General features: G+C 31.9%; 1 long non-coding RNA gene and 3 pseudogenes across 1 annotated transcript; 2 read left to right on the top strand and 2 right to left on the bottom strand.

Annotated features, from left to right (window-relative positions):
• Positions 1 to 29921: 29921 nt before the first annotated feature.
• On the top strand, positions 29922 to 46888 carry LOC139891056 (cytochrome P450 CYP72A219-like; annotated as a pseudogene).
• On the bottom strand, positions 35743 to 38990 carry LOC139891055 (uncharacterized). The gene is made up of 3 exons (XR_011773525.1): positions 38680 to 38990; positions 37550 to 37627; positions 35743 to 35975 (listed from the first exon to the last, which is right to left on the bottom strand). It is a non-coding gene; the product is annotated as an uncharacterized lncRNA (long non-coding RNA).
• Positions 46889 to 47707: 819 nt separating the features above from the next.
• On the top strand, positions 47708 to 50670 carry LOC139891054 (cytochrome P450 CYP72A219-like; annotated as a pseudogene).
• Positions 50671 to 51081: 411 nt separating this feature from the next.
• On the bottom strand, positions 51082 to 54892 carry LOC139888005 (small ribosomal subunit protein mL103 (rPPR7)-like; annotated as a pseudogene).
• Positions 54893 to 72089: the final 17197 nt, after the last annotated feature.

The raw sequence follows: 72089 nt of genomic DNA, 5'->3' as shown, positions 1-72089 counted from the left end.
AAAATTTAAAATAGATTTTGGATCAATAATGCAGATTTAGTTTTAAAAAAAATCAAAAGCTGTTAGTACATGATTTTTGAATTTTTATTTTTAATTGATATTAGTAATTAATATTATTAATAATAATACTAATAATAATAATTATATTAATAATAACAATAATACTTTTAATATTATTAAGAGTAATAAAAATACTAATCAAAATAATACTAAAATTAATAATATTAATAATAATAATATTGATAATATTATTTGATAAAAATAATAAGCAAGATAAAATGATATCAATAATAATAATTTTAACAATAAGAATAATAATGCTTTTAATATCATTAATACTAATAATAATAATATTAAAAATGATAACTAATAATGATATTAGTAACAATAACAATAATACTTAAATGATAATACCAATAATAATGTTAATGATATAAATTATGTTAATGATTTTACTAATCATATTAATCATAATAAATGATAAATAATAATAATTTTGATAATAAAAATAATATTAATAATAATATTGTTTGACAATACTAATAATAATGATAATAATTATTGATATATTGTTTTAAAAAGGATATTAATAATAATAATAATAATATTAATATATCAAATTAATGCATAATTATTTACAAAAAAATTGTTTGTGAATCGTCGGAGTCATATAAAAGTTAGGTTTAAATTTAGTCAAAAATTTCTGGGTTGTCATATTATGAGTGCTCACGTATCAATATTGAGATCCAATATTGCAGGAAAGTACGTAGACGCAACAGAGATGATAAACACTAGTTTGACCTCATAAGCATACCTCCGAACCATACCCATAACTTCCATAGCTATAACCCATAATTTCCTTAGCTCTGTCCCGCTCGCAAAATCCGTTTGAAATAACTCGCTCATGACCTCGTCGTAGTATTTTATGTATAATACTAATAATAGTAGTACTACTAATAATAATAACAATAAGATTAATAATAATATTAATCTTAATAATAATAATTATTATATTTATAATATAAATATATATATGTGAGAGATATAGATCGATGGATTGAATGAGAAAACTGAGCCAGAATTCAACCGTATTTAAACACACTTTGCCCACCTACCCACACCATGCGATCGCATGGGATTTGAGTGGTATAGCCATGCGATCGCATGGCTAAAAGAAAAGGGCCAAATTCATTTCACAATTCCTGCCGACACTTATGATTTATAATATATATATTATTTAATATATAATATATTTAATCTTTAGAATTAATTAAATATTATATTATATTCTCGTGCATAGTTTATTTGTAATTTGTGTACCGATGAATTGTACGTTGACACTCGACTTACGTACCGATTTCGGTTTTTCGAACGTCCTTTCGAACGCTTAGAAAACTTGTACTTTACGTTTTGCGACGCGTACCTTTATCAATAATTAGACTTATTTCACCAATAATTATACTAATTGAAATGTAACTTATTCATTTGAGTGTTTTGGTCATTTGCTTCTATAAACCAACTTCTCGTTGTTTATCAATATAACTAATTTATACCAAAATGTTTTTATAACTAAGTTTATATTTTATCTTATTGTAATATATATTTATATATTTATATATTTATATATTTATATATATTTATTTAGAAATATAAATTTGTACATAACATATATAATTGAAATATTTAATTTTTCAAAACTAATTATATTGCAAAGTTTTTTTATTAAAATCGTTTAAATAATAAAAGTAATTATATCAAATAACGTTTTAATATTATGACAACTAAATAATTAATTTATGAAGAGACACGAGACAATATTTGTAAAACAAGTGTTGAAAGTTAAACAAGAATCTCTACTAACCTTTGCCCGGTTATCGTTATTTGACATATTTGTTTTTACTTGAAAATTACTTTGATATTTTCCGAATATAGTTAAAATGGAAAGATTTCTCAAATCAATGTGGATCTCTCAACAGAGACTCGTAATAATAATTCAATGTATCTGATAATTCAATCATTTGATATAATATTCTAATCCATCGATAAACATATTGGAGCAATTACGTTCATGTAAAGTATTATACATTTAATACTTTGTTAACATTTTCAAGTTATAATATATATACATATACATATATAATCATATCCATTTATATAACGGTTCGTGAATCATTGAAATTTGGTTGAGGTTAAATGAATGTATGAACACAGTTTAAGATTTTTGAAATTCAACTTAACAAACTTTGCTTATCGTGTCGAAATAATATAAAGATAAAGTTTAAATTTGGTCGAAAATTTCCTGGTTGTCACATCATATATCAAGCATAAATCACTAAAATTCTGCACAACTTTCGTCTCCTATGGTCGTGCATCCGGGAAACACTGCATAACACACCACAATAAGATTGAAGAATACACTGTAAATGCAAAATATGCTTAAACAGTAGAAACACCACATAGTCGTTTAGAAAGAGAATGTATTACTGTAAAAAAAAAGAAGCAATGTTACATTATGTTTTTAAATATATGTTTTCTATCATTTTGTTCCTTATGATCTAATATTTTCTTTCATTAATCTACATTAAGTACCCACAAATTGGCTAATTCATCAAAGAATTAATTCATATTCACCATAAGTAACAATCAAAACAAAAGATATTATTTTAAATGATCGCTTTAAATCAATTTTATATGTAGATAACCAATTAAAGTTTCTAATGTAGGTCACATACTTTCAAAAAATGTATCGATGTAAACAAAAGGTAACCTGTTACTGGCTAAACCGGTTAAAGTGTATTGGTGTTCATCTTCAACAGAAAAATCCGACAAAAGCTATGGTAGTCCATGGCAGTTTATGGTGGTGCAAATCAAAAACACCTCAAAACTTGACCAAAATGAACCTAAATAGATCCTGGCAAACAGAATGGATAAAAAAGCATCCATCATTAATTTATGCAGATCATCACAAACGCAGAAATCTCAATTATAAAAATATATTTAAAATTTTGAATAAAAAAATAAGATTAAGATGCAAATTAGTTGAAATGAAGTGAAACCCACTAAAAAAATCTGAATCCAAAAACAGTTAAAACCTACAAATCTAATTGAATTTTCAAACAATTCACGCAATATTTAAATTTACAGTAAATTAATATAAATGTATACCTCTGTTTTGTTCTTGAAGATAATGTCATGAACCCATCTTTGAGAAATTGATGGGATGAACAAACGGAAATCAAACAAAGAAATCGTTATCTCCCCTAATTATTGATTCTTGATCGTATCAATCGATCGATGTTGAACCCTTCAATTGTTGATGTGTGAACCCTAATGATTCGTTAACCCTAGTTATTGATTCCCGATTGAATCAATAGATCGATATTGAACCCTGATACATGTGCGGACCTTAACTATTTGTGATTTCAATTCTTCGATCGATCAACAATTTACATCAGATTAATACTTACGCTTCGTATTGATTGAAGGAGATTGCAAGAGAGTATAAGGTTTGACCTAAAATTGTGCTTTTTGTTAAATTAATTGAAACCCCTAATTTTTGAAAAAAGGCCGTGACTTTTTGTGGTAAAGGGTATTTGTGTAATCAAACAAATCAAGGCTAGGATTATGAGGTCATAAGTAAGATTAGGGAAAAATTAAGGGTCTAGATTAGTGATGATTAATTTAATGGATGGCTAAGATTAATTTCTGATTTCTAAAATGACCTATTTTAACTTTTGGTGCAAATCAAAAACACCTCAAAACTTGACCAAAACGAACCTAAATAAATCCTGGCAAATAGAATGGATAAAAAAGCATCCATCATCAATTTACGCAGATTATCACAAACGCAGAAATCTCAATTATAAACATATATTTAAAATCTTGAATAAAAAATAAGATTAAGATGTAAATTAGTTGAAATGAAGTGAAACCCACTAACAAAAATCTGAATCCAAAAACAGTTAAAACCCACGAATCTAATTGAATTTTTAACAATTCACGCAATATTTAAAATTATGGTAAATTAATATAAATGTATACCTCTGTTTTGTTCTTGAAGATAATGTCTTGAACCCATCTTTAAGAAATTGATGGGATGAACAAAGGGAAATCAAACAAAGAAATCGCTATCTCCCTTAATTATTGATTCCTGATTGTATCAATCGATTGATGTTGAACCCGTCGATTGTTCATGTGCGAACCCTAATGATTCGTTAACCCTAATTATTGATTCCCAATTGAATCAATAGATCGATGTTGAACCATGATACATGTGCGCACCCTAACGATTTGTGATTTCAATTCTTCGATCGATCAACAATTTACATCAAATTAATACTTACGCTTCGTATTGATTGAAGGAGATTGCAGGAGAGTATAGGGTTTGACCTAAAATTGTACTTTTTGCTAAATTAATTGAAACCCCTAATTTTTGAAAAAAGGTCGTGACTTTTTGTGGTAAAGGGTATTTGTGTAATTAAACAAATCAAGGCTAGGATTATGAGGTCATAAGTAAGATTAGGAAAAAATTAAGGGTCTAGATTAGTGATGAGTAATTTAATGGATGACTAAGATTAATTTCTGATTTCTAAAATGACCTATTTTAACTTTTGTTATTATATATAAAAGAGATTTATATTTATTTTATAATGATTTATACTGATAGTATCGATTTTTAATAAGGAAATTAAATCTGTTAAAAATCTGTAAAGTGACACATGGAAGAATTAAACCCGGAAGGTGACACGTGGGAAGTTTTAAATTCAAAGTGACATGTGGTAAAAATGTTATAGATTCAGAATATCATATAGATATTATTTTGAAATATGGCACATATCACTCTATTATAAATTAAATTTTGACATAATGAAATTAGTGTGTACTAAAAGCATATACAATTAGATGTGTACATAAATACTATTATTAATGATCATTTTAAAACAACTTTTTACGGGATCATGTTTAGTGTTTTATCAATTATTTGTTAATTGAAATTAAAATGTTTCTAACGAACGGGCTCATAATCTATGCGTTAGTATCCAATATTAATATTTTTGATACAAACATTATCAGTAACAAAGTTTTTTTTTTATTTTAATTTTATTATACATTTGATGTATCAATATTAATTTAAATAATTGTCGTACAACGTAGGGTGACATAAAATCTATTACTTATATAAAATAGATTTTAATTTTAATTTAGCATAGTTGTCATTAGGAGCATATTAATAGGAAATTGTAGGGGTGTTCATTAAATGGATATAACTAAATAACCGACCAAACCGAATGTTTTTTGATGAAACGGGTTTGACTAATTCAGATATGGTTCGGTGTTTTGGTAAAACCCGAATTGAAAAATGGTTTATAGATTGGTTTTGGATTTAAAAATAAAACCCTGGGTATTAACCAAAAACCCGAATAACCATGAAAACATACGTTTTATATATTTGATTTATATCTTTAAAATTTTCATTATCAATTAATTTATTGTTTCATCATAAGAAATTGAAGTCAGCGACACACTTAAATTTATATGCATATCCTAATTTTGTTTCACGTGGGGATGTTATGGTTCAGTGCATAAATAAATTAAACTGGTAAGATGCTCAAAAAATCATTTTGATGTTGTCTTGAAACCTATGTTGTATTCTTTGTATTTGCATACTTATCATGGAGGAAGTAATATTACTAAACTTTTGTTGACTATGTATTAGCAATTCTCAAATATGGACGTTGTTAGTTCAGTGTGCTTTTTGAATTCTATAATTGTGTTTGAACTTTATTCCGTAAGTTTTTAGTTTGGTTTACTTGGATAACCAATCCAAATAACCGAATTCGTACTTGGTCGGATTGGTTTGGTTTTGATAAATTCGGTTTGGTTATTGGTGCTCATAATTATTTTGAAAAACCGTTATATCCAAACCGTATAAACCAATTAAACCATAAACCGACCGAACGTACACCCCTAGGAAATTGTGACAAGTAGAATTTACACATGTCACATCCTCATATTTCTTTATTTAATTAATTAATATTATAATTAAAATTAAGTAAAATATATATAATAAAAATATAGAAAACGTTTGTTATAAATGCAATTAATTAAATAAATTAAATAAAAAAATAAAACTGATCTTAAGCAATCCCTTTTCCACCGAAACCTAATCTCTCCCTTTTTCAAAAATAGTGTTAAAATGACAGATGGCATTTAGTGGCTGATTCAATCCGTGTCATCAGCTTATGAATCAATTAATTCAATTTAAGCAAATAATAATTCATAGAAAATGAACGTAAAAATTAAAGTTTAGAACATTCATAAATTTCTATTACTAATCAAAGTTTAATGCGTGAGAAGATTTTTTGTTTCAGATAGAGAATTCTATCCCATCGGTTAATCAAAACCCGTCTTTGTACGTCAGTTTAACTTCGTGACGTCAGTTTGATGTAGTCATTCGGTTATAATGTTTAGTTCTACAATGTAAAGACCCGTCCTTATCCACCTGGACAAAGTCTTCAACATTTGGTTCCATTACGATGATCGACTCCAAGTAATGTCTTTAGTATGAGCTAATGCACAGCGGAAGACTTAATTCGTACCTGAGAATAAACATGCTTTAAAACGTCAACATAAAGTTGGTGAGATATATAGGTTTGATGCTAGCAGCGTTATAACTATGAACCACAAGATTTCATATAGATAAACATAATACACTCGCAAGTGTATGTAAAAGTAGTTGAGCACTTGGTAACCATACTTAACATTTAAATCATCGCAGCATATTCTTAAATAATCGCTACACCGTACCAAGTGTAGTATACAGAAACGAAGTACTGTGCAACCGTTGAAAACTGGTCGTCCAACCCGATTGGGGTTGTCAGGCCCGATAGATCTATCAACAGGATTCGCGTTTACATTCCTCATGTAAATATTAGCTACCAAGTATAAAGAAATATGCCATGGTACAACTCAACATAGAATTTATTTTTGATCACTTGTGTCCATAACGTAAATCATAAAATGCATGTATTCTCATCCCAAAATATTTAGAGTTTAAAAGGGACTATATACTCACCATACTGTATTTTGTAGTAAAAATACATATAACATCATTGAACAAGTGTAAGGTTGGCCTTGGATTCACAAACCTAGATCATTTGTATATATATATTAAAATAAATAATCGTAATTAAACAAATGTATACATATTATTTTTATGTATTAAATTTAATATTCCTATATATATGATTTTATTATTACTTATATTACATTAGGATACATATTTGATTTTTAATTAATGTTATTAGTTAAAAACGAAATGTTAAGTAGTATTAGTATACTTTATATATAGTAATTATATATATATATATATATATATCTTTTGTTTTGTAAAATTATTATTTGTAATAATAATAATAATAATAATACTGATAGTGGTAATTTTAGTAAAAATGATAATTTAACTAATAATGTTAATGTAAAATAATACTCTTAGCAAAATTAATTGTAAAGGTATGTTTAATAATAGTTATCATTTTAAAAGAAATTTTTAATGATCGTATAATTAATAATACTAAAATTAATAATGATAAAATAAATGATAATTTTGTTAAAAATGTTAATTTTAATAAAATGATACCTTTTTAAAATTGATAATAATTATAATGATAATTTGTAAAAATAATGATAAAAATAATATTAATAATAATACTAATAATAATAATAATAATAATAATAATAATAATAATAATAATAAAAAGAACTACCTTCTTTGAGGATGGCTTAAAAAAATAGAAGGCTCTAAGAGAGACTCGAACCCATGACCTCTCGAAACTAAACAACACTCTATACCATTTACTCTGTCTAGTTTTTCTGATTTATCTCGATAACTAAACTATATATCCCGTCCGTTTTCTTTTTGGCCCAACAAATATTAAAAGCTATCGGCCCAATCTGAAATCAAGAGCCCAACAATCGATTTTTTTTTATGTACACTAACAGATCCGTGATTTTAGCAAGTTAATTGTGACAGGAAAACACAGGTAGGGCAGTTTATAATCAATCATCATCATCCTTATCTTACAGTTACTGTGGCATCGTTATTTTTAAATAAAAACAGAAAGGCTCAAGTCGAATTCTGGTAACAATCGTTTTCCTCTTTTTCTTTTTCATAAACGCTTAAAAGTAAACAGGATGCAGTCCTTTTCATCTTATCATTATTGTTCAATCATCTTCACCATTTTATTATCGAAATCATCATCTTCATTCGTGTAATAGGAAAACAAAACAGTCATCATCTTCTCTCTCTTCGTTACAGTCTGCAGGTTAACGGGGGTGGTGTCATCGGTTCAAAACAGAAAAGAAAACGCAATAGGGTTTTGCTGCAATTCGAACCAGAAAACAAGAATGAGTAATAGCAGCAACAACAGTTTTAGTTTTAGTTGTGTTTCAAACGGAAACAGAAGTATTGCAGCAATTGATGAAGGTTACAACAAGTAAAGTGAAGCGAAAGTATGATGGGTTTCAATTGAAATAGAAAACAAATGGGTTTCATTTGGGTGTCGAACAGAAACCAAAGAAAATAACAAGTTACGGTTATATTTTATGGTGGTTCGTGATTCAGCAACCAGGAAAACGGAAGTATAACAGTACTATGTAACGAAGAGGATGATGGTTCTTGGTTTAAGGTTAGGAGAGAGAGAAGAGAGAGAGAGTGGTGATCAAATGGTTGGGTGTTCTTCACGATGATGATAATGATTGAGGTTCTCGGTGGTTTGAGGTTCACGATCAAAGAAGAAGAAGGAGAGGGAGAGTTAGATTAGAGGAGGAGACAGAAGGGTAACGGTTTTGCAGTGGTGGAGAATAGTTGATTGTGGTTGTTTAATGTTGTCTTTGATAATGGTCTTTGGTTTGATCAAAGTGGTGATGTCCGGTGTTTGAGGATGGTTCATCTAACCTTAGTAGAAATCGTTGAGCAACGTAAGTGGTGGTTTATGGTGGTGACCGGCGGTGTGGGTAACGGTTTATGATTTAAATGAAACTAAAAACGAAACAAATATACCGACGTTTGGTGTAAGATGGTGGCTCGTACGATGGTTGTGATGGTTTGTGTTGGGTGTTACTCATAAAAAGAAAAAACAAGAGATTGAATGTTGAGAGTTGATGGTTTTTTTTTTGGGGGGATGTCTTAGTTATGCATATAAATGCATATGTATATAATACAATAGAGTTAGTGGAATATATTACACCCTAAACCAACAAACACGTACAAACAAGTATTTGCAAAAGTAATTATAATATAATTGAATAATAAAAACGTGGTTTGGGTTTGAGAGAGTACAGTTCAGCAGCCATATAATTTGGATGATTCTACAGACACTATATCACGGATGGCTAAATCGTGTCCATTGCTAAACAGTTAATGTATAAAAGTGTTCCTAACAATCCCAAATTTTTAGATTAAATATATTTAATTATTCCACTCATTAACTGTTTGAAACCTGATCAAAAAGGTTCGGTAATTATTTATTTTATGTACCAATTAATATGTATAGAGTACTAAAATTTAAATCATATTACATAATTTCTAAAATAACAAATATCTATATTAAACTTAATAACTATACCTTGACATGTTGTAAAATATATTATCTTTTACTCTTCGCCGATAAATATAGTAATCTTATATCGAAACCAAATATTACATATCTAATACTTTGTTAACGTTATCAATTAATAAGTATATATCGTATATACACATAAATGTTCGTGAATCGTCAGGCTTGGTCAAAGGGTAACTAATTATCCAGTTATAGATTTCAAACTTTCTAGACTCAACAATACAGATTTTGCTTATCGTGTCGAAAACATATAAAGATTAAGGTTTAAATTTGGTCGGAAATTTCCGGGATCATTACAGTACCTACCCGTTAAAGAAATTTCGTCCCCGAAATTTGATAGAGGTCGTCATGGATAACAATAAGAATGTTTTCATGACGTATATGAGGTAATAATAGAGTTTTATTATTATTGAGAGATATAGATAAAACGGTTCGATCATGTGAAGCGCACGAGTGAAGCTATCACAAAAGAGTGAAATGAGTAAATAAATATATTCGTTTCAACTGATGTCGTAGTTACTATTGACTTCCGGGATTTAAAGAAAATCTTAGGTAATAAGATTTGGTTCTTCGGCGATCAGGATCTTTTTTGATTTAATGCGGCAATCTTTTTCGATTTCTCTGTCGGATATTTCACTATAAATCCATCTCCTTCCCTTCCTTACTTCCATACCTCACATCTTCTATCCTTTCTCCCTCAATTCATACCTTAAAGTATTCTTCAATATGCTCCATCCCGTCCTGATTCTTGATATACTCCTAACTTTCGTATCTGTAATTCTTCTTTTCTATCTACCGTCGGAAGAATCTATTTACTTCTACTATACTCTTGTGTTCATAGTGTTTCTAGTTCTCCCGTGTCTTTATATTGCTATATGCATTGATGTACACGGTTTGTAAATCCTGGGTGGTTGTTGGGTTTTATATCCTTCATTATTTTTCAGAGCTTCATGCTTTCGTTTTCTCTTCCCGACTTCGAGTCAAGCGAGTAATGGTCCGGAATTCGTAGGTATGAGATTCGAAATGAACATAGCTAATGCTCTAAGATAGAAATGGTAATGGAAAAATTTTGATTTGTCAAATTACCAGAATATCCTGGAAAAGACCGAATTATCAAGAAATATTTTCTTGATATTTTTAGAATTTATATAGAATGTAAGAGCCGTGTAACATCACACATGATGATGGTACTGTGAATCATCACGTTCCATTAGAAACTCAACATGACTTACTGTAATATAATGACGTTGATCAAGTGTCATTATATTATACCAATTCATGCATCAGTTCCCAACACTACTTCAAAACATTCATATTTTAAACTCGGAGGTTTCAGAATTTAGAAACTAACACAGTTTCTTTTATGTTGTGACGCAGATATTACGGAGAGATACATGATCTCAGATAAGAATAGTTGTGAAAATATCTCCAGAAATATGGAGAATATGTATAACGAAAGATATGAAGATATCTTATAATATCTAAAATAAGATGATGATGAAGAATATCATATGGAAAGGTTTAGAATGAGGAGTAGGGTTCTTACTAACGGTTTCAGCAGGCACTAAATCATTTGGATTCTTTGAAGGCAGGTTCAGTCCTTGTGATTTATCCACAGCCTCTTTCATACTTTGCTCAATCCGTTTTCCAGTTCCAAACCTTCTCTTTTTTTGAGCTTTACCAACACACTATATTTTATCGTCAACTTTTGACTTGTTAAAGTTGTTTACAGTTTGTGCTACTTCATCAGCATTTTAAGAACTAGTCCGTAGTTCAGGGTGTTTTTCAAAAACTTCACATTCGAAGTATGTAATTCTTAGGGGTAGACGTTATAGGTATAACTGGAGAAGTTCTGCGAGATTTTCAAAATACTGATTGCAGATTCCGCCAAAGAGATGACGAGCTGCTGGTACATCTGCTAATGATGTCGTGAAATATAAAAGGTTCTCCGGTAATAATGACGCAAGAACAAGGTGTATATATCGAGGTTATAATAAGACTGATCTTACTGAGAAGTCGAAGTTAACTTGCTGGAGCTGTGACAAAATTGGCTACTTTGAAAAGGAATTGTAAGGTTGTTTTTGCTAATAAATGGTAAAGAATTCAACACGGGTACGCGTTAAACTATGACTTTGGGTTCGAGAGTTTTTCAGGTGCATAACTATATGCATAAATCTTTCCTTCCGTAGATGAAGTGCGATTGGTTCAACTTCTCGATTGAGGTATTTTCAAGAATCATGAAAAGATTTGAACGCGAATTATAACTGTCGAGATACAAATGAGGAAATCAAGTGGCAAACTTGAAGAATTGTTTAGTTTCATATGTTATAATCAATATTTTAATTCATTTTAATTGTTCAATGTTAGTAGTCCAATAGTCCAATTGTCCAATAGTCCAATAGTTCATATATAGTGTAATATATATAATATTCGAATTAATTTAATACGTATCGTGACCCGTGTACCGGTCTCAGTATTGATCACAACTCAAACCATATATATATTTTGGAATCAACCTCAACCCTGTATAGCTAACTCCAACATTCACATATAGAGTGTCTATGGTTGTTCCGAAATATCTATATAGATGGGTCGATATGATAGGTCGAAACCTTGTATACGTGTCCCGTTATTTAAAGTGCGTAAAATAAATAAATATATATCATGACCCGTGTACAACGTATTGTCTCAGAATTAATCCGACGTATTGTGTACATGTGTCCCGATTTAAAGTGCGTAAAAGTAAATAACAGAAATTAAATGACGATAAATAAAATTGCGAGAATATAAATTGCGATAATTAAAATGTAACCAGTTAGCTAGGAACAGTTAGCTAGGAACAGTTAGCGTGGAATCTTAACAAAATTCATCATAGTTAATTTGTTTGTTTCTAACAAATTTTATTTTGTCCGATGTTTTCTTTGTTATGCCACTTGTTGGATTCTGATAGGTCAAAATCCAATTATGAAATTTAAATGGAAATGGTTATTTTGTGGTGAACGGATACGTATATCGGTGGTTGTAAGTAGGATAATAAATGACCGTTGAATCAGATTCGAAGAATGTACAGTGTAACTTATTAATGTGAAATCTAAATATTCCTCGGGTACTACCTACCCGTTAAAATATTTTCATCATTAACAGTTTGTACGAAAGAATTTTTTAATTACAATCTTTATGAAAATATACTTGCATATATATTTTCTTCGGATGTAATTATGAATTTAATGAGTCAATAAGATATTTAACTCATTTGATTTATCGTTATTACTAGATTACATGATTGCTAAAACATTAGAGATTACATAATCACCATGTCGAACGAGGATAAATGAGATAGAACGATACGTAAAGCGAAGATAATCGATGTAGAATGGTGTGTAGAATGAAGATAAAGTAGATAGAACGATACGTAGAACAATGATTATGCTCGAGGTACAGAATGGGATGTGGAGGCAGGTGATGTTAAAACTTGGGTTGTTGGTGGTACTGGTGTTGATGTTGGTGTTGGTACTACTTGTGGTACCTGCGTAGTAGATGCGAGCCTAGCTTCCAAATCGACCACCGTCACCTCCAGGGTTTCTACTTTACGCTCGAGTCTATGAATTAGTTCTACCCATTCTTCCGTAAGGTTTGTCAATTCTTGATATTTAGTTCGAAGTCTTCTAACTTCTTCTAATAATCCTATCTGATTAGAATTCGGGAGTAGAGGACGAATACTATCTTTAACTACATCGAGTCGACCTTCGAGGCGGAAAATTCGTGCGAAAAGAGTAAACACGGTATTGTGAACAGGTTCGCCAGTAAGTGGATCGAGCACTCCGACGTTAGGTGGTAAGTTCGGCTCGTGATATGGAGTACCTTCTTCATTTCTCCATAGGGTAAGTATTTCACGAGTCCATCCCCACTTTCTAAAGAAATCGCGGTAATTGATCGGTTGATGCGCTCCCGTCACGCTATCTTCGGAGTCAGAGGAACTTTGTCGATTCGTGGAGGTCATCGTACGCGATCACAGAAAAGATTTTTGGTATGAAAAGCTTAGTGAGAGCAATGATAGTTGGATGGTATACTCAATGCATAATATGCATAAATATATATAGTACCAGGATCCCTTAAATTACGGAGAAATTTACGGAAGATATATAGTACCAGGATCCCTTATATAGATATGCTTAGATATGAATTTTATCTATACACTATCAATGCACTAAATGCAGTAAGACGTGTCAAGACTTTAAGGATAATAAGCAGATAATTTCCTAAGGACGATAAATAGATGATTTCCGACTAGAAATGATAAGCAAAAATTTTGACATGCAGACACGGTCGAAGTCCAGACTCATTAATGCATCCTAACAACTACTAGTTAGACACACTAATGCAAGACCTGGTTCGCTAAGACCACCACTCTGATACCACCTGTAAAGACCCGTCCTTATCCACCTGGACAAAGTCTTCAACATTTGGTTCCATTACGATGATCGACTCCAAGTAATGTCTTTAGTATGAGCTAATGCACAGCGGAAGACTTAATTCGTACCTGAGAATAAACATGCTTTAAAACGTCAACATAAAGTTGGTGAGATATATAGGTTTGATGCTAGCAGCGTTATAACTATGGACCACAAGATTTCATATAGATAAACATAATACACTCGCAAGTGTATGTAAAAGTAGTTGAGCACTTGGTAACCATACTTAACATTTAAATCATCGCAGCATATTCTTAAATAATCGCTACACCGTACCAAGTGTAGTATACAGAAACGAAGTACTGTGCAACCGTTGAAAACTGGTCGTCCAGCCCGGTTGGGGTTGTCAGGCCCGATAGATCTATCAACAGGATTCGCATTTACATTCCTCATTTAAATATTAGCTACCAAGTATAAAGAAATATGCCATGGTACAACTCAACATAGAATTTATTTTTGATCACTTGTGTCCATAACGTAAATCATAAAATGCATGTATTCTCATCCCAAAATATTTAGAGTTTAAAAGGGACTATATACTCACCATACTGTATTTTGTAGTAAAAATACATATAACATCATTGAACAAGTGTAAGGTTGGCCTTGGATTCACAAACCTAGATCATTTGTATATATATATTAAAATAAATAATCGTAATTAAACAAATGTATACATATTATTTTTATGTATTAAATTTAATATTCCTATATATATGATTTTATTATTACTTATATTACATTAGGATACATATTTGATTTTTAATTAATGTTATTAGTTAAAAACGAAATGTTAAGTAGTATTAGTATACTTTATATATAGTAATTATATATATATATATATATATATATATATATATATATATATATATATCTTTTGTTTTGTAAAATTATTATTTGTAATAATAATAATAATACTGATAGTGGTAATTTTAGTAAAAATGATAATTTAACTAATAATGTTAATGTAAAATAATACTCTTAGCAAAATTAATTGTAAAGGTATGTTTAATAATAGTTATCGTTTTAATAGAAATTTTTAATGATCGTATAATTAATAATACTAAAATTAATAATGATAAAATAAATGATAATTTTGTTAAAAATGTTAATTTTAATAAAATGATACCTTTTTAAAATTGATAATAATTATAATGATAATTTGTAAAAATAATGATAAAAATAATAATAATAATAATAATAATAATAAGAATAATAATAATAATAATAATAATAATAATAATAATACTAATAATAATAATAATAATAATAATAATAATAATAATAATAATAATAATAATAATAATAATAATAATAATAATAATAATAATAATAATAATAATAACAATAAAAAGAACTACCTTCTTTGAGGATGGCTTAAAAAAATAGAAGGCTCTAAGAGAGACTCGAACCCATGACCTCTCGAAACTAAACAACACTCTATACCATTTACTCTGTCTCGTTTTTCTGATTTATCTCGATAACTAAACTATATATCCCGTCCGTTTTCTTTTTGGCCCAACAAATATTAAAAGCTATCGGCCCAATCTGAAATCAAGAGCCCAATAATCGATTTTTTTTTATGTACACTAACAGATCCGTGATTTTAGCAAGTTAATTGCGACAGGAAAACACAGGTAAGGCAGTTTATAATCAATCATCATCATCCTTATCTTACAGTTACTGTGGCATCGTTATTTTTAAATAAAAACAGAAAGGCTCAAGTCGAATTCTGGTAACAATCGTTTTCCTCTTTTTCTTTTTCATAAACGCTTAAAAGTAAACAGGATGCAGTCCTTTTCATCTTATCATTATTGTTCAATCATCTTCACCATTTTATTATCGAAATCATCATCTTCATTCGTGTAATAGGAAAACAAAACAGTCATCATCTTCTCTCTCTTCGTTACAGTCTGCAGGTTAACGGGGGTGGTGTCATCAGTTCAAAACAGAAAAGAAAACGCAATAGGGTTTTGCTGCAATTCGAACCAGAAAACAAGAATGAGTAATAGCAGCAACAACAGTTTTGGTTTTAGTTGTGTTTCGAACGGAAACAGAAGTATTGCAGCAATTGATGAAGGTTACAACAAGTAAAGTGAAGCGAAAGTATGATGGGTTTCAATTGAAACAGAAAACAAATGGGTTTCATTTGGGTGTCGAACAGAAACCAAAGAAAACAACAAGTTACGGTTATATTTTATGGTGGTTCGTGATTCAGCAACCAGGAAAACGGAAGTATAACAGTACTATGTAACGAAGAGGATGATGGTTCTTGGTTTAAGGTTAGGAGAGAGAGAAGAGAGAGAGAGTGGTGATCAAATGGTTGGGTGTGATGACCCGAAAATTTCCGACTAAATTTAAACTTTATCTTTATATTATTCTGACACGATAAGCAATGTTTGTTAAGTTAAATCTCAAGGATTTTAAACTATGTTTATACATTCATTTAAACCTCGACCAAATTCCAATGATTCACGAACCATTAAATGAACATATATGAATATGTATGTATATGTGTATATGTTATAAATTGAAAATGTCAACAAAGTATTTAAAAGTATAATGCTTTATATGAACGTATTTGTTTCAATATGATTATCGATGAAATTAAAAAAAAAATATTAAATGATTGAATTATCAGAAACATTGAATTATGATTACAAGTCTTTGTTGAGAGGTCCACTATGATTTGAGAAATCTATTCCTCTTAACGATATTCGGAATAATTTGTAAAGCTATTTATAAATAAAAATAAAAAGTGTCATTTACGAAAGTTAGACAAAAGCTAGTGGAGAATTGGTTTCCATAATATTCTATTAATCTATTTTCAAACGTACAAAAACGTTTTCAGTTTAAAAAAAACTTTATTATTAAACTCTTATAAATATCTAGAATCACTTTTGACAACTCATTACTTAACCAGTATAATAAATATAACGATATTTATATTTTATTTCATTAAATATATATAACGATTTAAATTAATATTATATATATTTATACGCGTATTATACATACATAGTTTTTATACTTTTACTATACTTTAACTTTACCTTTACTTTACTTTTACTTTACTTTAACTTTAATAATTCACTTTAATAATTCATACTTTAATAATTCACTTTAATAATTCATACTTTAATAATTCACTTTAATAATTCATACTTTAATAATTCACTTTAATAATTCATACTTTAATAATTCACTTTAATAATTTATACTTTAATAATTCACTTTAATAATTCATACTTTAATAATTCATATTATAATAATTCACTTTAATAATTCATACTTTAATAATTCACTTTAATAATTCAAAAATCTATTATAAATAGAATTCAATAGGTTTTATTATTTCATAGAAACTTGAAAATATATTTCTCTAAACTCTCTCAATCGATTTACATATATATATATATATATATATATATATATATATATATATATATATATATATATTTGCTCTGTATTATTTCAAGATATTATTAGTATACATAAAATATTACGACGGAGTGATGTCCGAGTGATTTCAAAATAGTTTTTTGAATGAGTTGAAGCTAAGGAAATTATGGGTTATAGCTATGGAAGTGATGGGTATGGTTCATGGGTATGCTCGTGAGGTCAATCTAGTGTTTATCATCTCCGTTGCGTCTACGTACTTTCCTGCAATATTGAATCTCAATATTGATACGTGAGCACTCATAACTTAACTTTTATATATCAATAGTGTATCCCTGACTAGTGCTCGAGTATATAGGATTATGCATGCTTGTACATTCGATATTGTCCTTAGATAGGTTTGTTGAATCCTGAATTAGATACATATGCTACTGAGATAGGGTATATGATATGCATGTCATTGGAAAGCTAGCGAAAAATTAAGAACTTTTCATTTAAGATATCGAATGGTTTCGATGAACGGATTTGAAGTTATAGTCAACTGAATTTTAGTATTATTGTTAAAATGATTATTATTACTATCGTCGTTATTATTTTAATAGAAATATCATTGTTATTATAAAATATCATTATTACTATTATGTTAGTATTATCATTTTATCATAATAACATTTTTAGTAAATATAAATATTGTTATTTTTTTATAGAATAATAATAATTATTATTACAAAATAATACAACTTTTACTTATTATTATTATGATCAATATTATTTTATCAAATAAATAGGGGATACAAAGATATTTTTTACCACGCGTAATATAATTACATTAATAATACTTACCACTATAGTTTTAAGATATTAAGTGAACTTTATAAATTTTACTACTTAAGATATATAAAAGTATATTTTATCATATATAAACGTTAATATAAATTTTTATTAATAAATGACTTTTATTATTATAAAATCTAATAAATATATTTAAATATATAAAACGACTATAGTTAAGTTATATAATAAACACGTATAAATTTTAGAAGTCATTTTGGGTCAAGTTGACTTTTGTTGACTTTTGCATATTAGTCTCGAGCATTAGGATTGTGGTACACTATGACTTGACCAAAAATTGTTAGACAAATATTGACCAACATATAAATATATATAATTAATATAGGTTCGTGAATCCGAAGCCAACCTTGCACTTGTTAAATGACGTTATATGTATTTTTACTACGAAATACAGTATGGTGAGTTTCATTACTCCCTTTTTATAAATATTTTTGGGCTGAGAATACATGCGCTGTTTTATAAATGTTTTACGAAATAGGCACAAGTACTAAAACTAATTCTACGTGGGTTTAACCCAGAAATATACCCTTAGCTTGGTAACATTAAACTAATTGTCTATGTACGGTAGGCGCGAATCCTAAAGATAGATCTATTGGGCCTGACAAACCCCATCCTGACTATGGGATGCTTTAGTACTTCGAGGCTATTTTAAACACACCTGATCTGGTGTACTTCAGAGGGTAAAACGTGAACGTTAAGGCTTGTTACCGGGTACCTACAACTTATAGAATACTTTTATACACTTGCGAGTGTACATATATTTATAAACGGAAATCTTGTGGTCTATTAATATATTGAAATGATTGTTATGATAAACCTATGAACTCACCAACCTTTTGGTTGACACTTTAAAGCATGTTTAATCTCAGGTATTAAAGAAATCTTCCGCTGTGCATTAACTCATTTTATGGATATTACTTGGAGTCATTCATGGCATATTTTGAAAGACGTTGCATTCAAGTCATTGAGTTCATCAAGATTATTATTAAGTCAATTATAGTTGGATGTATTATGAAATGGTGTGCATACCGTCAATTTTTGTTGTAAAGAAAGTTTGTCTTTTAAAAACGAATGAAATGTTTGTAAAATGTATCATATAGAGGTCATATACCTCGCGATGAAATCAACTATTGTGAATCGTTTATAATGTATATGAACGGGTCCTTTCAGTTGGTATCAGAGCGGTGGTCTTAGCGAACCAGGTCTGCATTAGTGTGTCTAACTGATAGTCGTTAGGATGCATTAGTGAGTCTGGACTTCGACCGTGTCTGCATTTCAAAAGTTTTGCTCATCATTCTTGTCGGAAATTACCTGCTTATCATTCTTAGTCTAGACACATCTTATTGCATTGATTGCATGAATAGTGTATAGACAAAATTCATATCTTAGCGTATCTGCTAATTCATATCTTAGCGTATCTGCTACTGTAAACTTTGCCTGACATATTCCGTAAATTCCTCCGTAATCTACGAAACCTTTTGCTCTATATAATTAGAATACCACCCGATAGCCGGAAAATCATTTCATATCCAAAAATTCTTTATTCAATCGTACGAAATGGAATTCGTCATTAGTTCAAGTCCCTCGGATTCTGAAATGGAATCCCACTCAAGTTCCGAAAGCAGTGTGACCGGAATGGATCAATCAATTAGTCATCATCTATTCTGGATGAATTGGGGATGGGTTCGTAGCCTCCTTAATCATTGGAGACAAGAAGAAGGTGATCCCTTCCATCCACCACATTGCCCTCTTGGCGAAGAACCTGAAGCACTTACCGGCGAACCTATCTGAAACACCATTTTCTCTCTTATTTCTAGAGTATCTCGTCACGATTACATACTACACCAAATTCAAGATTTTATTTATCCGCTCGTCCGAACCGACAATCACCCCGGTGTAATAGAAGAAGTCAACGAGCTTCGCGCTCGGGTAGTGGCTTTGGAGAATATGGTGCAAAGGTTACAAATACCAGCAGCAGCACCAGCAGCATAAACAGTACCACCATCAGCAACACCAACAGTACCATTACCACCACCAACAACAACCGCATCGCAAACCTCAACTTCACAATCTGTCCCATGAGCATCGACGTCATACGCCCTGTAGATACTAAGGAATACCACAACGATGAAGTATTGATTCATAACTTCATTGGGAAAACATTCTACGACGATTATGTAATTTCTAAAGTTTAGAAATTATCTATCCTAGCCTTAACCATAAATCAAGTGAGTTTAATTTAATATTAACTCATTAAATCTATATTACATCTGAAGAAATATACACATATATTTCCATAAAGACTGTAATAAAATTCTTTTGTACAAAATATTAATTGTGACATTTTTTTAACGGGTAGGTAATACCCGAGAGATATATAAATTCACAATTAATATGCTACATTCTTCGAATCTGATTCAGCAAATCATCCATTATACTCCCTACTTTCACAACAATATACATTCTTTTATAGAAATCAAAACAACCATACTCATTCAAAAATCTAATTACATATTCTGATTTTGAAATCACCGAATTCAATTCAAGTTATAAACGATAACATCACTCTTAGATTCTTACATCTTTCAAAGCTATACTTTAACTTCAAAACTGTGTTAGAACATCGTATGTATATTAACGATTATAATCTGTGTTCAAGCCCTTCGAAATACCTGAAGACACTTCAAATAATGAACAATCGAGATGATGATCCAACCACATGTTATCCACAGTTATGTACCTGAAAAACTCTTGAAACCAAAGTCATAATTTAACATGTATCCATGTCAGACCTTTTGGCATTTACTAGCTAAAATAACTTTTCAATCCCTTCTAAAAATAGACGATTTTGTCACAGCTCCAGCAAACCAACTTCAATTGTTCATTCGAATAAGCCTTATTATAATGATTACCCCTTCATCATTATTACCGGGGAACCTTTCATATCTCGCCACATTAGCAGTAAACTTATTAACAACTTCATTGATCTTTGACTTTCCGAAAAATCTTTATATTTATCAAAATCCCATCATTTACTCATCTGCATCTTGTAACGAGAATTGCCATATGAATCATCAGAAATTAGCAATCAGTATTTTGAAATCTCGCAGCATGTCTACGCCAACAATTATATGTGTCTATCTTCTGGACTTATATACTTTGAATGTGAAGTTTCTGAAAAACACCCTAAACTGCGAACTAGTTCTCGAAATACTGATGAAGCATCAAAAACTGTAAACGATCTTAACAGTAAAAAGTTTGATGACAAAGAATAGTAAGGTGGAAAAGCTGAGAAAAAGAGAAGGTTTAGAACTGGAAAACGGATTGAACAGACTATGAAGGAGGCTGTGGACAAATCACAAAGACTAAATCTGCCTTCAAAGAATCCAAATGATTCAGTGCCTGCTAAAGTCATTAACGAATACCTTACTCTTTATTCTAAACCTTTACAGACAAATCTTCATCATCATCCATCAATATTAGAAATTCTAAGATATTATCATATCTTTCATTATAAATATCCGCGATATTTCTGAAGATATTTTCACAACTAATCTTATCTGAAGTCATTTATCTCTTTGCGCTATCAGTGTTACATCATATAAGAAACTATTAGTTTCTATATTCTATAAACTTTCGAGTTTAAATTATGAATGTTTTGAAGTAGTGTTGGGAACTGAAGCATGAGTTAGTATAATATAATGACACTTGATCAACGTGATTATATTACAGTAAGTCATGCTGAGTTTCTAATGGGACATGACGATTCACAGACCATGCCGTCATCATGTTCCATGTTACACGATTCTTGTATTCTATTTAATCTCTAAAAATATCAAGAATATATTTTCTTGATGATTCAGTCTTTTCAGGGTATTCTGGTAAATTAAGAAATCAAGATCGTGCCATTACCATTTCCTTCTTAGAACATTAACTATGTTCATTCTGAAATTCATATCTGCGAATACTGGACCATTACAAACGTTGCTTAATCGCAAAAAGAAGAAACGAAAGGACAAAACTCCAAAATAGAAATTGGAGTATAAATCGCAGCAAATAGAAGGGAGCATTAACTGTGGATGTCAATGATTATAGAAGACAAAAGCAGGGGCTTTGAAATATAAGGGAAGATATAAAACCCAACAACCACCCAAAAATTATAAACCGTATATATCGATGCATATAGCAATATAAAGACACGGAAGAACTAAAAACACTATAAAACCGAGAGTATAGTAGAAGTAAATAGATTCTTCCGGAGGCAGATGAAAAAGAAGAACGACAGATATGAAAGTGAGGAGTATATCGAGAATCAGTACTGGATTAAGCATATTGACAAATACTTTAAAATATGAATTGAGGGAGAAAGAATAGAAGGTGTGAGTTGTAAGGAAACGAAGGAGGTGGATTTATAGTGAAATACCCGACAGGGAAATCAAGATGGATTATCGTATTAATTCGAAGAGAATCATAATCTCCTTAATCACCGAAGCATCAAATCCAACATAGATTACAAAGATTTTCTTTAAATTCGGAGATCAATTGTGATGACGTCAAAAGATATGACGAATCACTATAATCTTATTTCCTTCATTTACGATCACTTCCCTCATACGCTTTGAGTAATCGAATTATTTTATCCATACTTCTTAGACATGATAAAACTTCATAATCGTCATAATAACATTCTCATTGTTAGCCATAACGACCTCTATCAAATTTCGGGGACGAAATTTCTTTAACGGGTAGGTACTGTGATGACCCGAAAATTTCCGACTAAATTTAAACTTTATCTTTATATTATTCTGACACGATAAGCAATGTTTGTTAAGTTAAATCTCAAGGATTTTAAACTATGTTTATACATTCATTTAAACCTCGACCAAATTCCAATGATTCACGAACCATTAAATGAACATATATGAATATGTATGTATATGTGTATATGTTATAAATTGAAAATGTCAACAAAGTATTTAAAAGTATAATACTTTATATGAACGTATTTGTTTCAATATGATTATCGACGAAATTAAAAATATATATATTAAATGATTGAATTATCAGAAACATTGAATTATGATTACAAGTCTCTGTTGAGAGGTCCACTATGATTTGAGAAATCTATTCCTCTTAACGATATTCGAAATAATTTGTAAAGCTATTTATAAATAAAAATAAAAAGTGTCATTTACGAAAGTTAGACAAAAGCTAGTGGAGAATTGGTTTCCATAATATTCTATTAATCTATTTTCAAACGTACAAAAACGTTTTCAGTTTAAAAAAAACTTTATTATTAAACTCTTATAAATATCTAGAATCACTTTTGACAACTCATTACTTAACCAGTATAATAAATATAACGATATTTATATTTTATTTCATTAAATATATATAACGATTTAAATTAATATTATATATATTTATACGCGTATTATACATACATAGTTTTTATACTTTTACTATACTTTAACTTTACCTTTACTTTACTTTTACTTTACTTTAACCTTAATAATTCACTTTAATAATTCATACTTTAATAATTCACTTTAATAATTCATACTTTAATAATTCACTTTAATAATTCATACTTTAATAATTCACTTTAATAATTCATACTTTAATAATTCACTTTAATAATTTATACTTTAATAATTCACTTTAATAATTCATACTTTAATAATTCACTTTAATAATTCATACTTTAATAATTCACTTTAATAATTCAAAAATCTATTATAAATAGAATTCAATAGGTTTCATTATTTCATAGAAACTTGAAAATATATTTCTCTAAACTCTCTCAATCGATTTACATATATATATATATATATATATATATATATATATATATATATATATATATATATATATATATATATATATATATATATATATATATATATATTTGCTCTGTATTATTCAAGATATTATTAGTATACATAAAATATTACGACGGAGTGATGTCCGAGTGATTTCAAAATAGTTTTTTGAATGAGTTGAAGTTAAGGAAATTATGGGTTATAGCTATGGAAGTGATGGGTATGGTTCATGGGTATGCTCGTGAGGTCAATCTAGTGTTTATCATCTCCGTTGCGTCTACGTACTTTCCTGCAATATTGAATCTCAATATTGATACGTGAGCACTCATAACTTAACTTTTATATATCAATAGTGTATCCCTGACTAGTGCTCGAGTATATAGGATTATGCATGCTTGTACATTCGATATTATCCTTAGATAGGTTTGTTGAATCCTGAATTAGATACATATGCTACTGAGATAGGGTATATGATATGCATGTCATTGGAAAGCTAGTGAAAAATTAAGAACTTTTCATTTAAGATATCGAATGGTTTCGATGAACGGATTTGAAGTTATAGTCAACTGAATTTTAGTATTATTGTTAAAATGATTATTATTACTATCGTCGTTATTATTTTAATAGAAATATCATTGTTATTATAAAATATCATTATTATTATTATGTCAGTATTATCATTTTATCATAATAACATTTTTAGTAAATATAAATATTGTTATTTTTTTATAGAATAATAATAATTATTATTACAAAATAATACAACTTTTACTTATTATTATTATGATCAATATTATTTTATCAGATAAATAGGGGATACAAAGATATTTTTTACCACGCGTAATATAATTACATTAATAATACTTACCACTATAGTTTTAAGATATTAAGTGAACTTTATAAATTTTACTACTTAAGATATATAAAAGTATATTTTATCATATATAAACGTTAATATAAATTTTTATTAATAAATGACTTTTATTATTATAAAATCTAATAAATATATTTAAATATATAAAACGACTATAGTTAAGTTATATAATAAACACGTATAAATTTTAGAAGTCATTTTGGGTCAAGTTGACTTTTGTTGACTTTTGCATATTAGTCTCGAGCATTAGGATTGTGGTACACTATGACTTGACCAAAAATTGTTAGACAAATATTGACCAACATATAAATATATATAATTAATATAGGTTCGTGAATCCGAAGCCAACCTTGCACTTGTTAAATGACGTTATATGTATTTTTACTACGAAATACAGTATGGTGAGTTTCATTACTCCCTTTTTATAAATATTTTTGGGCTGAGAATACATGCGCTGTTTTATAAATGTTTTACGAAATAGGCACAAGTACTAAAACTAATTCTACGTGGGTTTAAACCAGAAATATACCCTTAGCTTGGTAACATTAAACTACTTGTCTATGTACGATAGGCGCGAATCCTAAAGATAGATCTATTGGGCCTGACAAACCCCATCCTGACTATGGGATGCTTTAGTACTTCGAGGCTATTTTAAACAAACCTGATCTGGTGTACTTCAGAGGGTAAAACGTGAACGTTAAGGCTTGTTACCGGGTGCCTACAACTTATAGAATACTTTTATACACTTGCGAGTGTACATATATTTATAAACGGAAATCTTGTGGTCTATTAATATATTGAAATGATTGTTATGATAAACCTATGAACTCACCAACCTTTTGGTTGACACTTTAAAGCATGTTTAATCTCAGGTATTAAAGAAATCTTCCGCTGTGCATTAACTCATTTTAAGGATATTACTTGGAGTCATTCATGGCATATTTTGAAAGACGTTGCATTCAAGTCATTGAGTTCATCAAGATTATTATTAAGTCAATTATAGTTGGATGTATTATGAAATGGTGTGCATACCGTCAATTTTTGTTGTAAAGAAAGTTTGTCTTTTAAAAACGAATGCAATGTTTGTAAAATGTATCATATAGAGGTCAAATACCTCGCGATGAAATCAACTATTGTGAATCGTTTATAATGTATATGAACGGGTCCTTTCAGTGGGTGTTCTTCACGATGATGATAATGATTGAGGTTCTCGGTGGTTTGAGGTTCACGATCAAAGAAGAAGAAGGAGAGGGAGAGTTAGATTAGAGGAGGAGACAGAAGGGTAACGGTTTTGCAGTGGTGGAGAATAGTTGATTGTGGTTGTTTAATGTTGTCTTTGATAATGGTCTTTGGTTTGATCAAAGTGGTGATGTCCGGTGTTTGAGGATGGTTCATCTAACCTTAGTAGAAATCGTTGAGCAACGTAAGTGGTGGTTTATGGTGGTGACCGGCGGTGTGGGTAACGGTTTATGATTTAAATGAAACTAAAAACGAAACAAATATACCGACGATTGGTGTAAGATGGTGGCTCGTACGATGGTTGTGATGGTTTGTGTTGGGTGTTACTCATAAAAAGAAAAAACAAGAGATTGAATGTTGAGAGTTGATGGTTTTTTTTTTTTTTGGGATGTCTTAGTTATGCATATAAATGCATATGTATATAATACAATAGAGTTAGTGGAATATATTACACCCTAAACCAACAAACACGTACAAACAAGTATTTGCAAAAGTAATTATAATATAATTGAATAATAAAAACGTGGTTTGGGTTTGAGAGAGTACAGTTCAGCAGCCATATAATTTGGATGATTCTACAGACACTATATCACGGATGGCTAAATCGTGTCCATTGCTAAACAGTTAATGTATAAAAGTGTTCCTAACAATCCCAAATTTTTAGATTAAATATATTTAATTATTCCACTCATTAACTGTTTGAAACCTGATCAAAAAGGTTCGGTAATTATTTATTTTATGTACCAATTAATATGTACAGAGTACTAAAATTTAAATCATATTACATAATTTCTAAAATAACAAATATCTATATTAAACTTAATAACTATACCTTGACATGTTGTAAAATATATTATCTTTTACTCTTCGCCGATAAATATAGTAATCTTATATCGAAACCAAATATTACATATCTAATACTTTGTTAACGTTATCAATTAATAAGTATATATCGTATATACACATAAATGTTCGTGAATCGTCAGGCTTGGTCAAAGGGTAACTAATTATCCAGTTATAGATTTCAAACTTTCTAGACTCAACAATACAGATTTTGCTTATCGTGTCGAAAACATATAAAGATTAAGGTTTAAATTTGGTCGGAAATTTCCGGGTCATTACATACAACACCGTGACGTCATATTGGTCGAGAATCATATTCTTCATCTAAATGTCTTTCAAGGTAATTTCTAAACCGTTATATATACTAATTTTTCTGTTCCATTATTTATTTGTTTAATGCTGTAAGATGTTTTGTTTTCATGGATCTTTTAAATACAAATGACGAATATGTAGTTACCTTGGCCAAGGATAGGTGTCAGATTGTGGTGGACAAGAATAATATTTACATCATGTTATATCAGGTACATGAAACAAGTTATTTTCATGGTTGATGTGGGTAAAAAGAATGGAATGGGTTGAAAGTGGCCCAAAATCAACTTTCATGTAGTTACTTCCGCTTGAATTAGTTAATGTTGCAGGGAAAAAATATATGAAGAAATTTACTCACTTTAAATGATAAGTGTATCCTGGGTAGTTGTTGAAAGAGTATATAATCTAAGGCTCCGAGCTAAATTTATATGGTGTTGTATACAGTGAAAGTATAAATCATATACGGAGTATTATTTTAGTCATTATTTACTTGTATCATATGTTTAAGTTCATATATTTTCAACTTGGAATACACTTTGTATGCTTTGTAAACTTAATAAACTGATCATATAGATATTATCTCAACTTTTGATTTCTCTTTTTCCAATATCATGAAAGTTACTTATATGTGTATACGCTGTTTATTATTACTATTTGAGTTTGACATACACCTTAATGTGCATGCTATTGATTCATAAATAACTAATGTATTAAAGTTTTTTTAATAGCCATGCAACGCACGGGCTCAAAATCTAGTTATTATATATATAAATAAGAAACACCAGAAACCACTACTACAAAAAATGACCTTTGGAACCGGTTTTTAAGGCCTTTGGAACCGGTTTTAGAAGAGGTTCCTATCGATAGGGGTTTCAAAAGTAGAGAACCGGTTATAAAAGAGGTTCCTTTGCCTGACTTTTGAAACCTGTTTTTCTATAAAAAGAGGTTCCTTTGCTTGACTAAAGAGACCTGTTTTTATTACAAAACCGGTTTCTATGTGTTTTTTTTTATATAATAATAATAATAATAATAATAATAATAATAATAATAATAATAATAGTTTGTTTCCTAGTAGTTGTATAATAAAAACAGTTTATTGCTACAAACTTACTAATGTTGAGAAGAAACTGTATTGAAGTTCAATAATAAACTTATATGTAAATGTAAATTAAACTAACAAAGTTGCATATATTAATTTGATAAGATATATGACCTCAAATTACAAACAAATGTAGATCTGAACACACGAGTAAACTACTATTAGTATTCAAAAAGATAGTGCTTGATGGATCTTAAACACACAAGAAAACTACTACTAGTATTCAAATATATTTCAACTTCCAGTTCTTCATACTGCTTTATGGCTTTTTTACTTAATGATTGATGCAATATCACCTACACAAACAATTGAGGAAATATTTAATAATAACAACCAAATAAGTAAGAAAAGAGAATGATATTGTTGCATAAAAAAGTATTAAAGAAAACTTACAGGTTTCTATTAATTATTTACAAGCTAATTAAGCCCAGCACCTTGCTTATTAAGACAATTTTTTTGTGAAGAGGTGGAATTAAGTAGATGGAGATGGTGAAGGGTAAAGTAAAGGTTTTACTTCTTGGTTGAAGTAACTACTCTCTGATTTAAATTTTCATTTCCCCCTTTTAACTTGTCTAAGAAAATGAAAAAATGGAACCGGTTTTAAGTAAAAAAGAGGTTCCAAAAGTTTGAAACCTGTTTTGATTAAAAAGAGGTTTTTAAAGTGAGAGTAAAGGGACCGGTTTTTAAGGAAAAAGAGGTTTCTAAGGTTGGAAGCGGTTTTGTGTTAAAAAGAGGTTCCTAAAGTGAACCAAAGAAACCTCTTTTTAACTAAACTTAATAAAAGAGGTCTCTTTTTGTTTTTGCAACCGGTTTTTTTTTTAACTTTTTTGAAAACAGGTTTCAATAAGGGGTTTCTTTGCTCATATTTGTAGTAGTGAACACTGACACACTGACAAAAATATGGTTCTAACAAGATAGAATCCAAATGGAAAATGAATATTTTCCGGATTACACAGATGAAAACTACAACATCGATTCAAATTCTCAAAAATACAAAACGTTTGAGGCACATCAAAATTCTAATAAAACTTTTAACATTATTTGACTTGTTAATTTATAGACAGCAATCACTAAGTTACAAACTTTGTCTTTTAATAATGTCATAATCTACAATAATATTTTGATTCTTTTTTCTTATGGTTATGTGGGTCCCTAGAAAATATCAACGTAGTAACAATGCAAATCTAGGAATAGTCGAATGACAAAACTCGCGAACTCTATCTCATTGTACTCATTAATTAGGGTATCATTTGGTTATTATACGTCTCTCTTACAAGCAGTATAACAGTAGACGGCTTTCATAAACTTTAATCGAACAAAAATAGAATATAACATATATTCTTATGTAGTGTTCATGTTAGAACTTTAGAAGTGGTCCTTTATTTGGCAAGTAAAATGGTGACAACAATGGAAAAAGTGGTACTTGCCGTTTTTCTGGTTGTGATTGGAAGGTGGGGGTGGAAATTACTGAATTGGGCATGGTTAAAGCCTAAGAAGTTAGAAAAGTGGTTAAAAGATGAAGGGTATAAAGGTAATTCGTATAAACCGGTGATAGGTGACTCGAAAGAATTTGCAACAATGATGAATGAAGCTAAATCAAAGGCCATGCCAATTTTTCACGATATCATGTCGTATGCTCTGCCGTTTGATCACTATATCATCAACAAATATGGTATTCTAATCTCTTGGTTTATATTCTGCCCTGTTTACATTACATTTTTACATTTTATATTACTCCGTATTACTCAAAAAACTATTCCCCCTAAATTTTGTTAGATTTCATATTTATTTGATAAATGTCAGTTTTTCACTTATATTGAGAGTAAATTTGTGTGAATTTTCATTTATATTTAGAGTAAATTTATTTAAGAAAATATATCGTTGTAGTTATGATTGGAAACCGTGGTTGGTCTTGGGATGGTGAACTCGTTATTGATCGATCAATTAAACGTTGGGCAATATGATTACCATTAAAAACTACTTCATAAAAGGCATCTTTAATACTTTATTCGTGATCTCTTTGTTTCGTAGGAAAAAAATCATTTATTTGGTTTGGGCCGATACCAAGGATTTATATCACGGAACCCGAACTACTAAAGGATATATTATCAAGGCCCAATGACTTTCAAAAGCCACACCCGGAGCTCGTAAGTGATAGTGTCATTGGTGGGCTCCTTAAATCGGAGGGTAACAAATGGGTCAATCATCGTCAAATAATCAATCCCGCTTTTCATGCGGATAACATCAAGGTGAGTGAGTAGCATTTTTAATAACTATACAAAAATTATACAAGTACATTTTTTAAAACTATAAAGAATATTTTGTGGTTGCATAGAGTATGTTCCCCTCAATATGCTTGAGTTGTAGCGAAATGATCAATAAACTAGTTAAAGACCCGCGATTTCGCGGGGGTTTTGAAATGTGTTTTTGTAAAAAGAACTTGTTTTCCGGGCTTGTGATATTCTGATACCCCACGGTAATGTGTTAGTAAGTAAAATATATTATTCTTTCAAATTTTAATACTTATGTTAGTAATACTATATAATATAATAAATTTATATATGTATTTTGTTTATTTTTAGCGTATTTCAAACGAACTGATGTTACTTCCGGGCCTACGTAGTGGTAAAAGAGTTTCGTGCTTTAATTTTGCACGACGTAGATACAAATGGACGTTGAAACAAGAAAAATCGAAAAAAAAAATCAAACCTCTATATGTAGTATGGATTTAGCCGATTTCGAAAAGAAAATCGACTAAAGCCTGGTACACAATGTTTATTCACTTACCATTTTAAATTATGTGCTTTTTATCTTTTTCATATTTATAACAAATGATAACTATAATTCTTGTAATGAATACTTGAAGTAAAGGATCAACTGAATTTGTCACTATGTTAAAGTTATATATTATTGTTATTTGTGGTTTAATATATATATATATATATATATATATATATATATATATTTTGCAGTTGCTATGCTTTTGATTAATTGATTATGTATTTATGTAGCTGATGGTAACTACAATTGAAAAATACTTTTCATTGAAAATGAAAAGGCTGCGTATGCTGGTATGTCCGTCTGGTACGGGAAAGACAACTTGTCGATCGTGGAGATCATTTTTGGGCTGTGCAGGTTGGTTTTCTTCATTCATTTACTCTGTATCATATTCAGGATCCAATTCTTCATCACTTTGATGTCCCAAGTAAATTATACCTGAGATGCTGTCAGTTTCATTATTTTCATCATTAGCGATAGGATTATTCTGATACTCGTAATGGACATCAATGTTGGTATGGCTAGTGTGATCACTTGGACTTCCCAAGTTTCTAAAACTGAAATAAAAAAAGGTAAAGTAATATTAACATTAATATAATATTGGATGAAACATTGTAATTAGATATGATGTGTGTAGACAAAGAAAAATACCAGTTAATTCATATCAGTATCCGTAATGTGTTTGATGCAAGATGTAAAACTCATGTGTGGTACCAATGTAGTCATTTAAGGTGGGTTAATGTATTATTTGTATGTGTTACTTCATCTTCAAACTTGGTTAAGCACATTTCTACATCATAAATCGTTAAATAACAATAAGCTTGTTGTATTACAGTGAAGCAAATGAAATTACCATGTTTTAAATTTAATTGCTACATTATTGAAGGCCAGCCACTGCTTATGAATCCTATCTCACCTTTTTAGGTAATTTTAACTTTTAATTCAACACCGTTATAGTTGATACATGCATTCCTCTTTTTCACTATTTTCTTAAACTGTTCACAGACAAAATGTTTTGGACGTTGTTGTAGATTAATCATTCAACAAAATAACGTTGATCAATATGTAAACTTTGAAGTTGAAGTACTATAAACAAATGTATTAAGTGATAATTGTATTAAGTTTAGAGAAATACCAATTGTTCTTTTTTATTGTGAACGATATGAACAATTAGACATGATATAGGGGTTACAGTTCAGAACATTTTGTCAAATTAATTGGGATTAGGTCAATTGTGTTATGTTTTTATCTAATATGGGTTGATTGGAGAAGTTTTAATATTAAATTAGTTTAATGGGTCAATTGGAACATACGGGTAAAAATAGGAAACAAATGAGTCAAAAAAAAAACCCAAATTGTACTTTAACTTTCAGCTTCATCAACATATCTCGCTCCCTAAACACTAAACCCTAAATCTAAACCTTAAATATACTAAACCCTAAACTCTAAACTCTAAACGCTAATCAATAAACCCTATAACCTAAACCCTAAATAATAAATACTAAAATCTAAACCCTAAACTGTAAAAAAATAAACCCCAAACACTAAATCATAAACTCTACACACAAAACTCTAAATGCTAAACCCAGCCCTAAACCCTAAGCCACCAACGCTATACCCTACACACTAAACCCTAAACTCTAAACCCTAAACCTTATACACTAAACTATAAACCATAAACCCCAAACCCTAAACCACCAACCCTAAACCTTAAAAACTAAACCCTAAACCCTAAACAATAAACCCTACACACTAAACCCTAAACTCTAAACACTAAACTCTAAACACTAAACCCTAAATACTAAACACCAAACCCCAAACCATAAACCCTAAACCCTAAACACCAAACACCAAACCCTAAACCCTACACACTAAACACTAAACCCAACACACTAAACACTAAACACTAAACACTAAACACTAAACCATAAACACTAAACCCTAAACTCTAAACCCTAAACACTAAACCCTAAATCCTAAACAAAGGGTCGTCGTGAGTTGTATTGGGTCAAAGAGAAAACAATTTGACCCAATTACCTGACCCACCCATCTGCCATTGCCGATGAGAAACACAAAGCTACTGTTGTGTTGTAATATGCGAGTCTCCTATATATATTTTTCTCTTCGTGTCCGACAAGGGCCAAGTTTGCAATCAAAACAGACCAAACAAAAAAACCTAGAGCGAAGTAGTCAGCAGTGACAAGTCCACTGACAGGTATGACCCGTATACCTTGAGGATCCACTCTGGTATTGTTCTCTAGTGGTCAAAGATTAAAATGAAATTTTTTTTTTTTTTTTTTTTTTTTTTTTGCATTAACCAATATGATACTTAAGTATTTAGTCAATTATGTAAATTTAAGAATATATGTAATTAAGGTATGAAACAAACCTCTTCTTAAAATCCTCAATGTGTTTAATATTCTCATTGATGTAAAATTCAAAGCCCCACCATTGATTGTTGATTTGAGGACCTAATTGGATATACATACACAATTACCGATCAAGAGGTAAATACAGTAATATTATGAGAGACATAACAGTATGTAATTAGGTTATTTTTACCTTTCCAGTTCTTCATTATGCAGTTGTGAAGCATCAATATAATAGGTTCATCTTTTTCATGATTGGTCAATAGACTCGTGTAATTTTTCAGCATGTGCACCCCATATTTTGCAGCGAACCATCTCTCTACTGTAAATTTGAAAACATTTACGTAGTGTGAGCAAATGAAAGTTATTATAATAGTAACAAAGGGTCGTCGTGAGTTGTATTGGGTCAAAAAGAAAACAATTTGACCCAATTACCTGACCCACCCATCTGCCATCGCTGATGAGAAGCACAAAGCTACCGTTGTGTTGTAATATGCGAGTCTCCTATATATATTTATCTCTTCGTGTCTGGCAAGGGCCAAGTTTGCAATCAAAACAGACCAAACAAAAAAACTTGGAGTGAAGTAGTCAGCAGCGACAAGTCCACTAGCAGGTATGACCCGTATACCTTGAGGATCCATTCTGGTATTATTCTCTAGTGACAAATATAACATACGATTACACAGGCACACCATATATCCAACCCATGTTCATATACGTGGTTAATATAATTAAACTGCTAGACCTCAAGCAGGCTCTAATTTGGATAGAAAATCAAATTACTAATCTTTACAAATGAATTTAGATAACTACAGTTTGGATGCAAAAATATACCTTTTGTAAACTTCCCCAAACATTCCGCCCCAAAGATGTTTACGAAAGAAATCATGGTTCATGTTATACCTGACAATTGTGAACATACTCCAGAAAAGAGAGAATATCGGGGTAGCGACAACTTTATGTATTTTCGACCTTATGAGGTTTCTGAAGGAAAATTATTTCCCCATCTAGAAGCTTTAAACCGATAACCAACAAAAAATATATGCTTCAAATCAGATAATGACAACACTTAATTATAAACATGAATGATATAATGAGAATAGTAGAGAGTACTCAATAAAAGACACGACCGAGTACTCCGAGTAGCAATTTTTGTAACCTTGCTTTCACTTTACAATTCTATCAAAAGCTTAAATCCATATACAATCCATTGGGTAAGTCAATTATCCCTATTTGGCCACCTCTACCCGACAACAAAAAGAACATTAACCGAGTTAGTATTTATTACAATTAATAAAATCATCTGAATTTTCTAATACTTTCACCAAGAAGTCGATATCAAGTTATCAACATCAGCTAATGTGGCTATTTTAACTCTAACAATTAAGATATATGCTTGTAAAGATGAAGGGATTAGGTGTTATATAACTTTGCTACTATTATGTTATATAACAAATTTTCCATCATGTACATAATTGTAAAATATTAGAAGGGCGCAATATTAGCCCTGCTACCCATCATTATTAATAGAAATCTTCGTGTTCCAAGTTCATAACAATGAACAATATCAAAAATAGTTAAAAAGCATTGTTTTACTAATTACCAATGAAACAATAAGAATATCAAAGGAGCTAATTTAGATTTAATCAAATTAAGATGAATCAATATCTGCACGTATTGTACTTACGATTTAATTATGACTAATATTATTCATCATTGATTCTATGGAATGATTTCTAGGAACTCGAAAAGAAAAAGAAAAAACACACTGTTCAACCGAAAGTAATGCACAATAAGTTGCCATATACTGTAAATACAAATAAAATAGGTCATCAACTAAAGACGACAACCATATATATATGAACATTCCAAAGAAAATAAGTTGTTGCACAACTCTACTTGTTTTCATTCAAGCATTTTATCAAATAGTTTATATGCGCACAGGTCTATATCTCTACTAAACACTAACCTTGCAGTGGACTCCCTTAACATTTACCATTTTTGAATGGAATTTATAAAAGTTTGTCTAGTTATTAGAAAACAAAATAAACCTTCCTAAACACAATGTCTTGAATTTTGTAAAAGTATACAGTTAGTATTAAACAAAGTCAGCCATATACAATATACAATAAGCATAAAATACTTGTGACAAGTACCTGCCTCTTGTAATTACAGCCTCAACTTGTTCATAAAACAAATCAACACCAACATGACATGCCTCTTTGTAATGGTTTTACGACTCTTTGCTCAATTAACTGATAACTTTCACTTCATGATCTTATTGGTCTTCTCTTTATGAACACTATAGAACAAATATCAATCAACAATCAACAAATAAACATTTCAAATACAGACCTTTAGTAAATTGCATTTAGTAACTTGTAAAAGCTTCATCAACTTGAACTGATAAGAACTTAAAATTAGATCTTAGTAGAAACAGTCCAAACATAAAAATAACAGGAAATTGAATGTAACACACGATCATAGTTAAAGCCTTAAAATCAGTTTATAACTATAACAATTATCTAAGCATATAACAAAAATGATCCCATTAAATAAAGTCAAATCTCCATCTCACTCTGACTAAGAAGCAAAAAGATAAAAGCAAAAAGATAGATAAGAAAAAAAAAATATGATAAACACGTTTGAGCCATGAAATTAAAAAACAAACCTGATAGTAAAAACATCGCAGGACATGAGATGGAGAATAACGATTTCATAAACAAATACTCCATATGTAACCCCAATCGATCTCCCTAATCTATCAAATATTGTAACCTTAACCTATCAATTTAGGAGCATCTCTAATGATTCGCGTGAGCGTAATATGTATCCATTAGAATTATTATACCCTTAATTATGTTTATAATAATAATATAAGTTTAACTTCATGTAACTTTATTAAACAAACAAAGTGTTTTGGATGGTGTGTGAGATCACATCCTTTACAAAGGATATTACTCTTCATGTGTGTTATAGACTTTTAGCGTACTTCTATCTCTGGTTACAAATGTAATTTTACAGGGTCAGTGACGTATACCCGGAAGGCCGGAAGATGGATACGTAACGAACTTTTTTGTAAGGCAGAGATTTAAAGATAATTTTTCGTCGACGCTTATCAAATGTGGGTGATAAAACAAACACAAAAGTGGCTGCTTTGTCAACATATTAGGGTTCTATTGAAACCTTAAAGCATTAATGTTTGATCCCCAATTACCGAACGAAGGTATGATGTTTCATATAATTTTCAATCAAAACCTAACATCTAAACCCTAAAATCTAAACATAAAACCCTAAATCTAAACCCTAAACCCTAACCCTAAGCCCTAGAATGTAAACCCTAAACTCTAACCTAAACCCTAAACCCTAAATCTAAACTCAAATCCCTAAACTCTAAACACTAAAATCTAAACCATAAACACTAAATCTAAACCCTAAACAACATGTGAATTCTAAAGAGAAAAGAAGCTTATGACCACTTATAATGTACAATGATACTGATCTAATACCGTTATGAGTTATCAACATTCCTAAACAACTTGTGGACAAAATTTCTCTATTATTAGAAAGAAAAAAAAAAAAAAAAACTCAAAAAACAATGGCATGTGGAAAAATAACATCATGCAGTTGTTATTTAGCCATCTTAAAAGGATATACCCATCATGTATACTACAAAGTTGTCAAGTTAAGCATAAGCAATGGGGTAAGACGAAGATGAAGATAAAATCCAATGCATAGAGCAACATGAATACCTTTCCATCCTGTATTCCACCAAATGCATTGATGTAAATAACACCTGCATACTTACCCTTTACACGTGCTCCAATTACGCAAAAAAAAAAAAAAACAAAAAAAAAATCGTTAAAAGTTACTTACAAAGACACCATCAGTTTTAGCAAGCATCCAATGCGTGTTCGCATTGAGCCTCTTCATATGTTTCTTCAAGCTTCCTGCCTTCAATACATCAAAAACAATGTTATTTATGATTAATTTAAACCAACAACGAATACCTAATAATCAAATTGTTAATATTTACTATATATAATGATAAATACTTTGATAATAAACCTTTTTTCCCCAAAACATTAAAACATGAGAAAATTGACTTGATGCATCTAGGTTTCATATGCAAGCTTCATATTGCCAAAATAGGTATAGGGTATTATAATATATAAATATTTTAACAACTAATATAAAAACAGGGTATATGGGGAGAGTAAGCCCTCTTTCAATACCTAACCTCATTCATTGTAAGATTACCCTTATCTCGTATCTGATTACCGTGTTCCCATGGGCGAAAGAGAAATAGTTGTTTACCAAGCCAAACCTTAGCGGGATGCATGAGAACTTATATGAACAGTTGCACACCATTGGGGAGCAACAACTGTGCTTAGAAGAAGATCATGTGACCCTCCCATGATTAAACTACTAAACTATGCAATTAGAGAAGTCTTTCTCTGAACACAATCATAACCCTGTTATTAAATGTCACAACTTCATCGACCTAAATCATGAAATTTGAAAGTGTGAAAGAAGAAAAACGGGTAGACCAAAACACATACTATAATAGGTTTGGTTGTCTTGTTGGCTTTTATTTACCATTTTGTTGGATAGCAGTGCTTCCAATGCCAGTTTATGAGCAATACTTATATGTGATATTCAAAAAGTAGCCATCAAAGACAAAATTTTATAAATTTGTATTTAGATATATATTTAAAATTGGTCATAAACTGATATGATACTTTTAATTTTTACTTTATACATATAGGAAAGGAACCACAAGTGATTATTATCAGAAATCAAAAACAGTAATAGAAGTAGTGAAAAGCCAGTGGAATATAAACTGACTAATATAATAATGATTTGGGGTTACGTAGATTCATCTTTGTCATGAATATGGTAACATTCAAATTGGTACTTGCTTTCTGATAAAACAACAACAAAAATTGTAAGCAAATCACTGGATTCAATAACAAAATTCGAAGATGATAAAACATATAACTTACGTGGATTGATTCAAGGAAATCCGTAGTATATCTTCCCAAATCGATCAATCAAAATCAAAAGCCTGTAGCAAATATTGATTGTCATCAGCAAAATTCCGTTGTATAGCTTTGATTCAGATGAGAAATCCAATGAATCTTCGTTCTACATCCAACTATGAAGAGAGAAACCTAGAAGTGCTTCAGTGTTTTTACAATTTGAATCAAATCAATTCAAACGAACCGTTACAAATTGAAACAAACAAATTCAAAGTTGTAAGAATCAATGAATTAGAATCAATTTTATCAACGTATCAATTCAACAGTTAAGGCATAAACGTACCCTATAAATTGAATAAGAGATCCGATTAATCTTCAAACAAATTTCGGGAATCGATTCAATCGGCTAATCGGTGATTCATAAACGTACAATCTTGAACCTATTATATGAGAGAGTAGTAGATCTTTTATATTTGGTAACTCCCAATCGAACGAAACCCCTAATTTGTTAGAAGCTACCGTGTTTTTTTTTTTTATTAGAAGGGTATTTTATGGGAAATGATTCTCACTCACATAGTAAGAATTGATCCATACACATACTATTATACCTTTACTTTAGAATTATGAAGGTTCAATTCCCTAGATAAATTTAAAGATATAAATGTAAATTTGGTGCAAAAAAGTGTGTATGGATTAATTCTTGGTGTGTGAGAATCAACCCCCGTATTTTATGGATGTAGTGTTTGTAAAATTGATTTATTAGCTAATTTTTTAGTAGATGATTAAGGACCGTTAGATCAAAGGGTATTATAATGTAATTTTCTAATCTAATGATAATTAAGGAGGTTTTGAAAATATTTATTAGTTAATCGAGACTCTCTTTTAATGTATATAGTGATGGGAAATTCTCGTTACGGGAAATGGTCATGTGGAAATTGACGTATGGCCTTATATCGATAACTTGGCTGGAGATGTTATTTCACGAACGGCATTTGGTAGTTGCTACGAAGAAGGACAAAAAATATTCCATATGCAAAAGGAACAAATAGATCTAGCGATACAACAAATGTTATTGCTTCATATTCCGGGAGGAAGGTAAAGCCCCAATGATCGACCAAGATATGTGAATTGTGTATATCGTTATCAGGGTCGTCTCACCATTAAAATAGGCCATGTTCGATAAATAGAAAATGGGCCGTCATAAACTTTAAATTCATATATTACGTATAAAAAGATAGATAGTACTAAAAATATATCAATAGAAAAGAAATTAATATGCGATTAAATTGTTTGATAAACGAAGTTTCATGATTTGATTTACGAAAAAAAATATAAATGAATGTATTATTATGTAGGACCTTTATAAAATTTTAAGCTTCAAATTTTGAGGCCTCAGCTGCATATTTCGCACATGTAACCGAGACGCCTTTGATCTGATCGTTATTACTTGGAGAAGCAATATGTACATTATCTATTTTTATTTATTCACCACAAAGTTTTTTTTTTTTTATGTAGTATTGTAAGATCCCATAAAACAAGTTAAACGTTTATGGTGAATGAATAAAAATAAGTGGTGTATAACTAAATCTGTTGGAAGCTTCAACGAGCCCAACACACCCACTACAGAGGACCTAGATTATACTACACTCACTACACCAACACTTTGACGTTGGTTAGCCTTTAATTTTATGAATCCTTAGTGCACAGTAATACTTAGGCGACAGTGTCGACCATATATCATTCAGGCGGTATAACCGACCATATATCACTTAGGCGGCAGAGCCGACCATATAATAGATACAACACAAGTGCACTAAAAACTTAAACACAAATTGAGGCTTAACCGGGAAACTTAACAAAGAACACTTTTATTAATACAAGGAAACAATTACAATATTATGAACTCAACTCACACACTTCTTTACTTCTTCACAACTTCTTCTTCTAACTCTTCTTCAATCCTTACTCACACCCCTACACAAATGAACCCATCACCTATATTTATACTACTCCATGAAAGTTTCTAGAAACTAGATATTTCCATGGATATATATATGTATATATATATATATATGTATATATATATATATATATATATATATATATATATATATATATATATATATATATGTATGTATGTATGTATGTATGTATGTATGTATATATATATATATATATATATATATATATATATATATACATATAGATATTTAGATATTTCTTACACATATAAATATCTAGATTTTCTTTACATTTTAATATCTAGATATTTCCTTATACATGTTAATATCTAGATATTTTTCCAATATACATTTACTAATTCCATATTATTCTATAATACTAAATTTACATTGTATTTTAACACTCTCCTTCAATGCAAATTTTCTTCCAACAAGGACTTGCAGACCATTCCAAGTGCTTCTCTAAATTTTTCAAACTTTGGTTTACTTAAACTCTTGGTAAATATATCTGCAACTTGTTCATCTGTCTTTGTTGGCACCATCTTGATTTTTCCTTTAAGGACCTTCTCGCGAACATAGTGATAGTGCACTTCTATATATTTTGTTCTAGCATGAAAGACTGGGTTCTCTGCTAGTCGTATAGCTGATAGGTTATCGCAAAGAAGATTTACTCGATAATCTATTGATTGATGAAGATCTTCCATTAGTTGTTTCAACCAAGTAATTTCTTGTGTTGCTGATGATGCCGATCGATATTCTGCTTCAGTGCTTGACAAGGATACTATTGGTTGTCTCTTGTTGCACCATGATATTACTCCCGATCCAAGACTAAACATGTATCCAGTTGTTGACCGTCGTGTATCATAGTCTCCAGCATAATTGGCGTCACAACATCCAGTCACGTGACATTCTTTTGTTTTCTTGTACAAAATGCCAAAGTTAATAGTGCCTTTAACATACCTTAAGATGCGTCGTACAGCATCAAGGTGAGGTTTCCTTGGATTGCTCATGTATCGACTAGCCACTCCAACTGCATAGGATATGTCTGGTCGGCTTAATGTTAGATAAATAAGACTTCCGACCAACTTTCCATACATGGTAACATCTTCTAGACTTTTTCCTTCATCTGCTCGTAGTTTTGTATTCAGATCCATAGGAGTTGAGATAGGTTTGCAATTAAGCATCCCGTACTTTTGTAAAAGATCTCGCACATATTTTTGTTGTCCAAGAAATAATCCTTCTCTTTTCTGCTCTATTTCGAGTCCAAGAAAATGTTTGAGTTCTCCAAGCTCCTTCATATGAAATCTGATAGAAAGATTCTTTCTTGTTCTTTGGATCTCCTCATAATGATCTCCCGTGATGATTAAGTCATCCACGTATACTAGCACTATGGCTAGTTTTCCTTGATCTTGTTTCACAAATAAACTAGAATCTGAAGGAGCAACTGTAAAACCACTTTGTACCAAGAACTCACCAATTTTCCCGTACCAAGCTCTTGGAGCCTGCTTCAAGCCATATAGTGCCTTCTTTAATTTGCAGAAATGCTCGGGATGAATTTTGTCCTCAAAGCCTCTTGGTTGATCCATATAAATGTTTTTGTCAAGTTCTCCATGTAAGAAAGCATTTTTGACATCCATCTGCCACTGCTTCCAAGATTTGCTAGCAGCTAAAGCTAGTAGAACTCGAATTATTGTGATCTTTGCCACATGACTAAATGTTTCTTCATAATCTAGCCCATATTGTTGAGAAAAACCTCTAGCAACAAGTCGAGCTTTATAATTTTCAATGGAGCCATCTGATCGAGTCTTCACCTTGTAAACTCATTTACATGATATTGGTTTTACATCTTTTGGCTTTGGAACTAAACTCCATGTCTGGTTTTCTTTTAGTGCATTAATTTCTTCTTCCATCGCTTTCTGCCACTCTCGAATTTGTGCTGCTTCTTCATAAGTGGAAGGCTCAATAGGTATTGATTCATCCACATGAGCAGCATTGGCATACCTCGGATTAGGTTGCCTCGCTCTTGTTGATCTCCGTAATTCTTGTACATGCTCCTCGACATCCATTTGGCTTGGACGAACCTCCTTGGATACAGACTGATGCACACCAGTTTTCTATGGACTCGTTTCCTTGAAGTACGACTCTTCTCCTTCTTTAGTTGGATCTACTATTTGCTCTTTACGTTCTTCTATTTCTTCTGGAACTTCTTCTAATCCATGAGATTCTGGAAGCTCTATCTTTTGAGGTGACCACCATGAAGAAGCTTCATCAAATACCACATTTCTTGAAGTATGGTACTTTTCAGTATTTGGATCACAATATCTCCATCCTTTTTTTTGATTCATTATAACCGACAAAAATGCACCGAATTGCCTTCTTATCAAATTTGCTTCGGAGATGATCTGGCACGAAGACATAGCATACACATCCAAAAACCTTGAGATGGTTGACGGTTGGCTTGATCTTCCATAATCTTTCATATGGTGAAATATATCTCAACTTTGTTTGTGGGAGTCTGTTAATCACGTCTGAAGTCGTCCTCATACATTCGGCTCAAAATCTTCCTGGTACATTCTTACCATGAAGCATACTTCGACCAGTTTCAGCAAGATGATGATTCTTACGTTCTGCCACTCCATTCTGTTGTGGAGTATTAGCGCAAGTTAATTGCCTTCTGATCTTGTGCTTCTCAAGATAGATATTGAACTCGGTTGATAAATACTCTCCTCCATTATCTGTGCGTAAGCACCGGATCTTAGTATTGAGCTCACTTTCTATCTTCTTCTTAAACTCTTTAAACTTCAGAAAAGTCTCCGACTTTTTCTTCATGAAGTAAACCCACACATACCTTGAGAAGTCATCAATGAATGTCACCATATACTTCATTCCTCCAAGTGATGTTTGTTTCACTGGGCCAAAGACGTCTGAGTGTATGAGCTCTAGTGGTGTCTTGGACTGATGTTGTGACTCCTTGAATGGAAATTGGTGAGCTTTTCCAAATTAACACCCAGCACATATTGTATCTGTTCGGATATCAATTTGAGGAAGCCCATTTACTATGTGTTTTACCATCATCTCTGTTAACTTGTTGTAGCCCACATGCCCAAGACGTTCATGCCAAAGATCAGCCGTCTCATTTTTTTGAGTCTTATCCACATATTCTGTTTCAGCAGATAGTACATAGACCGACTCTATTCTTCTTCCTTGCATAATTGGATTGCCAACCACCTTCACTCTCTTGAATACGGACACATCTTCTGGTCCAAAGAGCACATAATTCCCTTCTACTGTCAATTGTGGTACCGATAGTAAATTCTTCTTTAGGCCAGGGACAAGATACACCTTCTCGAGTTGGAGCTTATGAGAGCCGCCTTCATTTGGAATTATTGTCTTTCCAATGTGAGAAATAGATAACCTTGAATTGTCGGCTGTCAACACGACTCTCTTTCCTTTGTAATCATCCATTTCTTGCAGCTTCGTCTCATCATTGGTCATATGATTTGAGCACCGAGAATCAATGATCCAATCATCTTTGTAGTTTATTTTTGACTTTAAGGTTGCTGCAAGAGCTTGATCATCCATGTCAGCTTCAACAGAGAGTCCTGTTTCTGCATCCCAAGTTTCCTCATTAATAGATGCTTCGAATGTGACCTCTTTCTTCTCATCTCTTGCGGCGGCCACATTTCCTTCGAAAGTTCTCCTTCTGGGGAATCTACATTCTCGAGCAAAATGACCCTTTTTGCCACAATTGAAGCATTCACCATTCATTCTCTCCATATTGTTGGCGATGATCTTTTCTTCCTTGCTGAGCTCCCCCTGAAGCATTGCTTTTTGGTTTTAGATGACCTTTACCTCCATATGTATGTCTTTCTTTCGTCACTTCTTGTCTTCGAGACATGGCTTTCTTCTTATTGGTGAAGAGTGCTTCTTCTTCGCCTTTTATGCTCACTTCATTCATCTGCTTGGCTAGCCTCTTGGTTAGCCAATAAATTCTACAACTCTATTAATGATGGTTGAGTAGGCCATCCTCTCACAGCGGCTATAAATCCATTATACTCGGACCTTAAGCCATAGATGATAATTCTCTTCATCCTTGCATCACTCACTTTCTCTTCAGGAGCAAGTTGAGATATCTCACGGCAAATGGATTTCACCTTGGTGAAATACTGAGAAATAGACAGACTTCCTTGTGAGATACCCGCGAGCTCATTTTTCAAGAGCTGGAGGCGTGCTTCATTCTTCTTTGAAAATAATTTTTCAAAAGTTTCCCAAGCTGCCTTTGGTGTTTTCTCGTCACGGATGTGCTCCAATAGATCCTCCTCGATTGTAGTCTTCAATATAAATAAAGCCTTCCCGGCCTTGATGTTACATTTTCTCAAGGCTTCGACATTTTCTTTCGGTGGAGGCGTTGTGTCACTGCCAGCAACTATTTCCCATAAATCATGTCCTTGTAGGTATGATTCTATGCAAGTCCGCCAATAACCATAGTTGTGGTTATTGAGACTCTTGATTCCACTGCTCGTACTTGCAAGATCTTCCATCATGACGTCCAACGTCCAATAAGCTTGGTCCCAGACCGATGATCTTTCACAGTTCCTAACTGTGCTCCGACAGAATCTCCCTTAAGGTTTTGGTGTTAACAAGACGATGTAAACGTCAAACGTTTACCGATGAGTACCTCCACTAGCAATGGTCCCGAACGACCCCCTCTGATACCAATTGTTGGAAGCTTCAACGAGCCCAACACACCCACTACAGAGGACCTAGATTATACTACATTCACTACACCAACACTTTGACGTTAGTTAGCCTTTAATTTTATGAATCCTTAGTGCACAATAATACTTAGGCGACAGTGTCGACCATATATCATTCAGGCGGTATAACCGACCATATATCACTTAGGCGGCAGAGCCGACCATATAATAGATACAACACAAGTGCACTAAGAACTTAAACACAAATTGAGGCTTAACCGGTAAACTTAACAAAGAACACTTTTATTAATACAAGGAAACAATTACAATATTATGAACTCAACTCACACACTTCTTTACTTCTTCACAACTTCTTCTTCTAACTCTTCTTCAATCCTTACTCACACCCCTACACAAATGAACCCATCACCTATATTTATACTACTCCATGGAAGTTTCTAGAAACTAGATATTTCCATGGATATATATATATATATATATATATATATATATATATATATATATATATATATATATATATATATATATATTATACATATAAATATCTAGATATTTCTTACACATATAAATATCTAGATTTTTCTTTACATTTTAATATTTAGATATTTCCTTATACATGTTAATATCTAGATATTTTTTCAATATACATTTACTAATTCCATATTATTCTATAATACTAAATTTGCATTGTATTTTAACTAAATCGTCAACAAGTTATTAATATTTTTTATTCTATTATGTTGGTTTATACCAACAAGAGCGAGCAAGAAGTTTAAGCAAAATTATAACGAGCTTCGAGCTACGTTGTTGGGTATAATCAACAAGAGGAAAAAAGCAATCGAGATGGGAGACAATGACAATGACGACTTACTTGGACTTTTGCTAAAATCGAACTCAAAAGAGAGAGAAGAAAAACGAGTTGGAATGAGTACAGATGACGTGATCGAAGAATGCAAGTTATTTTACATGGCTGGATCGGAAACAACATCGAATTTGATCGTTTGGACCATAGTTTGTTTAAGTTTGAATCAAGAATGGCAAACTAAAGCTCGAGAAGAGATAATGCAAGTTTTTGGTACTCGAGAATTACACTTTGAAGGCTTAAAGTGCCTAAAAATAGTGACGATGATATTAAACGAGGTCCTTAGGCTATACCCACCTGCAGTTGTGACCGTACGAGCAACCATCAAGGAAACAAAGCTCGGAAACATGAAAATACCACCGGGTGTGCACATAGCAATACCTATAATGAAAATTCATCATGATCGTAAAATATGGGGCGAGGATGCAACAGAGTTTAAGCCTGGAAGGTTTTCTGAAAGGGTTGCAAATGCCCTAAAGGATAGAGGCGGATCCAGTTCCTTTTTGCCATTTTCGGGTGGCCCACGAGTTTGCATTGGGCAAAACTTCGCAATGACAGAAGCAAAAGCCGCCATAGCTAAAATTCTTCAACGGTTTTCGTTTGAGTTGTCTCCATCTTATGAACATTCTCCGTTCCCTTTGTTTACTCTTCCACCTCAATTTGGTGCTCACTTGATTTTACGGAGCATCTAACACCATCTTACGTTGTCAAAACAACTAGCCCGTTTCTTTGTTCGTTTTTGAAGACAATAATGGTGTTTGTTACAAGTGTACTTGTTTAGAAAATAAATCTCTTAATTAGATGAATGTGTCTCCACATCTTACCTTCTTCATACCCGCATTGGTGGAATTAAGTATTGTTGTTATATTATATGAGTGTATTTGCCCCACAAGTTTATAGTAGCTTATAAGAGTTTAAATTTCTTTTTTCATAAGCTAAAATTAGTAGTATTGTTTGATAAACAAAAACTTAAAACTTAAAAAAAAAAAAAAAAAAAGTAAACTTTGAAATTATATTATTATTATCATCCACTATATTCGTGTATGTATTTTTTTTATCTTTAAGCTACAATTAGTTTAATTTAACAAATACTTATAAAACATAAACTTCAACTTCTAGCTTGAAACATAAACTCCAGCTATAAGTAAACCGCACATACTAGTTAATTTTGCCAAATTAAGGTTCCAACTAAATCCATCCCCATGACATTTATATCTATATTTTTATCCGTAACATACGATCATGCGTGGCTCTGTATCGATAATTTAGTTGGATATGTAATTTCACAGACGTCATTCAGCTTTAAGATTTGGACCAAGAGTGAAAAAATAAAGAAGAGAAGAAAGCTAATAAGCTAAAGTAGCAGGTTGTCGAAAAGATAAGGGACTGCTTTTGTAATTCAGTACTGACTAATGACCGTCATTGACTAGATGACACCCTCATGATCTTATTATAATTATACAAGTAAATCAAAGAAGGATAATGTTCTTAATACAGTACCATCTAGAAAGAAACAAAAAAGATGATAGCAACAATAGGTAAAACTGTGATCGCCATTGTTGTAGCTGTAATAGTAGGTTTGGGATGGAAAGTACTAAACTGGGCATGGTTGAAGCCAAAGAAGTTAGAGAAGGTGTTGAAAGAACAAGGGTATAATGGTAATTCATACAAGCTGCTGAGAGGTGACATCATAGAGCTTGCAACAATGGTGAAGGAAGCTAGATCAAAGCCATTATCTATCACCCATGACCAGTGGCGGATCCAAGATTATATTTCACCGGGGGCAATAAAAAAAAAAAATTAAAACGTAGCAATTTTTTTAGGCAAAATATAAAGGTTTTGGGGCAAAATTTGAAAGTTTGTGGGCAAAATTTGAAGAATATTGGACAAAATTTGAAGGTTTTAGGGCAAAATATGTAGGTTTTGGGGCAAAATTTTTTTCCACCGGGGGCAAAGTCGAAATATCCAAACATTTTACACTAAAATTTTCAAATCCACCGGGGGCGGGCGCCCCCCTCCTAACATACTGGATCCGCCTCTGCCCATGACATCACTTCACATGTTATACCTTTTGATCAGCATATCTTCAACAAATATGGTATTTTCAAATACCAAATGTTTTATAATCTATCACTTTATAATCTTTTAGCATATAGTATAGTTTTCCCCTACCAACTGCTTTAGAGAAGTTGTAATCTGCATTTAAGATATCTATGATAGGTAAAAAGTCGTACGTATGGTTTGGGCCAAACCCGAGAATATTTGTCAAAGACCCGGAACTAATCAAGGAGATACTATCGAGACCGAACGAGTTTCAGAGGCCACACCACGAGCCACTAAGGGATAACATCATCGGTGGACTTGTAGTCGCTGAGGGTCAAAAATGGACCAAACATCGTCACATAATCAACCCAGCCTTTCATCTTGAAAGCATCAAGGTAGGTCCGTAAACTATACAAGGTAGAAATTGTGGGCGAGTCGGGTTGGATAACAGTTATAGCGTATAGCTTTTAGGCAGGTCACTTAGGATGACTTTTGGTATATCTGAACCTTTCAATCCATTTGACTCATCTCTTATTTGGTTCAAACCTTTTCCTTACCTCAGTATAGCGTAGTGGTTGGGGGGTCATGATATATTCACAAGACTACAAGAGGTTTCAGTCTTAAATCTCAATAACATAATATCTTGGGTGACCTGCGAAAAGGATCAAAACACGATGGATAAACTGGTTAGACCATGTACTTTTGAGTAAAAATACTACTCTTATCCATAGCCCGAATAGGGAAAACCTTATCCATATACCCTTTTTCTTAACCCATATGACACTTTTGGAGAAGAATTATAACTTACATGGAGAAATCTGCACATTTGAAATAAAGTTACGCAGCCCATCAGGAATACTCCCCGGCTGTTTCCAACCCTTCTCTGGCCACCCTGAGATTCGAACCTAAATCCTCTTGCAACGATGTCAGGGCCCAACACTAGGCTACCTTGGGATGGTTATTTGTAAGTTGAAATAAATTTAAACCTAATTGATACAGATTTTTCATATTCGAATCCTAACATATTTTTTTCGGTCTGTACTGTGCACAGAGTATGTTCTCGGCAATTTGTTCAGGCTGTAGTAAAATGGTCAATGAATGGGAACTGCTCACAGCCCAAACTGATGCGAGAAGTCGATGTATGGCCATATATAGATTACTTGGCTGGAGATGTAATTTCAAGAGCAGCATTCAGCAGCAGTTATGACGAAGCACAAAAAATATTTCAAATCCAAAAAGAACAAATGGAGCTCGCGATGCAACTACTGTTCATTTTTTATCTTCCAGGAGGAAGGTAATAACTAATTATAACAACTAAGTGAGTCATATAATGATATGTAACAAGTTTATGTTTTGTTAAATAGGTTTATACCTACTAGAGCAAACAAAAAGTTTCAAAAAAAACGTAACGATCTACAAGCTTTGGCAAGGGAAATAGTTGACAAGAGGAAAAAAGAAATTGAGATGGGCAAACACAACAATGATGATTTACTTGGAGTTTTACTCGAATCAAATTTTAAAGAAGTTAAAGAACATGGAGTTGGAATGAGTATGGAAGATGTAATTGAAGAATGCAAACTATTTTACATTGCGGGATCAGAAACAACTTCGAGTCTGATTGTTTGGACCATGGTTTAAGTTTGCATCAAGAATGGCAAACGAAAGCTCGTGAAGAAATTATGAAAGTTTTTGGGAGTCACGAGTTACATTTCGAAGGAATAAAGCACCTGAAGGTTGTAACTATGATACTAAATGAGGTTCTTAGGCTATATCCACCAGCAACTAATGTTTTACGAGCTACCATTAACGAGACAAAGTTAGGTGACATGATGATACCATCGGGTGTGCAAATAATTATACCTATATTGAGTGTTCATCATGATCGCGAAATATGGGGAGAAGATGCAACGGAGTTTAAACCCGAAAGGTTCTCGGAAGGAGTAGCACACGCGACAATGGGCAGAGGGTCGGGTTCTTATTTGCCATTTGGTGGTGGCTCGAGAATTTGCATTGGGCAAAACTTTGCGATTATAGAGGCAAAAGTAGCCATAGTGAAGATTCTACAACGGTTCTCGTTCAAGCTTTCAGCATCTTATAAACATTCTCCGTTTGCTATATTCAGTCTTCCACCCCAGTTTGGTGCTCATTTGATTTTACGTAATATATGATAGAAGATCTGCTGCAGCCTGTAGTTAGTATACTTTATCTGAAAACCTCACTTATTACGATTAGGAATAAATGATAATAACATCATATGTTCATGTTTGATTTGAAGTTCTGTACGACAAGATTTCATGGAGACTGAAATTCCAGAGCATATTAGTGTTGTAATCTATGAAAGTTTACTAAAAGTATTTGTAAGCACTAGTGAAAATAAATGTTGTATGTCTATAAAAAAATGCCTAAGGTTTTCCCTGTTCGGATTACCGGGGCGGGCGAGTCCAACCTCATACTCTAATGTACGTCAGGATTACTCCCTAACTGTTTCCAACCCTTTCCTGACCACCACAAGATTGATTCGAACCTGAGACCTCTTACAAGGATGTCATGAACCCAAACAATGGGCTACCTTATTTCCGTTGAGGCATTACTCAAAGAGAGAAAAAAAATGCATAATCACTTAAAATAAGAGATACATTACGAATCATTAAAATATGTACATGAGATAAATTCATCGGAAACGGATAAGATTTTCCATATTCAAACTACCAGCAGGGGTGAGTAATATTTTCCAGATGTACGCAGCCAAACCGGGTTATCCCGTGATCGTTTCGACCCTTTCCCTGCTCACCCGCACCCGCTTGCCTGAAGATATTATGCCAATGATGTTTGAACTTGAGACCTGTTGTTTCTTTGGCGTTATTTCATTCTCAAAGAATTGTTGACTAACAACATATTTTGTTAATCATTAATGATGGTTGTGAATTAATTCCTTAAACAGTGCCGATTGGGGTTTTCTCATTCAGTATACACTGAACAATCTGCCTCCAAATAGTCAATTTGGGTACAAAACCATCTTCTATCATCTGCTTTAAAACCAAATCAACATCCTCCAAATGCTTTTCTTCACAAAGACCATCAATAATCAATTTATACGACTCGAAACTTGGAACCATCTTCTTAGACGACATCTTCTGTATCAACCTCATAGCATCAACATAATTTCTACTATCAAGAACAGCATACAAAACCTCTTGGTATGTGCTAAGAATAGGTTTACAACTTTACATCCTTTCAACAACATCATATCAAAAAGCTCAATGCTCTCTCTTTTTATTATTATTTTTAAAGGAAAACTCAATACTCTGTTTAACTCCACCATCTTACCTCAAATCTGATATCAATACATTTATCAAAATAGTATCTAACAAAGCAAGGCAAACACTTCATCAACACGACCAAGTTTACACAACCCATGCATTAAAGCCGAAAAAGTTCTCACATTACGCTTCCACCCTTGTTTAGGAAATTCATCAAACACCTGGAGTGCAGCATCAACATCTCCATTTTTCCACAACCCCTTAATCACGATATTTATACAACACGCATCAATTTCAATACCTAATCTTCCAGTACTCGTATAAACCTCGTGAATCACATCAAAGTTCTTAGTATTCACAAGCAAATTCAGCACAAAATTAAAAGTTTTCGAAGTCGGCCAAACGCTATAACTCGGCATATCGTAAAGTGTTTTAATCAATTCCGTTGAAGTTTTCGGCCTTTGAGAGGTTGTTTATAATGAATGCGTAAAGAGCTTCATTAGGATTTTAATCATTTCGATTGGAGAAATGATGGAGTAGATTGATGGTTAAATTGTGATCTGCAGTCTCAACAACTTTAGAAGTCACTTGGCTAAAATAAAAATAAAAATGTACTGTAATACTAAAATTTATGGATACCAAGGAAGAAAAAAAAAGAAACTATCGTAATAGCAAGTAACTTATCTTCTTCACATCTTCACATCAGCGTTAGTACAAAAACCTTTGACATTCTATTAATTAATTCCTCCATATTCTACACTAATATATTACTCGCAATTATACCCCTGAAATATAAGGTACAACTCAAAAAGACATGTTGCCCACCTCAAATCATGAGAGGCTCGTTGCAGTAGTAATTGACGGAGAGCCTAACGAATTTCTGCTTATGGTCGTCAGTAGCTACAAGCTTTGAAGGGGGTCCCTGGCGGACCATAGGTTGTGCCCTAATGGTGGCGTTGATGTGGAGTGAGAAAGGAGAAATTGAAATGGAAAATGTGTTAAAAATATGATGCTGACGTGACAATTACTTTTGATTTTATGTTTTAAATAAAACATTTAAGTTTATTAAAAATATTCATTATCCCTACATACTAATATGCGTGGCCAAACGCGCCGTTTCAGTTATAACCCATCGTCGTTTTGAGTTTATCCCTACATACTAATATGCGTGGCCAAACGCGCCGTTTCAGTTATAACTCATCGTCGTTTTGAATTTGCGTTCACACTACAAAAGTTCCTTCAATTTCGGCTCAACTTACACAACGGCCCTCAGGTTTCCACTAATTCAGGAGTAGAAAGCGTAAATATATAATTTTATTAAATTAAAAGAAAAGAATTCCACCCAAATTTTTAACGGAGCCTATCTTCTCGCTCGGTCCGAGTTAAATTCTTCCGAGACCACCGTTCAACTCGAAAAAATCAGACGGACCCAACGGGACTAACTATGCGCGAAACGGACATCGTTAAAAAACACTAAATAACGGGCCCTATAGTCTCGCTCGGTGCGAGTTAAATTTTTCCGAGACCACCGTTCAACTCGAAATAATTTTACGAACACAACGCGACTAACTATACGCGAAACGGACATCGTTAAAAAAACACTAAATATTTCGGACTATATTTCATGCATATACATACACGTCCAACAAACAACCCAACCTACTAGATATATTAGGTATCAAACATCGTATATCCACATTCGACCGCGCGTTGAATACAACCGCAGCAACGCGCGGTCGAATTTTTTTCTAGTTTGTAACATAATGAAAACGTTTCATAATTTTAACAATAAAAAATGACATAATTTAAAATTCATAAATAATAAAAAGTACAATAATTTTTAAAAAAAAATGACAATAACATAAATCCTAAAAATCAAAAAGTAATAAACATAGATAACGGCTAGTTTGTATCACGAAAGTCTGTTGAAAGCCTTCAAATATGCTCCGTTAGATCTTCACGTAATTGATCTAACGCGCAAGTACGATTAAACTTAAAGAAATAGAAAACGTGGTATCCACTTAGACTCAGTTCCTCATGCTAGAATTGCTCAATTAAAACCGTTAAATACAATTATACGAAAGTGACACTGTATTTATCTGTCGATTTCTACAGTTTAAGACTAGCAACCTAAGAACAACTGTCGTTAACCTAGAGTTACTAACCAATTCATAATCACAATTATTAGAACTATAATCCGACTTAGGTTGGTTTGGTGTCCCTTACAACCTCACATCAATTTCAGAAGATATCAAGTTAAATCACTATACATTCAATTATATTATCGGTGTCGATCATACAATTTTACGTATTCCTAGATTATTCACGTTCAATAGCCTAGTAAAAGTCACCAATCAACTAACTGTCGTTAATTAATCAATTAACTTCCGTGACCTAACAATTCAATCAACTTTAATAGGTGTATAGTTGTGTTCTTAGCTATATCATAAAACCTTTTAATTAGATTAATTGTAATAACCAAAGAATAGCAATCCATCACCTAGGTTCATGCATCTAAGTGAATACTAGAAAATTAGCTACTCGTCATCATGCAAGAACAATAAAAACACATAGTAGAATTAATCATAACCATTGAATAAATTGAATTAAAAGGAAAAATTGTTACCAAATGATTACAAGTAGCCACGATCAATCCCAAAGTGTTTAGAACTCGAAATTTTGATGAAAAGAGCTTAAAAATTCGCAACCTAAGTTGCAGAGAATAAAAATTCGCGACCTAAGTTGCAGAGAATAAAAATTCATAATAAAAGTGTCTTTACCTAATTCGGGGTTAAAACCCGACTATATATAGAGTTTCCAAAAAAAAATCAGAAAACCGCCATTTATCGCAATCCGCAACATAGCGTCGCCTTTCGCGACAATCCAAAACACAGTAGAGTAGTTGCAAACGTGATAGATCGGGCATGATATGATTCTCAAAATTAGTTGTAATTATCGCGTTTTGCCCTTACATGCCGCGTTCCGCGACATACCACAACGCGACAGACATAGTCTGAACGGATAGACACTACTGATCTTCACTTTTTCACTTGTTTTGCTGTTTGTCTTCATCTTGATCTTAATTTTGGCTAAGTCTTCAATAACATCTTCAATAGTGAACCTTTAAAGCCAATCTTAACCTTTATCTTCATTTTAGCTCAAACACACTAAAATAACCTTCAAAATCTTCAAAATATGAACGAACGAACAAGATAACTCATAGAATAGATATATGAAATATGGCGTTATCAGCTACCAATGAAATCTAGTGCTACCGATGTCCTCAACTTCAATACCATTAGTGCAGATAATGAAATCCCGCATTTCCTCATTTAAACTAGAGCCACCAGCTGTATGTTCATCAATTTTCATGGTAACATTAAAGTCACCCATTATTACCCCAGGGTGTTGACTAGTGTTGAGTCTTACATAATTAAGGATTGAATTATGACAAAACATGATTATAAACACTAGTTGTAATGTGCAGGCCAGCATAAGTTTACTTATTTATTTCCAAGTATAAACAACAATGAATGCCCTGTCTAAGTGAGTTAGTATCTTGCGTTTACTATGAGCACAAGATATATAAAGATTCAAGAGCTCTTCACGACCATTATAGGATTATATGGTGAACCAGCAAGAAGATTTAATGAAGAACCAGTACGAGAAGAACCAACACATACTGGAGCAGCACACAACAATTAGATAAATTATGCTTCATTACAAGCATAATTGTTTCATCTGTTGTCTACATCAAAGGGTACTATTCAACTGACATCGAATACGAAGTTGGACAGAAAAGGACATGTATTGGCGGCTGACAAGTGACCTTACAAGACAACAATGGAATGCAGAAGTTAACACATGCGCAGTTCATGGTTAATACTTTGTCAACGCCTAGGGAAACTAACATTCCATTTGTTTATTCAAATAGGATGTCCAATGGGGTGTTCCTGCAAATAGCTACCAAAGAGAAAAGGGAGCCATGTGCTTCTTGACATAGTTGTCGGCTGAGTACAAACATCCTTTGTACCAGTGAATAATAGATCTATTACATGGTTACTATGGCTTCTATATATAGCTGAATCCACAATTGTATTAATTAGTGGTGTCGGTATTAAATCGATAGAGTCCAAACCTTGTATAAGCTTCATTCGTTAGAAAACTATCTAGGTGTAATGTGTATCAACTAGTTATCTAATCCGCCAAAGGATAACCGTGATTCTTTGAGATAATTTCAATAATAGAATAACGTTGAAAATTACTTATGACTCTGATTTAATTGGTTGTTAATTATATGCTTAAACTGATTATAACTCTTAATTAATTGTATCCACCTCTCCTCTACAAATTTTTTGTTGTTAAATCGGGACCAACAATAAGTAATAGTTATTTGTTTTTCAAATTCATTCCATAAAAAAAAAAAAAAAAAACCAGAATTGCTAGCATAAATAATGCTACATAGGAACTTGATTTTGCTATCACTTGTCTCCACCTGGCAAAGAATCATTTGTCTATCCACATGTAATATCATAACATTTATGTTTACTGGATCCCATCCGAATACTATCTTGCAAATGTTAAGACTGAACATTACATTAGATACCCATTCCCAATTATCAAATAATTTGTTACAGAATTCATTAATAGTGTTTTTCTTTAAGTGAGTCTCCAGAAGCACATATACTTAGGGGTGTTCACGGTCCGGTTTGGTCCGGTTTAGACAAAATCTCAAACCAAACCGGCATCTACGGTTTCGACATATATCAAACCAGATCAGACCAAGAAAGTTGTCTTGCTAGATGGGTTGGTCCGGTTTGAGCCGGTCCGATTTGAGCCGGTCCGATTTGAGCGGTTTAACGGTTTCAAGTTTTTTTCTTTTATTTTCATGATATAATATAAAGAATCCGAATGAAATAAACTAAATCATTGAGTAGTCTACTTTGAGGAAACTAGGGGGAAAAAAAAGTTTTGGGATGTTGAAAACACAGTGGTTTGGTAGGTGGACCTTGATTGAGTTATTAATCTAATGTCTCTTCCATATTGTGTTTTAACTGAACCATTTTAGGTACCCTCTATTTTTATTTATTTATTTTTTTTCGAAAAGCAGGTACCCTCTATTTTAAATGTTTTCACATTCACATTTAATTTATGTATATTATTATTGTTATGCATTGAGTTCAAGTCAATATACAAACATCGTTATAATTCGTACATATAGTACAATTAAAATCGAACTACTTAATGTTATAAATTGAATCTATATTTGGTTGATTGTTTTATTCACTAAATTGATGATTAAAACTCAGTGTTCTTTTTTGCTGGAAAAAGAAGATTTTATTAAGACCCTCTTAGTAAGGCACTAGAAAAGGATCACAAGTAACCAATTACAAGCAACGATTTTAATAGAACTCGGTTAATGTTTAAATATTATATATGATATATAATATTGTTATACAATCCGGTCTGGTCCGGTTTGTTAAAATACAATGCAAATTTAGAATAATATGGAATTAGTAAATGTATATGGGTAAAATATCTAGATATTAATATGTATAAGAAAATATCTAGATATTAGAATATGAGAGAAAAATCTAGAAATTGAAATGTAAAAGAAAAATCTAGATATTTGTAGGTTGTAGAAATATCTAGATATTTATATATCCATGGAAATATCTAGGTTCTAGAATGTTCCATGGAGTAGTATAAATATGGGAGGAGATTTCATTTGTGGTGTGTGAAGTTGTGAAAAGGTGTGAGTAAGTGAAGTGTGAAGTAGAGAAGAAGTAAGAAGTGAAGAAGAGTTAGAAGTAGAAGTTGTGAAGAAGTAAGAGTGTGAGTTGAGTCCATAATATTGTAATTGTTTCTTTGTATTAATAAAAGTGTTCTTTGTTAAAGTTTCCCGGTTAAGCCTCAATTTGTGTTTAAGTTCTTAGTGCACTTGTGTTGTATCTATTATATGGTCGGCTTTGCCGCCTAAGTAATACATGGTCGGTTATACCGCCTAAAGATATATGGTCGACACTGTCGCCTAAGTACATTGTGCACTAAGGATTTATAAAATTAAAGGCTAACCAACGTCAAAGTGTTGGTGTAGTGAGTGAGTATAACCTAGGTCCTCTATAGTGGGTGTGTTGGGCTCGTTGAAGCTTCCAACAATTGGTATCAGAGCGGGTCGTTCGGGACCATTGCTAGTGGAGGTACTCATCGGTAAACGTTGGACGTTTACATCGACTTGTTTTCACCAAGGCTCTAAGGAAGATTCTGTCGGAGCACAGTTAGGAACTGTGAAAGCTCATCGGTCAGGGACCAAGCTTATTGGACGTTGGACGTCATGATGGCAGATCTTGCAAGTACGAGCAGTGGAATCAAGAGTCTCAATAACCACAACTATGGTTATTGGCGGACTTGTATAGAATCCTACCTACAAGGACAGGATTTATGGGAAATAGTTGCTGGCAGTGACACAACGCCTCCACCGAAAGAAAATGCCGAAGCCTTGAGAAAATGGAACATCAAGGTCGGGAAGGCTTTATTTATATTGAAGACTACAATCGAGGAGGATCTATTGGAGCACATCCGTGACGAGAAAACACCAAAGGCAGCTTGGGAAACTTTTGAAAAATTATTTTCAAAGAAGAATGAAGCACGACTCCAGCTCTTGGAAAATGAGCTCGCAGGTATCTCACAAGGAAGTCTATCTATTTCTCAGTATTTCACCAAGGTGAAATCTATTTGCCGTGAGATATCTCAACTTGCCCCTGAAGAGAAAGTGAGTGATGCAAGGATGAAGAGAATTATCATCCACGGCTTAAGATCCGAGTATAATGGATTTATAGCCGCTGTGAGAGGATGGCCTACTCAACCATCATTAATAGAGCTGGAGAATTTATTGGCTAACCAAGAGGCATTAGCCAAGCAGATGAATGAAGTAACCGTAAAAGACGGAGAAGATGCACTCTTCACCAATAAAAAGAAAGCAACATCTCGAAGACAAGAGGCGATGAAAGAAAGTAAGACATATGGGTGGAAGGGTCACCCAAAATCAAAAGGCAACGCTTCAGGGGGAGCTCAACAAGGAAGAAGAGATCATCGCCAACAATACGGGGAAAATGATAAGAGAAAGAATGGTGAATGCTTCAATTGTGGCAAGAAGGGTCATTTTGCTCGAGATTGTAGATTCCCCAAAAGGCGAACTTTCGAAGGAAATGTGGCCGCCACAAGAGATGAGAAGAAAGAGGTCACATTCGAAGCAACCATTAATGAGGAAACATGGGATGCAGAAGCTGAACTCTCTGTTGAAGCTGACATAGATGATCAAGCTCTTATAACAACTTTAAAGTCAAAAATAAACTACAAAGATGATTGGATCATCGATTCTGGGTGCTCAAATCATATGACCAATGATGAGACGAAGCTGCAAGAAATGGAGGATTACAAAGGAAAAAGAGTCGTGTTGACAGCCAACAATTCAAGGTTGTCTATTTCTCACATTGGAAAGACAATAATTCCAAGTGAAGGTGACTCTCATAAGCTCCATCTCGAGAAGGTGTATCTTGTCCCTGGCCTAAAGAAGAATTTACTGTCAGTACCACAATTGAAAACAGAAGGGAATTATGTGCTCTTTGGACCAGAAGATGTGTCTGTATTCAAGAGAGTGAAGGTGGTTGGCAATCCAATTATGCAAGGAAAAAGAATAGAGTCGGTCTATGTACTATCTGCTGAAACAGCATATGTGGATAAGACTCGAAAGAATGAGAAGGCTGATCTGTGGCATGAACGTCTTAGGCATGTGGGATACAATAAGTTAAAGGAGATGATGGTGAAACGCATAGTAAATGGGCTTCCTCAAATTGATATCCGAACAGATACAATATGTGCTGGATGTCAATTTGGCAAAGCTCACCAATTGCCATTCAAGGAGTCAGCGCATCAGTCCAAGACACCACTAGAGCTAATACACTCAGATGTCTTCTGCCCAGTGAAACAAACATCACTTGGAGGTATGAAATATATGGTGACATTCATTGATGACTTCTCAAGATATGTGTGGGTTTACTTCATGAAGGAGAAGTCGGAGACTTTTCTGAAGTTTAAAGAGTTCAAGAACAAGGTAGAAAGTGAGCTCAATACTAAGATTCGATGCTTACGCACAGATAATGGAGGAGAATATTTATCAACCGAGTTCAATATCTATCTTGAGAAGCACAAGATCAGAAGGCAATTAACTTGCCCTAATACTCTACAACAGAATGGAGTGGCAGAACGTAAGAATCGTCATCTTGTTAAAACCTGTCGAAGTATGCTTCATGGTAAGAATGTACCAGGAAGATTTTGGGCCGAATGTATGAGGACGGCTTCATACGTGATTAACAGACTCCCACAAACAAAGTTGGGATATATTTCACCATATGAAAGATTATGGAAGATCAAGCCAACCGTCAACCATCTCAAGGTTTTTGGATGTGTATGCTACGTCTTCGTACCAGATCATCTACGAAGCAAATTTGATAAGAAGGCAATTCGGTGCATTTTTGTCGGTTATGATGAATCAAGAAAAGGATGGAGATGTTGTGATCCAAATACTGGGAAGTGTCATACTTCAAGAAATGTGGTATTTGATGAAGCTTCTTCATGGTGGTCATCTCAAAAGATAGAGCTTCCAGAATCTCATGGATTAGAAGAAGTTCCAGAAGAGAAAGAAAAACATAAAGAGCACATATCGGATCCAATTAAAGAAGGAGATGGATCGTACTCTAAGGAAATGAGTCCATGGAAAACTGGGGTACATCAATCTACATTCGAAGAGGTTCGTCCAAGCCAAATGGATGCCGAGGAGCATGTGCAAGAATTACGGAGATCAACAAGGCCGAGGCAACCTAATCCGAGGTATGCCAATGCTGCTCATGTGGATGAATTAATACATATTGAGCCTTCCACTTATGAAGAAGCAGCACAAAGTCAAGAATGACAGAAAGCGATGGAAGAAGAAATTAATGCACTAAAAGAAAACCAGACATGGAGTTTAGTTCCAAAGCCAAAAGATGTAAAACCAATATCTTGTAAATGGGTTTACAAGGTGAAGACTCGATCAGATGGCTCCATTGAAAGGTATAAAGCTCGACTTGTTGCTAGAGGTTTTTCTCAACAATATGGGCTGGATTATGAAGAAACGTTTAGTCCAGTGGCGAAGATCACAACAGTTCGAGCTCTACTAGCTTTAGCCGCTAGCAAATCTTGGAAGCTGTGGCAGATGGATGTCAAGAACGCTTTCTTACATGGAGAACTTGACAAAGAAATTTATATGGAGCAACCAAAAGGCTTTAAGAACAAGTCCCATCCTGACCATGTCTGCAAATTAAAGAAAGCACTATACGGCTTGAAGCAGGCTCCAAGAGCTTGGTACGGGAAAATTGGTGAGTTCTTGGTACAAAGTGGTTTTACAGTTGCTCCTTCAGATTCTAGTTTATTTGTGAAACAAGATCAAGGAAAACTAGCCATAGTGCTAGTATACGTGGATGACTTAATCATCACGGGAGATCATTATGAGGAGATCCAAAGAACAAGAAAGAATCTTTCTATCAGATTTCATATGAAGGAGCTTGGAGAACTCAAACATTTTCTTGGACTCGAAATAGAGCAGAAAAGAGAAGGATTATTTCTTGGACAACAAAAATATGTGCGAGATCTTTTACAAAAGTACGGGATGCTTAATTGCAAACCTATCTCAACTCCTATGGATCTGAATACAAAACTACGAGCAGATGAAGGAAAAAGTCTTCAAGATGTTACCATGTATCGAAAGATGGTCGGAAGTCTTATTTATCTCACACTAAGCCGGCCAGACATATCTTATGCAGTTGGAGTGGTTAGTCGATACATGAGCAATCCGAAGAAGCCTCACCTTGATGTTGTACGACGCATCTTAAGGTATGTTAAAGGCACTATTAACTTTGGCATTTTGTACAAGAAAACAAAAGAATGTCACGTGACTGGATATTGTGACGCCGATTACGCTGGAGACTATGATACACGACGGTCAACAACTGGATACATGTTTAGTCTTGGATCAGGAGTAATATCATGGTGCAGCAAGAGACAACCAACAGTATCCTTGTCAAGCACTGAAGCAGAATATCGATCGGCATCGTCAGCAACACAAGAAATTACATGGTTGAAACAACTAATGGAAGATCTTCATCAATCAACAGACTATCAAGTAGAGCTTTTCTGCGATAACCTATCAGCTATACGTCTAGCAGAGAATCCAGTCTTTCACGCAAGAACAAAACATATAGAAGTACACTATCACTATGTTCGCGAGAAGGTCCTTGAAGGGGAGATCAAGATGGTGCCAACATAGACAGATGAACAGGTAGCAGATATATTCACCAAGAGCCTAAGTAAACTGAAGTTTACAAAATTTAGAGAAGCACTTGGAATGGTCTGCAAGACATCGTTGGAAGAAAATTTGCATTGAGGGGGAGTGTTAAAATACAATGCAAATTTAGAATAATATGGAATTAGTAAATGTATAGGGGTAAAATATCTAGATATTAATATGTATAAGAAAATATCTAGATATTAGAATATGAGAGAAAAATCTAGAAATTGAAATGTAAAAGAAAAATCTAGATATTTGTAGGTTGTAGAAATATCTAGATATTTATATATCCATGGAAATATCTAGGTTCTAGAATGTTCCATGGAGTAGTATAAATATGGGAGGAGATTTCATTTGTGGTGTGTGAAGTTGTGAAAAGGTGTGAGTAAGTGAAGTGTGAAGTAGAGAAGAAGTAAGAAGTGAAGAAGAGTTAGAAGTAGAAGTTGTGAAGAAGTAAGAGTGTGAGTTGAGTCCATAATATTGTAATTGTTTCTTTGTATTAATAAAAGTGTTCTTTGTTAAAGTTTCCCGGTTAAGCCTCAATTTGTGTTTAAGTTCTTAGTGCACTTGTGTTGTATCTATTATATGGTCGGCTTTGCCGCCTAAGTAATACATGGTCGGTTATACCGCCTAAAGATATATGGTCGACACTGTCGCCTAAGTACATTGTGCACTAAGGATTTATAAAATTAAAGGCTAACCAACGTCAAAGTGTTGGTGTAGTGAGTGAGTATAACCTAGGTCCTCTATAGTGGGTGTGTTGGGCTCGTTGAAGCTTCCAACACGGTTTAACTGGCCGGTGGCCTATTAAAATCGTAAACTGAACCAAATTTCACGGTTTGGTGATTTCCAAACCGCCGGCCAGACCGCCAATATTCAAAACTGGACCGAACCAGTAAAATCAATATGGTTCGGCCTTTTTCGCAGTTTGACGGTTTTATGAACGCCACTACTGTGACGACCCGGAAATTTCCGATCAAATTTAAACTTAATCTTTAAATGATTTCGACACGATGAGCAAAGTCTGTAATGTTGAGTCTCAAAATGTTGTGGAATTATATTTATGTAATCAATTACACCTTGACTATGCTCGATGATTCACGAACAACTACCAATAAATAAATATGTATATATATATTTATATAATTATAAATATAAGAATATATATAATATTTTAAATAAATAAGATACATTATAATTAAGTAGAAATAAAAATATAATTTCTATATTATTATTACTTTCAATATTGATAGTATTGTCCGTATTCATAATATCATCATATATAGCATATACATATGAAATCGGATATGTAAAAACTGTTATATCATTTTATTATTATTATCATTAGTAATATTAATATTATTATAATCAATATTATTGATAGTATTATTAATAATATTGTTATTACCATTTTTATTGATTATTATTAAATCTATTGAAATTATCATTGTTATTATTAAATATTATCATATTATTATTATTATCATTATTTTTAAATGTATTATTAGTATTATCCTATAAATGATATTATGATTACTATTATTAATATAATTATTAATAATTAGTAATATTACTAAAAATTTATTATTATCATTTAAAATTATCATTAACATGATTATTATTATTATTAATAATATTACTAGTATTAATTTATTTCTACTATTATTATTTATTAATTCATTAATATAAAAAATGCATAAAGGTACATACAGATACAAGGATCCGTTTTTTTTTCTTTCAACATCTGCTTTATAACTCTTGTTTTCTAGTCGATTACAACTATCAACACATCCAAAACCTGTTGAGATCGTACGAATTAGATGCCCTTTATTATCTATATTATATTTTTTTTATTCTCTGATTTATATTCTTGCCAAGAATTTGTTACGCGTCCAATCAATTTATAACACAAACAAGCAAGTTTACTCCATCAATATTTGATTATTATCTATACATTATGTTACCTTCATAATGCAATTCAATTTTTAAAACAGAAAACTCAAAGAATAAGCCACGACCTCTGTTTTTACCATAAACCACAAAATTTTGAATTTTTGATATAATTCAAAAACTATTAATGCAATTCTCTTCTAAAGCTTTCGTTTAAACTCTTTGTAAATTTTCAAATGCCAATTTTCCTTATCGATTACGAATTTTGGAAGTCAAAGATTCAATCAAAAAGTCAAAACCATTGTTCTTCGTGAAAATTCGAACTCTAGTTGCTGTTTTTGATTCAATTGAGAATTTAGAAAGTTTCTGGGAGTAATTTTGAATACCTTTCATGTTATGATCATAAGCTGAAAAAGGTTCTAATTTTGAATTTGGATTTTGAGTTTATACGGTATTATACAAACTGTTACAGCGAGTTTATTTATTTATATATATATTTTTTGATTTAATTGATTCAAACTATGGTTGGGGATCGTTTCTGTTTGGGTTAGAATTTCTAAATACAACGATTAAATTGGTGTTAATGGGGATTCAATCTCTGATTGAAATCTGAGTTAAAGAAGAAGAAGGAGGGAGAATTAAATGGTACGGGTTATAATAAATTGAAAGGGGTTTTAATCAGAAAACGTAAACAGCTGGATTGGTGAAGGGAGTTAGCGTTATTCGAGTGGTCTCGGGTTCGAGACCCGACTGTGCCAATTTTTTAATCCAATTAACATGAGGTAGTTTTCATTACCATTATTATTATTATTACTATTATTATTATTATTATTATTAATATTATTACTATTATTATTAGTTATCTTTTATTATTATTATTATTATTATTATTATTATTATGATTATGATTATTATGATTATTGTTATTATTAGTTATTGTAATTATTGTTATAGTATTAATATATGTAACATGAATATTATTACCATTTTAGTAACATCCTTAAGTTATTATTACTAATGTTATCATTTTAATATTATTATCATTATTATGATTATGATTATTATTATGAGGATAATAAAATTTATTATTATTTTCATTAATGGTAGTATTAGTATTAAACTATAAACATTGGAATTGTTATTATAAACATAAGTATTATTGTTAATATTATTATTAATAATAAAATTGTTAAAATTAATATTATTAAGTATTATTATCAAAATAATTATTTTATTTACCATCAATACTAATTTTTTTATTAAAAACTATTATTGTCAATATTATAAGATTTATCATTAAAACTATTATTAACAGTAAAACTAATATTTTTATTAACATCATTACATTTGTCACTAACAAAATTATTAACATTATTATTTTTATTAGTACTATTAAGTATTATCATTTTACCATTACAAATATTATTTAGTATTATTAATTACTAATTTCAACAGACAAATGTTATACATACAAAAACATATGTAATATATATATATATATATATATATATATATATATATATATATATATATATATATATATATATAACTTAACTATATCAATAATTCTATATATAAATTGAAAATATATATAATGAAACTTATTAATTTATTATATATATATATATATATATATATATATATATATATAAAATTACATCACTAATAATGACAATATATATATATACTTGTTCGATTATAATTACGTGTGTTAATAAATATACAATTGATATAGGTTCGTGAATCCGAGGCCAACCCTACACTTGTTTAATGTCGTCATATGTATTTTTACTACAAAATACATTAGGTGAGTTTCATTTGCCTTTTTACCTTTATATTTTTGGGCTGAGAATACATGCGCAACTTTTATAACTGTTTTACGAAATAGACACAAGTAATCGAAATTACGTTCTATGGTTGAATGATCGAAACTGAATATGCCCCCTTTTAGTCTGGTAATCTAAGAATTAGGGAACAGACACCCTAATTGACGCGACTCTAAAGATAGATCTATCGGGCCCAACAAGCCCCATCCAAAGTACCGGATGCTTTAGTACTTCGAAATTTATATCATGTTCGAAGGAGGATCCCGGAATGATGGGGATATTCTTATATGCATATTGTGAATGTCGGTTACCAGGTGTTCAATCCATATGAATGATATTTTTGTCTCTATGCATGGGACGTATGTTTATGAGAAATGGAAATAGGAAATCTTGTGGTCTATTAAAATGATGGAAAACGATTGTTTAAGTTAAACTAATGAACTCACCAACCTTTTGGTTGACATTTTAAAGCATGTTTATTCTCAGGTACGAAAGAAATCTTCTACTGTGCATTTGCTCATTTTATAGATATTACTTGGAGTCATTCATGGCATATTTCAAAAGACGTTGCATTCGAGTCGTCAAGTTCATCAAGATTATTATCAAGTCAATTATAGTTGGATATATTATGAAATGGTATGCATTCCTGTCAACTTTCGATGTAATGAAAGATTGTCTTTTCAAAAACGAATGCAATGTTTGTAAAATGTGTCATATAGAGGTCAAGTACCTCGCGATGTAATCAACTGTCGTAAATCGTTTATAATCGATATGGACTTCGTCCGGATGGATTAGGACGAGTCTTCACAGTTGGTATCAGAGCGGTGGTCTTAGCGAACCAGGTCTTGCATTAGTGAGTCTAACTGATAGTCGTTAGAATGCATTAGTGAGTTTGGACTTCGACCGTGTCTGCATGTCAAAAGTTTTGCTTATCATTTAGTGTCGAAAAATTATTTGCTTATCATCCTTAAAGTCTAAGACACGTCTTACTGCCTTTATTACATAGACAGTGTATAGATAAATTCATATCTTAGCGTATCTGTTATTGTTACCTTTGTCTGACAGCTTCCGTAGATTCCTCCGTAGCTTATGGGATTTTAGTATTATATATGCATATGTAAATTATGTATTGCAGGGTACTAATCTACATCCTATAATCTAATTCGTATCGAAAATACTTCATTTAATCGTACGAGATGAATCCCTCAATCAGTTCGAGTCCCTCAGATTTCGATAGCTATTCCGATAGTTATTCCGACAGCTATTCCGATATGGATTTCCACTCGAGCTCCGAAAGCAGTGTAACCGGAATGAGTCAACCAATTAGCCATCATTTATTCTGGATGAATTGGAAATGGGTTCGTAGTCGACTTGATCAATGGAGACGTGAAGAAGGCGATCCCTTCCACTAACTGAATTCACCTTTTGGCGAAGAACCTGAAGCACTTACCGGCGAACCTGTTCGTAACATCATTTTCACCCTCATTTCCCGAATATCTCGCCACGACTATATCATAACTAAGATTCTAAACCTTTTTCATCCGCTCGTTCCGACCGACAATCATCCCGAAATAATAGAAGGAGTTAGCGAACTTCGCGTTCGAGTAATCAATTTGGAGTGTATGGTGCAAAATCTACCAGCTTCAACAACATCACCGGCACCAACAATACTATCAATAACAACACCAGTGTCATCAACAATCCATGCCTCAACATCTCATTCTGTACATCGATTATAATCATCAATCTACGTATTGTTCTACATTATTTATCTTCGTTCGACATGATGATTATGTAATCTCTAATGTTTTAGAGATTATGTACTCTAATTCTAACCGAAAAGCAAATGAGTTTAATGTTATATTAACTCATTAAACCCATAATTACATCTGAAGAAAATATATACATATATATGTTTTCATAAAGATTGTAATTAAAAATTCTTTTGTACAAACTGTTAATGGTGAAAATATTTTAACGGGTAGGTAATACCCGAGGAATATTTAGATTTCACATTAATAAGTTACACTGTACATTCTTCGAATTTGATTCAACGATCATTTACTATCCTATTTACAACCACCGATTTACGTATCCGTTCACCAAAGAATAACTATTTTCATTCAAATTCAATTTCATATTTGGATTTTGATCTATCAGAATCCAACAAGTGGCATAATGAAGAAATAATGGCACAATAAAAATTGATTAGAAACAGACAAATTAACATTATGAAATTTTGTTAAGAAACCACGCTAACAAGATCCTAGCTAACTGTTCCTAGCTAACTGTTAATTCCGTATTACATTTTATTTTATCGCAATTTAATTATCGCAATTTATTTATCGCAGTTTATTTATCACAATTTATATTCTAGCAATTTTATTTATCGTCATTTAATTTCTGTATTTATTTTACGCACTTTAAATATCGGGACACGTATACAAGGTTTTGACATATCATATCGACGCATTTATATATATTATTTGGAATAACCATAGACACTCTATATGCAGTAATGATCGAGTTCTCTATACAGGGTTGAGGTTGATTCTACAATAATATATATAATTTGAGTTGTGATCGAGTCTGAGACGTATACGGGTCACGACACGTATTAATTAATTCGAATATTATATATTAAACTATATATGAATTATTGGACTGTTACTGTGGACTATCGACTGTGGACTAATAACATTGGACAATTAAAAGGAATTAAAATATTGATTATAACATATGAAACTAAACATTCTTCAAGTTTGCCACTTGAATTCATCTTAAACTTCATTTGTATCTCGACGATTACAATCTGCGTTCAAATCTTTCATGATTCTTGAAACCTCTCAATTAAGAAACAACTGAGAAGATGAACCAACCACACTTCATCTATGGAAGAAAAGATTGACGCATATAGTTATGCACCTGAAAACTCCTGGACCCTAAGTAAAAGTTTAACACGTGTCTGTGTTAGCTCCTTTGGCATTGTTATTACCAAAAATAACATTGCAACTCTTTTTCAAATTAGCCAATTTTATCACAGCTTCAACAAATCAACTTCAACTTCCATTCGAATTAGGCTTATTATAACCTCGATATATAAGTTTGCCTGTCGTCATCGTTACCGGAGAACCGTTTATATTTCACCACATTAGCAGTAAAATTACCAGCAACTTCAATGAATTTGGACTTTTCGAAAAATCATTATATTCATTGAAACCCCATCTTGTATTCATCTATACCCTGTAACAATAATTTCCATACCAATTACCGGGAATCAGCAATCAGTATTTCGAATCTCGTAGCATTTCTACATCAATAGTTATATGTATACATATAACAATTATCTCCTAGAATTACGATCTGCAATTCTAAAATTTTGAAAAGGCACCCAGTTTACGAATCGATACTCTGAATGTTGAAAAAGCTGAATGAAGTAGCAGAAACTGTAGGCAACCGTAAACGACCTTAGTCGTCGGAAGTTTGATGATAAAGAATAATATGTTAGAAAAGCTCAGAAACGTTGGAACTGGAAAACGGATAAAGTTAACCATGAAGGAGACCAAGGACAAATACAAGGACCATACCCTATATTCAAAGAATCCAGATAATTCTGGATCCGTTGAAATCCTTAGAGAATATCTTGCGGAAAATCTTTCTCCATCAACCATCGAACTTAGAAATTCCAAAATATCATCATCAATATCTTCGATATTTCTGAGGATATTTTCATAAATATTCTCGTCCGAAATTATATACCTCTTCGTGCTTCCTGTGTATCATTATATTGGAAACATTCAATAGAAAATTTAGTACCGAAAAGCAGATTATGCGAAACTATGAAGAAAGTCGTGGACAAATCACAAAGAATAAGTTTGACTTTAAAGAATCCAAATGATTCAATGTCTGCTAAAGTCTTTAGTGAATATCTTGCTCCTTACTCTAAACCCTTGCAGACAATAGTTTCTATCATCCTCTGATCTTAGATATTCTGAGATATTATCGTATCTTTCATTATAAATATCCTCCATATTTCTGGAGATATTTTTATAACTATTCTTATCTAAAATCATTAATCTCTTCATGCTATCAGTATTACATCATATAGAAACTGTTAGTTTCTATATTCTGTAAACTTTCAAGCTTAGAAATATGAATGTTATGGAAGTAATGTTGGGAACTGATGCATGAGTTAGTATAATATAATGACACTTGATCAACGTGATTATATTACAGTAAGTCATGCTGAGTTCCTAATGGGACATGATGATTCACAGATCATAACGTCATCATGTGCCATGTTACATAGCTCTTTCATTCTGCTTAACTTCTGAACATATCAAGAAAGTATATTCTTGATAGTTCTATTCTCATTGATTCTGGTAATTTAACCAATCAAGATCGTGCTATTACAATTACTCTCTTAGAACATTAGTTATGTTCATTCCAAACTCCACACTTACAAATTCTGGGCCATTATTCGCTTGATTTAAAGTCGAGAAGATAAAACAAAAGCATGAAGCTTCAGAATATCAATGGGACTATAAATCGCAGCAAATAGGAGGGAACATTAACTGTGGATGACAATGATTATAGGAGACAGAAGCAGGAGCATCGACATAAAGAAAGATATAAAACCCATTGACAACACATAAATTACAAACCGTGTATGTCAATGTTTATCGCAACATAAAGACACGGGAGAATTAAAAACACTATCACCCCAAGGGCAAAGTAGAAGAAAACAGATTCCTCCGGTGGAAGTTAAAAAAGGAGAATGATTATTGCGATAGTAAGGATAAGGACAAGGATCAAAACTGGATTAAGCATTTTCACAATCTTTTGGATGTATGAACTAAGAAAGAAAGTATAGGGATGGTGAGAAAAATGAAACGGAAGAGCTCAATTTATAATGAAAATATCAGACAGGGTAATCGAGACAGATCACCGTATTCAATCTTAGAGATCTTAATTTCCTTATTCGCCGAAGAATCAAATCTTTTAGATTTCGACAAATTGTCTTAAATTCCTTGAATTCCGGAATTCAATCGCGACAACGTCAAAAGTTATAGAAAATCTCCATTTCTTCATCTCTATCTTTTGTGATAACTTCATTCATACGCTTCGATTAATCGAATCATTTTATCCATATTATTCAATGATAGTAAAACTCTATTTATCAACTCATATTCGTCAGGAAAACATATTTATTGTTAGCCATGACGACCTTACTCAAATTTCGGGACGAAATTTCTTTAACGGGTAGGTACTGTGACGACCCGAAAATTTCCGATCAAATTTAAACTTAATCTTTAAATGATTTCGACACGATGAGCAAAGTCTGTAATGTTGAGTCTCAAAATGTTGTGGAATTATATTTATGTAATCAATTACACCTTGACTATGCTCGACGATTCACGAACAACTACCAATAAATAAATATGTATATATATATTTATATAATTATAAATATAAGAATATATATAATATTTTAAATAAATAAGATACATTATAATTAAGTAGAAATAAAAATATAATTTCTATATTATTATTACTTTCAATATTGATAGTATTGTCCGTATTCATAATATCATCATATATAGCATATACATATGAAATCGGATATGTAAAAACTGTTATATCATTTTATTATTATTATCATTAGTAATATTAATATTATTATAATCAATATTATTGATAGTATTATTAATAATATTGTTATTACCATTTTTATTGATTATTATTAAATCTATTGAAATTATCATTGTTATTATTAAATATTATCATATTATTATTATTATCATTATTTTTAAATGTATTATTAGTATTATCCTATAAATGATATTATGATTACTATTATTAATATAATTATTAATAATTAGTAATATTACTAAAAATTTATTATTATCATTTAAAATTATCATTAACATGATTATTATTATTATTAATAATATTACTAGTATTAATTTATTTCTACTATTATTATTTATTAATTCATTAATATAAAAAATGCATAAAGGTACATACAGATACAAGGATCCGTTTTTTTTTCTTTCAACATCTGCTTTATAACTCTTGTTTTCTAGTCGATTACAACTATCAACACATCCAAAACCTTTTGAGATCGTACGAATTAGATGCCCTTTATTATCTATATTATATTTTTTTTATTCTCTGATTTATATTCTTGCCAAGAATTTGTTACGCGTCCAATCAATTTATAACACAAACAAGCAAGTTTACTGCATCAATATTTGATTATCATCTATACATTATGTTACCTTCATAATGCAATTCAATTTTTAAAACAGAAAACTCAAAGAATAAGCCACGACCTCTGTTTTTGCCATAAACCACAAAACTTTGAATTTTTGATATAATTCAAAAACTATTAATGCAATTCTCTTCTAAAGCTTTCGTTTAAACTCTTTGTAAATTTTTAAATGCCAATTTTCCTTATCGATTACGAATTTTGGAAGTCAAAGATTCA

Source organism: Rutidosis leptorrhynchoides, chromosome 2, assembly GCF_046630445.1.
Source record: "Rutidosis leptorrhynchoides isolate AG116_Rl617_1_P2 chromosome 2, CSIRO_AGI_Rlap_v1, whole genome shotgun sequence".
NCBI lineage: Eukaryota > Viridiplantae > Streptophyta > Magnoliopsida > Asterales > Asteraceae > Rutidosis > Rutidosis leptorrhynchoides.
The sequence above is the reverse complement of the archived record's forward strand: the minus strand, read 5'-3'. Positions and strand labels throughout refer to the sequence as shown.